Source organism: Petromyzon marinus, chromosome 53, assembly GCF_048934315.1.
Source record: "Petromyzon marinus isolate PM22_M1 ecotype Great Lakes invasive population chromosome 53, UKy_Petmar_22M1.pri1.0, whole genome shotgun sequence".
Lineage (NCBI taxonomy): Eukaryota > Metazoa > Chordata > Hyperoartia > Petromyzontiformes > Petromyzontidae > Petromyzon > Petromyzon marinus.
Window position 1 is genome coordinate 526,553 of NC_133719.1, and position 70,589 is coordinate 597,141.

At 55.8% G+C, this 70,589-nt stretch overlaps 3 protein-coding genes across 5 annotated transcripts in view; all 3 read right to left on the reverse strand.

Annotated features, from left to right (window-relative positions):
* Positions 1-543: 543 nt before the first annotated feature.
* LOC116953843 (uncharacterized) lies at positions 544-40,590 on the reverse strand. Of its 2 annotated transcripts, none has more exons than XM_032974103.2 (19): positions 40,452-40,590; positions 24,265-24,476; positions 24,018-24,159; positions 23,737-23,849; positions 23,087-23,364; positions 22,470-22,619; positions 21,358-21,670; positions 20,321-20,496; positions 18,822-18,968; positions 15,245-15,410; positions 13,096-13,242; positions 11,303-11,902; positions 9,187-9,489; positions 7,894-8,019; positions 6,227-6,570; positions 5,295-5,373; positions 4,409-4,480; positions 3,692-3,741; positions 544-2,640 (listed from the first exon to the last, which is right to left on the reverse strand). In XM_032974103.2, exons 1-19 carry the CDS (start codon positions 40,564-40,566, stop codon positions 2,448-2,450), a joined length of 3,726 nt encoding a protein of 1,241 aa, XP_032829994.2. In that variant the 5' UTR covers positions 40,567-40,590; the 3' UTR covers positions 544-2,447. The 2 variants fall into 2 exon arrangements, with proteins under 2 accessions (XP_032829994.2, XP_032829993.2); XM_032974102.2 differs by having other exon boundaries at positions 544-2,643.
* Positions 40,591-47,968: 7,378 nt separating this feature from the next.
* On the reverse strand, positions 47,969-54,538 carry LOC116953874 (G-protein coupled receptor 4-like). The gene is made up of 3 exons (XM_076051875.1): positions 52,620-54,538; positions 48,402-49,482; positions 47,969-48,082 (listed from the first exon to the last, which is right to left on the reverse strand). Exons 2-3 carry the CDS (start codon positions 49,470-49,472, stop codon positions 47,969-47,971), a joined length of 1,185 nt encoding a protein of 394 aa, XP_075907990.1. The 5' UTR covers positions 49,473-49,482; positions 52,620-54,538.
* An 11,401-nt stretch (positions 54,539-65,939) lies between these two features.
* SNRPA (small nuclear ribonucleoprotein polypeptide A) overlaps positions 65,940-70,589 on the reverse strand; it is a 10,594-nt gene continuing 5,944 nt past the window's right edge. For both annotated transcript variants that reach the window (XM_032974423.2, XM_076051889.1), the window contains 2 exons: positions 69,630-69,718; positions 65,940-69,225 (listed from right to left, as the gene is read on the reverse strand). In XM_032974423.2, coding sequence (XP_032830314.1) covers positions 69,066-69,225; positions 69,630-69,718 — 249 coding nt within the window. In that variant the 3' untranslated portion in view covers positions 65,940-69,065. The remainder of the gene's footprint in view (positions 69,226-69,629; positions 69,719-70,589) is intronic.

Here is a 70,589-nt window from a genome sequence, read left to right on the forward strand (position 1 = left end):
ATGAATTAATTGTATACCGCTTATATATGCCTAATTTAATTTGAAGTTAAGTTGATTTTGATAATTATATGTATTGTGGAAATTTAGGCCATCATTTGTGGCCAGGTCATGACCACGGGGAGAACAGGCAAACTCGAAACATACAGCAGGCGTCAGGGTCGGGATCGAACCTACAAACCTCCTGCATTGCAGGCGAGGTCGTTAACATCTCGCCACCGTGGCACCCCTATGCTTGGTTCGACGTTTAATTTGGCAAAAAAAAATTCGAGCGACTACTCTCAGCATGGCAGAGTGGGTGGGGGTAGCACTTCTGTCTACTTAACTGTGTGTGGAAACGGAGGTCACGCGAAGAGGAAAGGATCTCGGGAGGGAGCTGCACGATATTTGCTTTCGCGGGCCCACCGCGTACAAACACAAAGCTTCACCACGCAATGCGTGGGGACATTGTCTCGACCGAACGCGACAGGACGAGGGTTGTTTGTAGCTCAAGCAAAAATGAGAACAGCCGTCACAGCACAGCCCTGGGGCGGCCGTCACACACAATGTGGTTAGATAATTTATTATTTCACGTTATTGCTGACATAGCCACCGGCATCTTAAAAGCGTAAGAAAAAAATACAAATAAACCCACATGTAAGCACACCTCCCGACGAGGGCGACGGCGCGCGGATGCTGCTACTACGTACGGTAGCCGGGGGCCCGAGTCGTGAAGCGGGCAGCTTACACCCGGCAGTGTGAGCGCCATGACAAAGCCGCTGGCGCTTCAGCGCCCGAAGTAGCGGGCGCCTCAATTCTCAACGCAGCAGCGCCGATGTAACGATCGCAAACACGTTGCGAGGTGGGGGCCACAGCACTGCCCTTGATCCCAGGGGGGTGAGCTTCACCGAGTCTCAAGAGCTCTCTGTAAAGAGGGTCCTGACACACGGGGATGTTTGGACAATTGTTTTAAAGGACAATGGCTCACGTTCGAGGAAATAGGGTAGCCCCGACAAACTAGGCTCGTTAAATTTTTTTTATATGTTTGTGCTTTTCGCTAGAGGGTTAGTGGTCAGCAGCGCCCTGGCCTTGCCGTCCATCATCTGACACGGCAGTTGAAACACCGGCGTAGGCTTCTTAAATTTGATAGGGAATAAAGTGTGGGCATACACCCTCCAAGACGTGTGGCGAGTGTGGAGTAGGCCAAATACCCTCGAGGGATGGGTAGAGCTCCTAAAGCGGCTCCTCAGAGTTCCCTCTTGTGTAGGCCCCTTCCGCCAGCAGCGGCGTGAGAGGTACTGCACGGCTGCATCTGCACTTTGGGACTGAGAAACGAGGGCGGCCGGTGCATTTACCAACCAACGCCCTGATGGGAACCAGTTACCGATTCTCAAAACGGTTACCGGTTGCTGACCCGAGAGAAACCACACCACCACCATCCCCCCCCCCACCTTGACGAACCGATGTTCCCCTTCGCTGGGTCCCCACAGACGAGTTTCACAAATGCTGCCACTCAATGGACTGCGATAAATATTGGTCTTATTCAGCAACGCCTCCCTCGTCCCGGGTGGTGCCGAATCTCAAGTTGGGGTTTCCTGGCCAGACCTGGTAGCCCTGCGATTCTTTCTGGTGCTGCTCCCTGGATCTCACGTTGATCTCCCCTCCCGTGTGTTCCCCCATCACTCCCGATTAGCAAGGTTGGCTACGTACGGTGTGAAATAACTTTTACACACAAGTTCCACTACATACATACAACCCCCCCCCCCCCCCATGACGCGAGGGCAGGAGAGTGGGCCAGGTTGGGCTGCGAGGCGCCACGGCGTGGACGTGTCGGCAAACACTCGCACGGCACGCGGACGACCTCTCTACGTGACGACACCAGCGCCTCTCGCTCGCTCAACAAGTACCCGTGGGCTACGCAGCCAGACGCCGAACAGCCAGCGGAGGTGCCCCTGGGCTTCGTGACTCTCAGTCTCAGGTTACACGAAGTTCAATTCCCCCTTGGGGGGTCGACTCGGGCTACCATCATAGTCACCCGTCTGGGGTTGTTAAATTGAGTACCGCACCACGTGGGAAGTCCACGGTGACTGCTCTATACAAAACGTTGGTCCCTGCCCTGAGAATGTGGAATTTCCACCACTGACTCAGGGCATCGAGCGCTGCCCCTTAGCTTGGTGGAAAAAGAAACGGTGAGTGTGCGTCTCACCTCACCCCCATCCTTACTCCATCCTCATCACACACCCTCTGCTCACCCCTATTCTCGGCAGCGTGGGTGAGTGAGAAGGTGAAGATAACAGGTGCAAGAGTTGGCGAGTAGGTGAGTGAATATGTAGGTGGGTAGATGGAGTGTAGGTGGGTAGATAGAGTGTGTGGGTATCTAAGTGGCTGGGTAGGTGAGTGGCTGGGCAGGTGAGCAGGTGGGTAGGTGAGCGGCTGAGTAGGTAAGTGGCCGGGTGAGCGTCTGCCCACTCTTATGTGGGCGGGGGCCCGTTGGTGTAGGTGAGCATGGGCTGGAAGGAGCGGGCGAGGTTGTTGGCGAGCGAGCAGCTGTGGTGGCGCTGAGCGGCCGGGATCCAGCACAGCAGCACGAGCAGCGCCAGGAGCAGCAGCAGCAGCAGGAATGGCACCGCCGCCTTGAGCACGCGGCGCACAAACGCGCACCACCTGCTGCGAACACACACACACAAAGACAAATATCCCCCCGATAGCCTCAAACAGACTGTTGGGGCAAGTGCTGTTTGCGGAGTAGTGCCGATGAAGGCCGGCAGGCAGCATGAAGTGGTGGATGGCCAGTGCCATGCTTTTGTCTCCCCAGTGGTGATGTTTACACACCGCACCAGGTAAACTTATAACTAAACTAAACTATTTTTATGCTAATTTACTGTTGATATGTAAACTGCTGATAATCCCTCACACCAACATCATGCTAATCCCCCAGTTACATGCTAATTTATGTTAACTCCTATGTCAAGGCGCTCTGTTCCTCCCACACAGCTTAAAAGACGCTGTCCATGCTTGGCAGTGTTCACTCCAGCGCTGTCTTTCGGACAGTCCTGTTTCTTCACCTGAGGAAGGGTACTTGTGTTGTGGCCGAAACGTCGTGAGAATTTTATTGTTATTATTTTTATTATTTTATTCCCATTCTATGTGACTTTACTGAAAGAACCCAGAAGATAAACTAAACTATGTTTTATTTTATTTTACCAGGCAAGGCCCTCCTGAGCTGTGTAACTCTTTCTCAGAAACGACCTGGCTATCACAAATGATAGCCCAATGAAGTGGCTTATCATATGCAACTATATAGGAGGCAAATGCTGTAAGCGTATAATGTTGATTCTAAATGTGGAGGGAAAAGCCGGAGGACCTGGAGAAAAATCCACTCGACCACGGGGAGAGAGAGACACGCAAACTCTAAATATTCAGCAGGCGTCAGGGTCGGGATCGAACCCACGACCTGTATACGCGGCGAGGGAGTTAACATTTCCTAGCCACCGTGAAGGCTGAGTCGGCCTAGGGGGAGGCGAAGGACCGTTTCAGGTATTATTCACTAGTGTTGGCTGCGAGCAGGAATAAAACTCTGGTGTGCCGGGTTTATAGTGGCAGTGCGCACTGCCAATCCACACGTCGGCGCGCACACACACATGCACAAGTGAGCGGGTGAGCATGTGTGGGAGCGGGCTGAATGGGCGAGCGAGTGAGCGAGCAAGTTACTCACCTCCCCCGTTTGTCGCGCGTCAGCACGGACGACTCGGCGCGTGGTGGTGGCTGCAAGGGGGCGACACGCGGACAGTGGCGAACGTTAGGGAACGCACGTCAGTCATTAATCCCCGTGGTCACCGTTGGCAACCACAGGTCTCGGCAATATCGGTGCGTGGGTGGTGGGAGGAACTGATTTGTGTACCGAGATCTGGGTGGAGGGTGCGTGGGACAAGTGGGACGTGGGGGGCGGGCGGGGTGTGGGACGTGCGGGGGTGGGGGTGACGTGTCGGGGGTGAGGGTGCGGAGGTCGGGGGAGGGGTGGGATGTGCGGTGCGGTTATCGGCATGGAGCTGCACACTTCCGCTGTGGTCTCCGGGACAGCAGCGAACCACACGCACAGGAAGCGTGACAGGCACGCACGCACGGGTTACACACACGCACGTGCACGCACACACACAATCGGCGGGCACGGTGTGGAGGAAGCGGGCAGGGGTAGCGGCACTTGGGTTATTGGGAGGGTGAGTGGGTGGGTGGATGGGAGGGAGGGAGAGCGAGTGGGCGCTTGCGTTGATATATGCAGGTGGGTTGGTGAACCAGTGGTGGGTGTGAAGGAGGGAGGGGGAAAGCAGGGGGAGCGGGTGGGTGGATGGGGGAGTAGGTGGGGTAGGCAGGTTGGTGGATGGGTGAGCGGCTGGGTGGTGAGCAGTGGGTGAGCGGTGTGAGCTGGCCGCACCTTCCTGTAGCGCAGTACCATGCTGGCTTGCTCTGGTGCGGCCGTGACCTCAGCCTCCACTCGCGCCACCTCCTGCACTCGCGCGTGGCATGGGGTGGGTTGGGGGGGGGGGGAGTTCAATCCCTGGGTCTGGGTGTTTCTCAGTCTTGGGCCTGCGTGTCTGGCTTTAGGTCTTCTCTTCCCTGGTCGCCGACTTTTGGGTGCCACTGTAATGCCCATCTGGGCCACCCACCCTCCTCCACCCTGCACATGTGTCCCACCCATCATTACGTCTTCCTCTTACCAACATTCACGTTTCTTACGCTGTCCTGCCAACACATTCCCAGACCCGTACTGCAACACAGATAAACGGCCATCCCTTATCACTCAACGCACTCGGACATCTGGACACCCGCACACTCGGACACCCGCACACTCGGACACCCGCACACTCCGACACCCGCACACTCGGACACCCGCACACTCGGACACCCGCACACCTGGACACCCGCACACTCGGACACCCGCACACTCCGACACCCGCACACTCGGACACCCGCACACCTGGACACCCGCACACCCCGACACCCGCACACTCGGACACCCGCACACTCGGACACCCGCACACTCGGACACCCGCACACCTGCTCACTCGGACAACCACACACTCGGGACACCCGCACACTCGGACACCCGCACACTCGGACACCCGCACACTCGGACACCCGCACACTCGGACACCCGCACACCTGGACACCCGCACACCTGGACACCCGCACACCTGGACACCCACACACTCGGACACCCGCACACTCGGACACCCGCACACCTGGACACCCCAGACACCCACACACTCGGACACCTGCACACTCGGACACCCCGGACACCCACACACTCGGACACCCACCGTCTGTGGCTGGGCGGTGCACGCTGCAGTCCCTGCTTCGCGTGCGATCCACGCCGCTCCCTCGCGACCTCTCTCCGACCTGTAGGGGCGAGCACCACGGCCGGTTAGTCTGGGGACCATCGGCTCGGCCCGGGCCGAAGGCCGTCATCGAGTCAACGGAGCCCGCAAGCGGCCGCTGCCCCAACACCCGACGGCACTCATCACGGACGCACTCGGTGCAGCCACTCTCGTCGTTTTTACTTTTTCGGGCCAAGAAGTCAACAGCTTCCTGAAAGCCCCACTTGAACGTATTGGTAGTACTACACCGGTGATGCACAGTATATAAAAAAGATAATTACATCAAATTTTTGCGCAATCATGATTTCTTTTCGATCGATTCGCAACCCCGATGAAAAAGTCTTGCAGAGTGGTGGTGATGCGTCAAAATCGTTTCACGTGATGTCGAAGCAGTCGGAAAATGAACGTTATGAGCAGCTGAACGCTAAGCTTCAGTCTGTTGCCGTATGCCTGATGATGATTGGCTGCTCCGTGTTACGAAGGCAGATTTGACTCCTCATGCCCTAAACTTGGTCACCACGGCCGGTTCCTCGGTTCATTTCCGGAATAATTTATTGGCGGATGGTGGCACCCAAAGCTTACGACTCGTGGTGTCACACGTTCCAGTGGGAAAGCAGCTGCTGAATCTAAGCGCAACTTCTGTAGGAGAGTCTGCAGCTCACTCGAGGGCAACAGCGACATCGTCAGTACAGGCCTAATCTTGACTTTAGGCTGTTTTATGAGGACCGGTGTGGTATGCTGCACCGGTGTACCGCTGATCCGGCCATTTCTTGTCATGCCGCTCACTAGAAGCCTGCGCACGACTCAGAAGATGGCAGCAGCGCGGCGAAGGGGGGGGTGGGGGGGGCGGCACTGCAGGAAGGGAGGTGGTGCACCTTTCGCACGATGCGTGGATGCTCCACAGCGAGTCCCACCCCTGCCTCATCTCCCGCATCCACGCGCGGATCTTGGCGGCGCCGGCGGCGCTCGTGTCCTGGGCCGCGGCCGCCCCCAGCTGCAGCAGCAGCGCCAGCTCGGCCTTCTTCTGGGAGCGGCACTCGTGCAGCGCCCCCCGCAGCTCCGCCTGCGCCCGCGTCCGCGTCCCCGGGCCGCCCCCCTGGGGGCTCAGCGTGTCCTGCAACTGGCGCCGGCCGTGGGAGAGCCACGTGCGGAAGGCGTAGTGGCGTTGCTGGAAGTCGTTGTGGGTGGCCGTGAGCTCTCGCCAGCGCTGGGTGGAGGCCTAGAGTGGGGTGGGGCAGGCAGGGTCAGGATTCACGATCTCGTTTGACCACGTGATAACTCAAGAAACCAGATCTTTTTTACTTTTTTAAAATGTAACCATTTTGTATGTTACCAGGTAAGGTCCACTGAGCTATATACAGTAAAACCTCATCATTTCGGTATTTGATCATTCGAAATTGTGGACAATTCGGCACGGCTGCGCATTCGGCATATATAGAGTCTATGAGCCGAATTGCCGTACGGAATGGTCCGATTTCGGCACGCGCGTGGAGTGATGCCGAGCGCCACGACCAAAACAAGGACAGCCCCGTGGCGGCTCGCGTGGTGGCCGTTAGTGCAGAGCTGTTGCTTTGGACCAGCACCATTGCTACTTTGAGAGATGTCAGGGCAGATTTCCTCAAGCGTCAACACAGCAATTACAAACATGGGGAAATCTCTGACCCATGTCACAAGCACCCAGGCGTAAGCTACATTCTACCAGCAGTGAAGCCTCCAGTGCAGTGCCTTCAGTCTCTGGATATCCTTCTACAGACACCTCTGTCAGCAGTGAAGTGCCACATCAGTTGATGGCGTCTGACAGCGAGCAATGTCGTCTAAAAGTGTAAAATAATGTAGTCTTTAAGAAAACATTAATTGTTAAATAAAAAATGTGAAGTTTAAGTTCGTGTAATTTGGTGTTTAAGTTATAATTTAGTGATAAAGTGAACATTCAGTCCAATAAGTGCATACTAAGTGCATTAAGCCCCCCTCCACAACCTGTCACCTACAACATGGAATCTACCACATTCTCCTTCTTCGCCTGCAGTGCTGGTTACCGATGGTGTTACTTTCCTGGAAAATAATATTTGGAAAAAATTTTTGGATTTTTTTGTTATTGGGGCAGGAGGCACTGGGGAGTATCATTGTACATAATTCGGAATACTGGATAATTCGGTAAGGCCAGAAGCCCATATGTGTCGAATTAACAAGGGATTACTGTATCTCTTTTTCAGACGATCAAGGAAGTGGCTTATCATGTGGAAATTTATAGCAGAGAAAAATCCACGTGACCATGGGGAGAGAGACACGCAAACAGCAGGCGTCTGGGTCGGGATTGAACGCACGACCTCCTGTATAGTAGGCGAGGCAGTTAACATCTCGCCACCATAGGTCTCACGTAGAAGGGTCACCGACCTGGGTCACCACAATGACAAGAGCGGTCTGGTGATCCCGGTCACGTCTCGGCTGCGTAGGCGACACGGCTGACGAGACGGGCAAGGTAGGTGGGGAGCTGAGCGATGGATGATGGGCGACGCGGTGAGCCGGCAAGTGCCTCTCTCACCTCGAGCAACTCCCGGAAGCGCCAGTAACGCTGGCGCAGGGCGTCCGCGCCGGGGTCCTTCACGGCCGCCCCCTCTCCCAGCGCCACGGCCGCCCCCTCGTACTGCCGAGCCTCCTCGAGCAGCACCTGCAGCCGCATACAGCTAACGTCACGGCGTCGCAACCGCACAGCGCCACCACCATACCGTGCCACACCATATGACCCAAACCATCATGCACCACACACAGCCCGAACACCATACCGTCCCACACCACACAGCCCGAACACCGTACCCGCACCTCCGCTTAGCGCGGTTGGCTACGTCACACCACAGACAGCGCAAGCTAGGCAGCAAGAGAGCAGCGGTTAGCCACCCCTAGCTAGCCGTAGAAATTCCACTTTCCCATCACAGGCGCTGAGTGCTGCACTTCCACGACGAATGTTGATTGGCGTCTTTTATTAACAACGACTGCACAGCTCCACTCTCTCTGTTGCTGTAATGTGTGCTCTCCCTCTTCCACCGTCGCGGCGTGTCTCTCTCTCTCTCTCCACGCTCGCCGCTGGCTGGCGGCACGCTTGGAGGAATTAAGCTTCGCTGGCAGAGCCCGCCATGTGGCCGGTGGCGAGTAGATGTAGGCGATGATGCAGTCCGGACTCCAGGCTCCCCATACCAAGAGTTCTCTCGCTGCCTCTCCTGGCTAGAGGCGGAGCTAAGCCCCCTCGTGGAACCTTCCTTCTCATTGGATATTAGTTACCCAGCAGTGACTATGCAATTACCCCTCGTCGTCCCTTAGATGGCGCTCTCTCATTACAGAGGGATGAGGATGGTGGAGGAGGAGTTGGTGGTGGCGAGCAATAAGTGTAGTGGTTCGCACGCTGCGCTACGAACCCGGCGACCCAAGTTCGATTCCCGCTCACGGCCAACACCAGGCGACGATTATCTGAATCAGTCCTGGGCCTCCCCTAGGTTGACTCAGCTTTAAATGAGTACCTGATGCGGTGTTTTAAACATCACCACTGGGTAGACAAAGATGGTCGGGCGTGGTGTTGGCCACCCACCCCCTCGTGTGCCGTGCCGGCCTTCATAGGTGCTACTCACTAACAACACTTGCCCCAACAGTTTGTTAAAGGCTATACGGGGGAACTTTGTTTTTGGTGGTGGTGGGACAGCTGACAGCATTGGTTGGCAAGGTTAAATGTGACAATCTCTCCCATGGTGGAAACCGACCCTCGCTATGGCAAATTTGGAATTTCCTACAGCCGCTCAAGGGCGGCGGACAAGCGGCGACAGCAGTGGGCCCCCCCCCCACTCACCTCATGTGCCCTTAGCGCCACCCTCTTGGCGGCCAGGTCAGGCTGCGTGGCGGCGATGCGTCCCACCATGACCTCCGCACGGTCCAGCCAGCTGGCCAGGCCTCCGGCCGTCACTGCCGGGGCCACGGGGTCCTGGGGACTTCTGCGCGATGCCCACGCCGGCGCGGTCGCCGTCGCTGCCGCCGCCGCTGCCACCGCCGGTGATGCTGCTGCCAATGCCGCCGGGACTCTCTCCGTGCGAGCTCCTCTACCTCCGACTCCGCTGCCACTCGCACCGAGCGCCGTCCATGCCGACGCCGGCCCCTGTGGAGGCGGCAGCGCACGCGTCGGCTCAGGGCCGCTCGAGGCAGCCCGCTGCTCATTGCAGAGCCTCGGGGGTTTGCATCGGGCAGGCCGCCCCGGTTATTCTGACAAATTTACACTGCTAAATCACCCTATTGGGAAATGCACGCATGCACACACAGGGAGAGAGGGAACAGTCACCCCTCCCAGGAAGACTATTTAAACGATTTTTTATATTACCAGGTAAGGCCCACTGAGCTATGCAGCTCGTTTTCAGAAGCGACCTAGCCACAAATGATAGTGTAACAACATGGCTTATCATGTGGAAATTTATAGCAGGGTTGGGATCGAACCCACGACCTCCTGTAATACCAGGCAAGGTCGTTAACATCTCCTAGCCAATCTTGATTTGAAGCTTTCGTGACTGCAGGAATCCATACTCTTTGGTTCTTTTTGTAAAGTCACGTAAGTAGAAAAATAATGGATGGCAAGCTACCATTCCTGGATGTTTTGATCGAGAGGAGACCTGATGGCTCATTAGGACACTCTGTCTACAGGAAAGCCACCCACACGGATGCCTATTTAAAGCCTGACTCCCACCACCATCCAGCCCAGAAAAATTCCCTCATCAAAGCACTACACCATAGGGCCCGTTGCATCTCCGACCAGCATCATCTAGCCAGTGAGCTGGAGCACGTACACCAAGCCCTCAGGATGAACGGATATTCTGGCCGTACAATCCGCAAAGCTGTCTCCCCAGCCATGGGGAGACAACCATCTGAGGATCCAACCAATACCATCACTTTGCCATACATAGCAGGGGTTACCAAAAAGATTTCCAAAATCTTAAACAAACACAAGATCCAGGTTAGTTTCAACACAGTACACAAATCCGTGATTTGATTCCATATGTAAATGATATGCAATACCCGGATGTCTACAAACTGAGTTGTGGCTGCGGCAGCAGTTACATTGGGGAAACGAAACGACATGTCTCGGACCGCGATCGTGAACACAAGGCAGATCTGAAACACGGTAGGACCAATACCTCTGCTGTTGCTGATTATTGTTTTAACGCAGTGGGCTCACACGAAATTGACTTTTCCAAGACGACAGTAATCTGCAAACCCACCGGCTATCCAGATATATATACACAGACACAACTTCAACCGAGAAGATGGGTACAAACTGAACAACCATTGGAAGGACATTATTAACCAGGTAAAGTCTTAACTGAATGTGATGTCTCCATCTTACCTGCCCATGTCAGCTGTTATTTCTGACTCTCTGTGTCTTTCTCTCTCTCTCTCTGTGCTGCCCTGCTTCCCCCCCCCCCCGTCTCCAGTGCTGCTGCGGTGGCCCACTTTACTCCAGTGACCCGGGTGCTGCTACGGGGTCTACTGAGGGGTCAACTTTCTGCCCCGCCTCCTTCCCCCCCCCTCTCTCTCCCCCCCTACTGCCAAGGCCTACTTCAGCCGATTTTTCTTGCTGTGGTTATCCCACCTGATGACGATTGCTTGTGTTGCGATCGAAATGTCGTGATCTTTTATTTTTCTACCTTTGTGACTTTACCGAAAGAAAGAAAGAGTGTCTCCTAGCCACCATGATCAGGCAGGATCCTCCCGAAATATGTCTTGAGGCTCCCCGAGCCTTTCCTGGGTAAACGAGCATGGCAATGAGAATGTATAACACGTTGGCATTTGAGCAGCTTTGACATGAAACTGGCTCATCTGAACAGTAAATTCCCGCAGCAAGGTGACCACACACACACGGGGTCTGCACTTCACTCTCGAGTTAAACATGGAATGGTGTGCAAGCTCGCAACGGCGCTTACCTGCATGCCGCTGCCAATCCTGCTGCTGCTGCTGTGGTTTCTGCTGTCGTCAATGCTGCCGCTGCTGCTGCTGCTGATGTTGAAGGTGCTGGAGGTGTTGGAGATGTTGTTGATGTTGGTTGCATTGGAGATGTTGCTGATTTTGTTGATGTTGGTGGCGCTGGAGATGATATTGGTGATGTTGGCGATGTCGCCGCTGCCCGGCGGGGCGGTGGGGCGGGCAGGCGAGGCTGCCGGCTCGATTGGGGACCGGGCGACCAAGTCGACGGAGTCACCGACGCGGGAGCTGCCGACAATGCCAAAGGCGTTGGTGGAGGCGCCGGTGGAGGCGCCGGTGAAGGCGACGGAGACGACGGTGGAGGCGATGGTGGAAGCGACGACGGTGGAGGAAGAGGAGGAGGGGGCAATGGCGGAGGAGGGGGTGCGGGCGGGCGACGCGGCCGGGTCACCCCACAGGCTCTCCCACTCGCGGGAGAGTGCGTGGAGGCGACGGGTGATGAGGGGGCCCCCCGGGGAGCCCGTGTCCGGGCCCACGCGCCCCCCCCAGGTGCGCGCTGTGCAGACGGCCGCGTTGCCGCGCTCGTGCAGATCGCGCAGAGACTGGGGGTGCGCGCCGGTACACAGAGACAAAGCGTACACACACATCTACACACACATGTACACACACGTACACATACGTACACACACACTCGTGTACGTGAGTATGTACGCGAGTGTGTGTGTACGCGAGCGAGTGTGTGTACACTCACTCACGTACGTACACACACACTCGCGTACACATACGTACACACTCACTCACATACAACAACAACCGCCATTCGCCACTAAGTGGCGGTGACGTCACCATGACGCTTGTGCCAGGCGATGTGCATGTTGAGGCCACGTGATGTGTCGAACGCCCGCTGGCAGGTCACAGGGCAGACCCAGGTGCCACGGGTCGACTGACTAAGATGACTGGCTGATGCACCACCTGTGCCCGCTACTGTGCCAACCTTCTGTGCTTCAGCCACCCGGCACTCCGTTCGTTGTTGTGAGCATCGCTCCTCCACCCTCCGTTGTTGTTGGAGGTCGACTTCCTCCAACTGCCCAACAGCGTCCTTCACGAGCCTCCTCCACAGAGGCCGATCTTGATGCCACTGGTGCTAGTCATCGGCAAGTCCACTCAGCTCCACATCCTCCTGTACCACATAACTCCATCTATTCTCTAGCCCGTGCTGCGCCCATTTAGCCCCCTCGATCCGGCCGAACAAAAGCTGTTTAGGCATGCGGTGGCTGGGCATGCGGGCTACATGACCCAGCCAATGCCGCCTTGCCTGCCAGAGGAGCTCACCGATGAGACTTTGTGCAGATCTTTCAAGGATTTGTGAGCTCCTCACACAATCCAGTCTGGTTAAACTCACTCATATACACACCCTCGTGTACACACACACACTCACGTACACACTCACGTACACACTCGCGTACACACTCACTTGCGTACACACACGTTCGCATACACACTCTCGTACTCGTGGAGACCCCCCCCACCCCCCGTGCAGCCTTAACAGACTGTTGGGGCAAGTGCTCTTAGCACATGAGGAGGTGGGTGGCCAGCACCATGCCCGGCCGCCTAGAAGCGATGATTACACAAAGTGCACCACGTACTCATTAAGGCTGAGACGACCTAGGGGAGGCCCAGGACCGGTTGAGATAACCTGTCACTGGTGTTGGCCGTGAGCGGGAATCCAACTCGGGTCGCTGGGTTCGTAGCGCTGCGACACACACGTGGTGTAGGGTCAGTGTGCATTGCTCACCGGGGTGAGCGTGGTGAGGGTGAGGGTGCCAGGGGGGAGGTGAGAAAGCTCTTCCCTGGCGTCCTCCACCAGCTTCTGCAGCTGCTGCTCGGAGTCCACCCAGATCCGGTGCTCGCTCACCCGGCGCTCAGCCTCCACCACAGCACGCTGGGTCACACAAACACACACTCAGCGTCCACCACAGCACACTGAGTCACACACACACACCGCACTCAGCCTCCACCACAGCACACTGAGTCACACAAACACACACTCAGCGTCCACCACAGCACACTGAGTCACACACACACACACCGCACTCAGCCTCCACCACAGCACACTGAGTCACACAAACACACACTCAGCGTCCACCACAGCACACTGAGTCACACACACACACACACTCAGCGTCCACCACAACATGCTGAGACACACACAGAAACACACACTCTTAAAGAGGGGGACCACCAGGACATCCTTACAATCCTGCGGAACCTGTCCAGTAGTCCAAACTGTGATTGTGATGTCATATAGGGCAGTCTGCGCACAAACACCACCTTCCCTCAGCATTTTACTTGGGAGTTAATCTCTGCCCGGTGCTTTCCTGTTCTCAGACTCTGAAATGCCTTCTGTACTTCCTCAACAGATGACACCTCAGCCAGCCACTCACAGGGGGTGACTACTTCTTCCAATATTTGAGGCATGGCAGCCTCAGCAGGGTCATCCCCACATTGCCCCATGATGTTTTCCAGGCTGAGGGATTTCCCCTCCCCCAAGACCTCATGGGCATGGTCAACAATTCTGAAAAGCTGTTCCTGGGGGTCGGAGATTGGATCACCGTTCTTTCTCCTAATGACGGTGATACGTGTGGCGCTGAAAGTAGACTCCATATCTTCAGCAACCCACGACCACCACCCATCCTTGCAGCGCCACACGGCTCTCCGAACCTTCGAGCGAAGGCTGCGGTAAACCTCATTCTCCAACGTAGGGTGCTGAAGACGGTGGGAGTGGGCCTGTTGCTTTTTCTCAGCCAGCCGGAGCACCTAATCTGTCAGCCAGGGTAACTGGGGAGGCTTAGACCGTGTACTCAAAGCAGCCATTGCAGCTACATGAGCCAGTCCTAAACCTCGCCCATTTCCCGTTGGCATCAGGAGGATGCGGGTACGATGCCAACCCCAGGTGCAAGTGATGATGAAATTCTCGCTTGCAACTTTCATAGACTAGTTGAGACCAGGCCACTGTGGGTTTGAATGGGGTCCTGAGTGTACACCCACCACCGGAGTGGAAGAATGGCAGGCGCATCTTACAGATGACAAGCCGATGGTCAGTCGATAGATCAGCTCCACAGTAGGTCCTGGTGTCAAGGATATGGGGCCGCATCCGCTGTACCATTACTGTTGGTAATTGCAAGCCCATGGGCTGCACAGAAGTCTAGCAGCCTCCTATTGGTGTTATTGAGCTGATCTGGCCCATGCCTTCCAATCACTCCAGCCCAGGTGCCAGCATCATGACAGGATGACTCTAGCCCGAGGGGCCACTTTAAATAGCATGTGACATAAGGTCATGGTAGGCATCTGACTCATTGGCCTTGCCCGAATCCCTGCACTGATGTTCATCTTCGGTGTGGGCATAAGTAACCACCACCACCACTCCTCGCCTCTGGTTGATGGGAAGGCGAGCCCACAATAACCTGGGGCTTACAGCTTACCACACCTCACCGCCATGCTCCCACGACCCCTTCATTATTTTGTTCAAAAGAGCCACTCCCTGTTGTATGTCAGTCTCCTGCTCTGAGTTGAGGACTGTCTACCCCTCATTGTGGTTGGAGTCAGAGCCAGTCTACGGACCTTCTGAATACCGCAGAGATCCAGGCGGTATCAGTCCAGCTCCCGACAGATGAGTGACAGTCTCTCCTCTGCAGTGAGCATTTGAACATTCCACGTGGCCACCCGCAGTGGCTTTTTGCCATTTCTTGAGGAACCCTGAGGGTAAGGATTCAGTCTCATGTCTCTGCCAAATGGGGTTTGGCGGGGATACATCACAGATGCCCGTCTCCCCGGGGCCTCCCGCACAAACTTAGCATACCGAGCCACACACACGCACTGCACTCAGCCTCCACCGCGGCACGCCGAGGGGCGTGGTGGCTGCCCCCCCCCCCCCCCCCCCCCACCTGCACACGTTGCGCCGCGTCGCGATGCGGCGCGCTGAGCGCGTCGCGCTCCGCGTCTCCGTGCAGCTCCGCGTCCTCGGTGCGGTCGAGCAGCGCTCGCGCCGCCTCCTGCAGCTCGTCCAGCGCGGGGCCGAGCACCCGCAGCGCCCCGTCCACCTCGCGGCACCTGCACCCTCACGCCCCCCACACGCACGCAAACACGGTCACAAAGACCCCCCTCCGTGTGGCCTCAACAGGACCTGGTGGTCGCAATCACCAACGAAACGACAAAGTACTCGAATTTTGTAAATGCTGTGGGGTTTAACTCTCCTACGCTCAACCGGTGTGCGCTGAAGGGAGTAACTAATTGGAACGTTTTGTTTACGTGACGAACCTTTATAATCCACAAGAGGTTTTTTTTTGGGAAGATCACGTTAAAATAATTATGTCGTTAAATCCGTTACCACCCGACACAGCCAATTAGTAAGGTTTATCAAGTAAACAAAACGTACCCATTAGTTACTAGAGTAAACCCACACCATTTACCATTCACCTTTACTCACCTTTACTACATGTTACAACTTAACAGACCATCAGGACAAGAGAGGAGCACCTATGGAGGGCGGTTCGGCACATGAGGGGGCGGGGTGGCCAGTACCATGCCCCGCCGCCTTTGCCTCCCCAGTGGCAATTTTTACACATTGCACCAGTCGGCTTCGGGGAGGCCCAAGAGCGGTTCAACTGCTTATTGGTCGCGGGCAGGAATAGAACTCGGGTCGCCAGGTTTGTAGCACTTCTCCCCACAAACAGCACAGTCAACGTCACGACACCAATCGCTAGAGCAGTGGTTCTTAACCTGGGTTCGATCGAACCCCAGGGGTTCGGTGAGTCGATCTCAGGGGTTCGGCAGAGCCCCCGCCACGGAGGTCCGGACACACTTGAATTATTGTGTAAATTTGTGATGACACACACGGCCCGCTTGGCCATCACTGGCTGCAGATGATCATGCTACACTGCTTGGCCAATCAGCGCTGCGGGGAATTTAGTGCGTACTCAGTAGTCAACGTGTGACTGTTGTTGTCGTACGTCGTGTGATTTCTTTAATATTTTATCCATACTAACTATGTCGGGCAAAAGAAGAAAGTGGTCGGACGAATATGTACAACATGGATTCTCATGTATCACGGAACGTGATGGGAGTGAGCGTCCTATCTGCATGATTTGCAACGCCAAGTTGAGCAACTCTAGTCTTGCACCGGCAAAACTAAAGGAACACTTCTTGAAGCTGCATGGAGACGGGGAATACAAGAACACAACACTTGCTGAATTCAGGGTGAAGAGAGCCAGATTCGATGAAAGGGCCACTCTGCCTGCTCTTGGATTTGTACCTGTTAACAAACCGATCCTGACAGCATCGTACGAAGTTGCTTACCTGATCGCAAAGCAGGGCAAGCCACACACCATTGGTGAAACACTTGTGAAACCAGCTGCATTAAAGATGGCGAATCTGATACTCGGAACAGCGGCCGAAGGTAAATTATCCCAAATTCCCCTTTCAAATGACACCGTCAGTGACAGAATAGAAGACATGAGTAAAGACATCTTGGCTCAAGTAGTCGCGGATCTGATTTCAAGCCCGGCAAAATTCAGCCTTCAACTCGACGAAACCACAGACGTTTCTGATCTAAGCCAGCTTGCTGTTTTTGTACGCTATGTGAAAGACGACATGATAAAAGAAGAGTTTTTATTTTGTAAGCCTCTTACAACAACAACGAAGGCAGCCGATGTGAAGAAGCTTGTGGATGACTTCTTCAGAAACAACAATCTTTCATGGGATATGGTTTCTGCAGTTTGTACGGACGGAGCTCCAGTCATGCTGGGAAGAAAGTCTGGTTTTGGTGCGCTAGTAAAGGCCGATGCACCACACATCATTGTGACGCATTGTATTCTGCACAGGCATGTGTTGGCAACAAAAACCTTACCTCCAAAAATGGCAGAAGTATTAAAAACTGTGGTGGAATGTGTGAACTATGTGCGAAAAAGTGCTCTGAGGCACCGCATCTTCAGTGAGCTGTGTAAAGAAATGGGCTCTGAATTTGAGGTACTTCTGCTCCATTCTAATATTCGGTGGTTATCCCGGGGACAGGTGCTGAATCGTGTTTTTGCCATGCGTGTGGAATTAGCCCTGTTTTTGCAAGAGCACCAACACTGCCATGCAGATTGCTTCAAAAATCCTGAGTTCATTCTCATTTTAGCGTACATGGCTGATATATTCGCAGCTCTCAATCATCTCAATCAGCAGATGCAGGGTGGTGGAGTCAATATCATGGAAGCGGAAGAACACCTGAAGGCTTTTCAAAAAAAGCTACCATTATGGAAACGACGAACAGAGAACAATAACTTCGCAAACTTCCCGCTTCTGGACGACTGTGCAAGTAAGATCGAAGATGTGTCTGGAATCGGAGATATTTCTGTATCCACGGAACTGAAGCAAACAATTGCCACGCACTTAGATGAGCTTGCAAAGTCTCTCGACGGATATTTCCCTACAAGAGAGTCATATCCAGCATGGGTGAGACAGCCGTTCACGTTTGCTGTTGAAACAGCAGATGTCAATGATGAATTCCTCGACGAAATCATTGAAATTCAGCAGAGCCAGGTTCAACAGCAACTCTTCAGAACAACAACGCTCTCAACGTTTTGGTGTCGACAAATGAACAAGTATTCAGTTATTGCTAAGAAAGCCCTGGATTTTTTTATACCATTTGTTACAACATATCTTTGTGAGCAATCCTTTTCGAGGATGCTGGACATAAAAACGAAGAAAAGGAACAGACTTTGCTGTGAAAATGACATGAGAGTGGCACTTGCCAAGGTGAAGCCACGCATATCTGAACTGATCTCTCAAAGGCAACAGCAGAAGTCACATTGATTTCCAGGTATGTAATTTGTTGTGAGTTTATGCATTGTGTTGGTTTTATTCTTTGAACAAGGTAATGTTCATGCACGGCTCATTTTGTGTACCAGTAAAAAACATATCTATGTCTTGAATTTGAAAAAAATCACATTTTATTTTTCACTAAAGAGGGGTTCGGTGAATGCGCATATGAAACTGGTGGGGTTCGGTACCTCCAACAAGGTTAAGAACCACTGCGCTAGAGACAGTGGAATGTGTAAGTGGGTGGATGGTTGAGTGAGTTGTGGGGAGAGGTGGTGCAGTGGTTAGCGCGCTGCGCTACGAACCCAGCTACCCTGTGTTCGATTCCCGTTCACAGCCAAAATCACCACCAAAGACGATTGTTTGAACAGGTCCTGGGCCTCTGCTAGGTCGACTCAGCCTCAAATGGGGACCTGGTGCGGTGTGTAAACATCACCACTCGGGAGACAAAGGCGGTCGGGCGTGGTGCTGGCCACCCACCCCCTCATGTGCCGTGCCGGCCACCATAGATAACAGGACTTACCCCATCAGTCTGATCAGGCTATACGGGGGATCTTTGTCTTTGGTTGAGTGGATGAGCGGTTGAGTAAGTGGTTGAGGGTGTGTAAGTGAGCGAGCGTGTGGTGGTTGAGTGCAGTGTGTGGGTGTGGGTGGCGCCACCTGTCCAGCGCCGCCTCCTTGTCGGCCAGGCTGGGCTGGGGGAGCAGCTGGGCGTCGACTGCGCTCACGTGCGCCGCCAGCGCACGCAGCAGCGCCGTGCGTCGCTCCGAGTAGCTCCGCCACTGCAGGTACAGCCACTCCAGCCGGCTGGGAGACACGGGGGAACAGAGACACAGGTATAATCACTCCAGCTGATTGGGAGACACGGGGGGACAGAGACACAGGCACAGCCACTCCAGCTGCCTGGGAGATACGGGGGGACAGAGACACAGGTACAGCCACTCCAGCCGGCTGGGAGACACGGGGGGACAGAGACACAGGTACAGCCACTCCAGCCGGCTGGGAGACACGGGGGGACAGACACAGGTACAGTCACTCCAGCTGACTGGGAGACACGGGGGGACAGAGACACAGGTACAGTCACTCCAGCCGGCTGGGAGACACGGGGGAACAGAGACACAGGTATAATCACTCCAGCTGATTGGGAGACACGGGGGGACAGAGACACAAGTACAGCCACTCCAGCTGACTGGGAGACACGGGGGGACAGAGACACAGGTACAGCCACTCCAGCTGACTGGGAGACACGGGGGGACAGAGACACAGGTATAATCACTCCAGCTGACTGGGAGACACGGGGGGACAGAGACACAGGTACAGTCACTCCAGCTGACTGGGAGACACGGGGGGACAGAGACACAGGTGCAGTCACTCCAGCCGCCTGGGAGACACGGGGGGGGGACAGAGACACAGGTACAGCAACTCCAGCTGACTGGGAGACACGGGGGGGGGACAGAGACACAGGTACAGTCACTCCAGCCGGCTGGGAGACACGGGGGGACAGAGACACAAGTACAGTCACTCCAGCTGATTGGGAGACACGGGGGTGACAGAGACACAGGTACAGTCACTTCAGCTGACTGGGAGACACGGGGGGGGGGACAGAGACACAGGTACAGTCACTCCAGCCGGCTGGGAGACACGGGGAGACGGAGACACAAGCACAGTCACTCCAGCTGACTGGGAGACACGGGGGGGGGACAGAGACACAAGTACAGTCACTCCAGCCGACTGGGAGACACGGGGGGGGACAGAGACACAGGTACGGTCACTCCAGCCGGCTGGGAGACACGGGGAGACGGAGACACAAGCACAGTCACTCCAGCTGATTGGGAGACACGGGGGGACAGAGACACAGGTACAGTCACTCCAGCCGACTGGGAGACATGGGGGGGGGGGACAGAGACACAAGTACAGTCACTCCAGCTGACTGGGAGACACGGGGGGGGGACAGAGACACAGGTACAGTCACTCCAGCCGCCTGGGAGACACGGGGGCACAGAGAAGGACGCTACGACGCTGGGGATGCAGAGACCAACATAAAGTGACTGAATTGCTGTGCAAGAAACCACGTGATTCCAGATTCCATCCAGTCAGAGGGACTGTGGCCAGGAGTGGTGGGGGAGGGGAGAGAAGGGAGGCGAGTGGAGGGGGGGTACCCGTGTGCGTGCACGCAGCTCGTGTGCAGCTCGTCCCAGGCTGCCTGCTCGTCGTGTAGCGCCGCTTGGACGGCGCGACGCTCCACGGGGCACAGCGTCGCGCGCAGCACCAGCCGCCCGGCGCCCAGCAGCGACGCCAATAGGCGCTCGCCCTCGTCGCGGCACCCGAGCAGGCGCTGGCACGCGGGGCGAGAGGCGGTAAGGCAGAGACTGCCTGGGTGACTGCAGGGGGCGCTGGCCCGCCTGTCATCTCTGACGCTCACGTACCATCGTGTGAGTCGGGCGCGCGAGCGATCGTACGAGTTGGCGTGCGAGTGAGCGAGCGAGGGAGCGGTGGTGGTCAGCGCGCTGCGCTGTGAACCCCCGTGACCCGAGTTCGATTCCCACTCACGGCCAACACCTGCAATGGATTATCTCAAAAGACACCTGGACCACCTACCCTAGATGGACACGGCCTCAAGTGAGTACCTGAGACAAAGGCGGCCGGGGGTGGTTGCTGGCCACCCTCCCACCGTGTGCCATGCCGGGCCTCATTGGTGCTGCTCGCTAACAGCACTTTCCCCAACAGTCTGTTCAGGCTATACGGGGGATCTCTGTCTTTGATCCCAATTGAGTGATCTGCAGGGAATGTATCAGAATTGAGGATGTGGTTTGGCCAATACAATTTCCACCGTGGGTGTGGGTTTAGCTATGAGATGAACCCAGATAACTCAGAGAAAGCTCCACGCAGGACTGGGGGAGAGAATACAAACTTCACGGAAAGAGGCACCCGAGTCGGGAATCGGCTACACAGGAGTGTGAGTTAGCGGGCACGAGCGAGTGGGCCTGAGCGAGTGGGGGCGAGCAGGCGTGAGTGAGCGGGGGCGAGCGGGCGTGAGCGAGCGGAGGCGAGCGAGCGAGCAGGGGTGAGCGGGGACGAGCGGGTGTGAGCGAGCGGGGGCAAGCAGGCGTGAGCGAGCGGGGGCGAGCTAGCGAGGGTGAGCGTGGGCGAGCGGGCGTGAGCTAGCGAGGGCGAGCGGGGGCGAGTTGGTGCCCACCTTGCTGAGCTGCATGCGTGCGTGCAGCTCGTGGCGCTGGCCCACGACGCAGTCGACGGCGCCCAGCTGTGCCCGCACGTCCTCGCAGAAGCGCGAGAGGTCGGCGCGCGCGGAACGCCACGCCGCGTCGAGCTGTGCCCGCACGCGGCCTTCCCTGGCGCGCAGCGCGGCCGCCGCCAGCGCCGCGTCGTAGCGCCCGCGCAGACGCGCGTCGGGGGCGAGGGGCGCTGCTGCCGCCCCCCCGGCCCCCACCTCCACCGCCTCCCCCACGGGGGTGTCGTCGCCCGCGCCGGTCACCTCGTCCATTTGCGGCCTGGGCAACGGTGACACCGCCATTGTGACGGCGGTGATGGTGACGGTGGTGGTGACGATGGTGGTGATGGTGGTGATGGTGGTGGTGATGATGGTAATGACGGTGGTCGATGATGGTGGTGATGATGGTGATGATGATAGTGGTGGTGATGGTGATGATGATGGTGGTGATGGTGATGATGATGGTGGTGGTGATGGTGATGATGGTGATGATGGTGGTGGTGATGATGGTAATGACGGTGGTCGATGACGGTGGTGATGATGGTGATGATGGTGGTGGTGATGGTGGTGACGGGTAGGCACAGGGGAGACAAAGTCTGCCGGTCGTGATGTCGGTCATCCAACCCCTCGTGCGCCGCGCAGGCCTTAATGGGTGCTCGCGAACAGCACTTGCCCCCAACGGTCTGCAGAGGCTAAACGGGGGATCTTTGTCAATGTTTTTTTTTATCTATGTCTGTATGTATGTGTGTATGGGGAGCGGCAGCGTGATGCTTAGCGCGTTGCGCTTTGAACCCGATGACCGAGTTCCATTCCCGCTCACAGCCAACATCAGTGACAATTATCTGAACCGGTTCCGGGCTTCCCTAGGTCGACTCAGCCGCAAATGAGTGCCCGGTTGCGGTGTATACTAAACATCGCCACTGGGGAGACAAAGGCAGCCGGGCGTGGTGCTGGCCACCCACCCCCTCGTGTGCCGTGCCGGCCTTCATAGGTGCTGCTCGCTGACAGCATTTGCCCCAACAGTCTGTTAAGGCGATACGGGGGATCGTTGTCTGTGCGTCTGTGTGTGTGCGGGGGACCTGTGTTGGTTGATGTCTTCGAGCAGGGCCTCCACGGCGGAGGCGATGGCCTCCTTCTCCTCGCCGGGCCTCCCTGAGGCCGCTCCGTGGCCCAGCGCCGTCTCCACGCCCCGGAGCCAGCGCTCAAACTCCAGCAGCCGCTCGCCGCTCCTGCACAGGCAAAGGGTCGACCCCGTGTGGTCCACGAGGCGCAGTCGGGCCGCAACAGCCGGTGGGCGAGCGGTCGTTAGGGCCGGCACGGCGAACTTGCGAGGGGGCGGAATGGCCGACGCCACGCCCGGTGGCTTTTGTCTCCCCGGTGCCGACGTGTTACACGGACCACGCCGGGGACTCAATTAATGCCGAGTCGACCTCGGGGGAACGCCCAAGAGAAGGCCGTGAGCGGGACTCAAATGTCTCGTCAGCGGCAGTCGGGCTTACTGGTGAACCACCGCTGACGAGACACTGAACGTGTGTTTCTGGTGCCAGGAGGGTGTGCTGTTCGCGTGCTGTTCGCGTGATGTTCGCGTATTGTGCACGTGCCGTCCGTGTGTTGTACGCGTGCTGTTCGTGTGCTGTTTGAGTGTTTCTGGCGCTGGGGGCGAGTGGAGTGTGGAGCGGCGCGCCGAGGGAAGCACCTGTGCAGCCGCTGCAGGCGCTGGGCGAGGGCGAGGAGGGCCGCGTGGGCCCGCGCGCTCACCAGGCCCAGGGCCCGCCGGTCACGCTCCAGCGTCCGCTCCGCCTCCTCCAGGGCGGCCGGTGGCACGGGGGGCGGGGCGCCGGGGGCAGGGGGGCCGTGGGGGGGGCCGTGGGGGGGGCCGCCCCCCCCACCCCCACCACCACGGGCCAGCGTCTCCAGCTCAACGGCCGAGCGCTCGAGCAGAGAGCGCCCCTCCGGGAGATTGTCCAGCACGGCCTGCGGAGGGCGGCGGAGACGCGGGGACACGGGGAGAGAGAGACAGACATGGGGAGAGAGATGGACGTGGGGACATGAAGAGGTAGAGAGACACCGGGACACGGGGAGAGAGACACGGGGATAAGGGGAGACATAAAGACCGGGGGACATGGGGAGAGAGAGACAGACATGAGGAGGGAGATAGACATGGGGACATGGGGAGAGAGAGAGAGACACGGGGACACGGGGAGAGAGACACATATGGGGAGAAAAAGAGAGGTCAGGGGTCATTTGCGAGACGTCAGGGGAGCAGGGGATGGCTGGGGGAAGTCATGGCAGGTCAAGGGTCGTCTAGGAGGTCGGAGGTCGTGGGTGAGAGGAGGGGGGCAGCACCTGCAGCGCGTCGATGCGGCGCTGCGTGTCGGCGACGTCGCCATGGCAACCGTCATGCTGCTCCACGGCGACGCGCGTGGCGTGTAGCCATGCGCACAGCGCCTCGCGGGCGCCTGGGACACAACAGCCACAACGACGACGTCAACGTTTTATCAACAACAATGTCGTCAACAACAACAACTATTCATACAGGAACGAGCAAATTAACGGGTGAGTGAGTGGGAAGCGAGCGGGTGGCGAGCGAGCGAGCGAGCGGTTAGCAAGTGTACGAGTCGTCTCACCGGAGTAGGCATGGAGCCCGGGGTGGAGCGGTGATTCTGTGGGGAACGTGGAGTCAAAGGAGCAGGTCGCTCCAGTTCCGCTCTGGTGGAAATCCGCTACGACCCCTCCCCCTCTCACCAACACCCGCGTGGTAAGCAGCTCCTTTGGGATAACGGAGATCAGCGGGGGGGGGATCAGCGGGTGGATCAGTGGGGGATCAGTGCGAGGGTGAGCTGGGGTGAGCGTAAGCCGTATGAAAACCCTCACCGTCTCCACCGTGGTCACCGTCATCCGATAGAGGCCGCCACCTCCATCACCTCCTCCTCCATCACCTCCTCCACCATCTCCTGCTCCACCTCTTCCACCGTCCCGCAGGAATCCAGGCTCCTGCTGCCCCGTGAGCTGCTCCCAGTCGGCTACGGCGTCGCGTGAGGCGGCCATCGTTAGCCAAGCCCGGGAGGTCGTTGGGGCGCCCGTAGCTGAAACAACACGCGGGGCGTCACGACGATGACGACGCGGGGAATCACGATGATGACGACGACGTGGGGCTTCATGACGACGACGACGTGGGGAATCACGATGATGACGCGTGGCATCACGACTACGACGACGAGGAGGGGCATCACGACGACAACGCGGGGCGTCATGACGACGATGCAGGGCGTCACGACAATGAGGAGGGGCGTCACGATGACACGAGATGTCGCGACGATGGACCGTCACAATGCAAGGCGTCACAACACCAGATGGTTAAAAAGCAGCAAGTTGGCAAAGTAGAAAGCACAGGAGTCATCCCAGTCAGTCAGCCCATGGCACCTAGGTCTGACCGTGCCAGCAGCGAGCCTTTGACCCTTCACGTGGCCTCAAAGTGAACCTAGCCTGGCACAGACTAGGTGCAACAGGCACAACTCTTGTTTTCCTGACGGGTGCTGCTAAGTTTTCGCAGTACAGTAGACCCTCAGTTAACAGTGACATCGGTTCACAGTCTTCAGGTTCATGTTTCGCCCCCCATAGTGGCCCCATGGTTTCCACTCACGTAAAAAATGTGACTACCGTTACCGTGTTTACATTATGCGCACGGGCGCCAATTATCGGCCAATCCAACGCTCATACTGGGGCTGAGCCGTGCACTCAGCGAATCAGCGACGCTCATTTATGAGCGCTAAGAACATCGACTGGCTTCGTTTACATCACGTTGTCTGTTGTGGCAGTGGAGACCCCCTCTCTTGCAGACTCGGTGACCTTGACTTAATTTTCCACTTTTTAGAAAATTTATAAATATTACAATGGCTGCTAAAGTGAATTGGCAAAAGGAAAAGAGGAGTAGGAAGTAAGCAGCCTTAAAACAAAAGTTGGAAATTGTTAAGGTCAATTTCCAATCATTTTGGAACAGATTCACGCTTTTAACATCTAATTCCTATATTCGAAAAACAGTCATATCGGTGAACAGGAGTTTTCGTGGAACCGATTAAAAATGTTAACCGAGGGACGAGTGGAGTGGATGATGTTGCTGGTGTTATTTGCAGGGAATGTGTCAGCATTGGGATGTGGTTTGGCTGACACCGCTTCCACTGTGCATGTTTATCTATGGGAGGAGGAACGCGGAAAACCCGGAGGAAACCCACGCAGAACAGGGGAGAGAATACAAACTCCACTTACTCACTGTAGAACAGGAGAGAGAATACAAACTCCACTCACTCACTGTAGAACAGGAGAGAGAATACAAACTCCACTCACTCACTGTAGAACAGGAGAGAGAATACAAACTACACTCACTGTAGAACAGGAGGGAGAATACAAACTCCACTCACTCACTGTAGAACAGGAGAGAGAATACAAACTCCACTCACTCACTGTAGAACAGGAGAGAGAATACAAACTACACTCACTGTAGAACAGGAGGGAGAATACAAACTACACTCACTCACTGTAGAACAGGAGGGAGAATACAAACTACACTCACTCACTGTAGAACAGGAGAGAGAATACAAACTCCACTCACTCACTGTAGAACAGGAGAGAGAATACAAACTCCACTCGCTCACTGTAGAACAGGAGAGAGAATACAAACTCCACTCACTCACTGTAGAACAGGGGAGAGAATTCAAACTCCATTCACTGCAGAACAGGAGAGAGAATACAAACTCCACTCACTCACTGTAGAACAGGAGGGAGAATACAAACTACACTCACTGTAGAACAGGAGAGAGAATACAAACTCCACTCACTCACTATAGAACAGGGGAGATAATACAAACTCCACTCACTCACTGTAGAACAGGGAGAGAATACAAACTCCACTCACTGTAGAACAGGAGAGACAATACAAACTCCACTCACTCACTGTAGAACAGGGGGAGAGAGAAACTCCACACAGAGAGGCACCAGAGGCAGAAGTTGAAGCCAGCACTTCTGGCTGTAAGCCGCGGGCGTCACCCACTGTGCTACTACCACCCTGGCACTCCACTTACCACTACACTACCACACCCCACACAACAAATCGGAGGATCCAGAGAAAAGTCCACGTGACCACGGGTACAGAGAGAGACACAAATTCCATATATACAATAGACAGCAGGGTCGGGATCGAACCCGCGACCTCCTGCATAGCAGGCTAGGGAGTTAACATCAGTACCTGGTGCGATGTGTAAACTTCGCCACGAGGGAGACAAAGGCGGCCGGGCGTGGTGCTGGCCACCCAACCCCTCGTGTGCCGTGCCGGCCTTCATAGGTGCTACTTGCTAACAGCACTTGACTCGACAGCCTGTAAAGACTATGCTGGGGATCTCTGTCTTTCTCTCCCCCCTGCCCGTGTCTCCTCCCCATCGCCAACGGTCGAAGTGTTTAGCAACACTCCCGAGGCGATCGCCGATTGCCAATATCTGCACCATCGCCAACGCTCCAACCCACTGCTGGATGATGCCCTCCCCACAAGCCATTGCCATCCCCACGGCCTTGTACCACTACAGGGAGGCGCAGCGCCTCGTAGGAAGAAGCCCCCGGGTTCGATCCCCGACTCGGGCACCTCTCCTCCCTAGAGGGGATGCTTTTACACACCGCACCAGGTATTCATTTTGAGTCGACCTAGGGGAGGTCCAGGAACGTGAGCGGGATTCGAACTTCGGTCGCAAGGTTCGTAGCGCAGCGTGCTAACAGCTACGCTACCACACCCCACACAATTTTCACGACCACCATCATCACCATCACAACCATTACAACCATCATCATCATCATCGCTACTACCACCAACATTGTGACCACCACCAACGCCACCACCACAGCTGCAACATACTGCTACAACCGCTGTGTTAATTTGACTAAACCGCTGCCTTTGTGCGCGTGGTATTTGTATTCGCCTCTCTCCCCGTGTTCTCCGCGGGCGTCCTCCGGTTTTCTCCGCTCTCCTCCTCCCATCGCGAAAAAACCCGAGCGGAGTTGGAGGCATCGCCGCGGACGCCGCTCACGGCACACGGTAGAGCCGCATCCACTAGGCGGCCCAACAACCCCTCAACTACGCACACTGTGTGTGGCCCTGGGGCCAGTGGTGGAAATTCCACATTCCCATGGCAGCGACCACAAATTAGAATAGGCCATAAAGAAGGCTGTCTCTGGTGTAGCTCTATCAGTTTCAAAGACAATGCATATATATTATCAGAGCATGATAATTTTCATGTTATGCCAGAAGTATGTGGTTAATACAGACATGATGCCTTGCAACAAGTGTATATTTGGTGTTTGAACATCTTAACATCTGTATTAGTGACAGAAAGGGTAAAAACCCTATTCTTATATATCCCACAAAGTGAAACTTTAATGACCCGGCAGGGATGATGATTATGATGGTAATGGTGATGCGGTGTGCGTGATGACTGTTGACAGCACACACACAGCGAGACAGCACTCACACACATAGCCTGACAGCACCCACACTCACAGCCTGACAGCACACACACGCACAGCCTGACAGCACACACACACACAACTTGACAGCACACACACACAGCCTGACAAAACACACACACACAACTTGACAGCATACACACAGCTTGACAACACACACACACACAGCCTGACAGCACACACACAGCCTGACAGCACACACACAGCTTAGCAACACACACACAACTTGACAACACACACACAACTTGACAACACACACACAAGGCCTGACAGCACACACACACAGCCTGACAGCACACACACAGCCTGAGAGCACACACACAGCCTGACAGCACACGCACAGCCTGACAGCACACACACACACAACTTGACAACACACACACACACAGCCTGACAGCACACACACACAGCCTGAGAGCACACACACACAGCCTGACAGCACACACACACACGGCCTGACAACACACACGGCCTGAAGAGACTCACACTTCCTGACAACACTCAACACACAGCCTGACAGCACACACACACATAACTTAACAACACACACACACACATCTTAACAACACACAAACACAGCCTGAGAGCACACACACACAACTTAACAACACACACACACACAACTTGACAGCACACATACACAAAGCCTGACAGCACACACACACACAACTTGACAACACACACACAACTTGACAACACACACACAACTTGACAACACACACACACAACTTGACAACACACACACACAACTTGACAACACACACACAACTTGACAACACACACACACAACTTGACAACACAACAACAACCGCCATTCGCCACTAAGTGGCGGTGACTCCACCACGACGCTTGTGCTAGGCCATGTGGACCTTGAGGCCACGTGAAGTGTCGAACACCCGCGGGCAGGAGGTCACGGGGCAGACCCAAGTGCCACGGGTCGACTGACTGAGATGACTGGCTGATGCACCACCTGTGCCCCCTACTGTGCCAACCTGCTGTGCTTTAGCCACCCGGCGCTCCGCTCGTTGTTGTGAGCGTCGCTCCTCCGCCCTCCGTTGTTTTTCGAGGGCGACTGCCTCCAACTGCCCAGTAGCGTCCTTCACGAGCCTTCTCCACAGAGGCCGATCTTGACACCGCTGGTACCAGTCATCGGCAAGTCCACTCAGCTCCACGTCCTCCTGTACCACATCACTCCATCTCTTCTCTAGCCCGTGCCGCGCCCGTTTAGCCCCCTCGATCCGGCCGAACAAAAGCTGTTTCGGCATGTGGTGGCTGGGCATGCGGGCTACATGACCCAGCCAACGTAGCCTTGCCTGCCGGAGCTCACCAATGGGACCTTGCCCAGATCTTTCAAAGATTTGTGAGCTCCTCACACAATCCAGCCTGGTTAAACCCAGAATGGATCGTAGGCAGGCTAGCCTAAATGTTTCTAACCGGCGAAGATGTTCCATTAGGGGGGTCCACGTTTCGCAAGCGTAGAGAAGGGAGGGAATGACCGTGGCCGAGAAGACCTGAAGCTTAGTGCGGATCGACAGACCAGGTAGCTTCCACACAGCGTTATGCAACCGATGAAAAGTTATTGCCGCTCGACTGATTCGGAGTGAGACCTCTGCTGTTAAACTGGAGCTGGTCATAAACACACTGCCCAGGTATGGGAAACTCTCCACTCTCTCCACAACTGCCCCATCACCGATTGGGAGTTGTGCGGTGGAGTGTCCGATGGTACAAAATACCCAGGCAGGTGCTTAGTTTTGGTGGGGCTGATGGTAAGGCCCCATCTCTTAGTGGCACGCTCCAGTCTCAGCAGCAGCGTCTCCAACTCCTCCTCTGAATGAGCAGCTATTACCAAATCATCGGCATACATAACGTGGTTGAGCAATAGGGTGCCATCCCTTGACCGCACCCGGGCATCGATCAGCCTCCCATTATATCTGTACCATATGGAGATTCCCCCGGTACAGCTATTGAAAGCTTCACGAACTACGTGGTCAAAATAGATGTTAAATAATGTGGGAGCCAGAGGAAATCCCTGTCGCACCCCAAGGTGTACAGGGAATGGCTCTGACTCCCGGCCACGTAGTTTTACCCGGGCCCGCTCACCATCATGAAGGTCCCTAATGATCGTGAGCACACGCACACCTGTCTCCCACGCCAGGCGGGACGAGACGGCGTTGCCACAACCGCCCGACCGCCGTCACCCTGACTCCCCATCAGCCCCATGTCGGTGTCCCTCCCCCCCCAGGCAACATCAGCCCTTCCCCCGCCAAATTTCTCTCTTCCAACCAGAGGCAAACCGGAACAAAACAAGAATCACAAATCAGAAGCAGTCGGAGCTCAAGGCTGCTGCTCGTGCACCATCAGTGGGGAGTGGCGGGGGGGCAGTAGGGAGGGAGGTGGGTCAGGGTTGTGATATGGGAGGGGAGAGGGAGGGAGGTGGGTCACGGTTTTGACAAGTGGTATGAATTGGGCAGTGGGCGCGAGGCCACGTCACACTGGCACTTCTCCGAACGATTTCTATTCATAGACCGCGTTCGTTTCCGCACAAGGCGGGGGAAGTGGCAGTGTGAGTGAGAGACAGAAGGAGGTGGGGGGGGGGTGTTTGTTTGACACGGTGGGGAGCGCACATGGTGCATCTGTCAGTCGCCTCGGTCAGCCAACCCACAACGCCCAGGGTCTGTCCCCCGTGACCTGTCGGTAGCAGAGAGCCTCACACGCTTCACGTCGCGGTGTTCGAGTGAGCGTCTTCATGAGTGTCCGTGTGCGCGTCTGTTTTCCCAACTGCGCCATCACCTCGTGAGCTGCACCCTAACACTTCAAAGACAAAGATCGCCCCGTATAGCCTCAACAGACTGTTGGGGCAAGTCCTGTGAGAGAGAAGCAGCACCTATGAAGGCCGGTACGGCACACGAGGGGGTGGGTGGCCAGCACCATGCCAGACCGACTTTGTCTCCCTCGTGGCGATGTTTACACACCGCATCAGGGACTCATTTGAGGCTGAGTCGACATAGAGGAGGCCCAGGACCGGTTCATATAATCGTCACTGATGTTGCCCGTGAGCGAGAATCGAACTCGGGTCGCAGAGTTCACAGCGCAGCGCGCCAACCACTACACTACCGCTCCCCACACGTCCACACACAGACGCGCATACGCGCAGGGAAGCGCTTCTGACGACCACACTGTTGTTGCTAGCGTGACTTCCACAAGGTCTGAGAAGATTGCCCCGTTTCTTGGCAAGGGTCTGGGCGTCCTTCAAAGTCATCAGCAGCCGCCACTGTTTCACGCGCGGCCTCGCCGAGCATGGGCTACTTAGGGGGGCTCGTGAGCTGGGAGCGTGTGGGAAGCTGCTGTTGTAAAGAAGCAGCTCTCTTTCTCCACCATGACCGCCCCAATAGAGGAAGTGTGAAGTCTGTGCGTACAGGACGGGGACCTAGAGGGTGTGCGGAGAGGGAGGGGTGGTGGGGGGGGCGTGCGGAGTGGGGAGCTTGGAGGGTGCGTGAAGTGCGTGGCGCGAGTTATGTGTGGCATGTGGAGTGTGGTGCGTGGGGAGTGGTGGCGCAGCGGTTAGCATGTTGTGCTACGAACCCGACGACTCGAATTCGATTCCTGCTCGTGGCCACCAACACAAGTGACCATCATCTGAACCAGTTTTGGCCCTCCCCTAGGTTAACTCAGCCTTAAACGAGTACTCAGTGTGGTGCGAAAACATCGGTGGCCTGGCGTGGTGCTGGCCACCCACCCCCTCCGTGCACCATGTCGGCCTTCAAAGGTGCTCACTAACAGCACTTGCCCCATCAGCCTGTTAAGGCCACACGGGAGACCTTTGTCTTTGCGTGGTGTGTGGAGAGGGAGGGGATGGGGGTGAGCTGAGACGCGCGGATTTCCGTCTAAAGTTAGGGCCGCGCGCTGAGCACCCTCCCGTACGCAGCGCGGTAGGGGCACGCCGTCTAAGTGGTAGTAACGTTGAACCGTGCTCATCACTGGGGCGGGGGGAAGGACAACAAACTAGCACACAAAAAAACTAGGAAATGGGTTTTAAATTCCGTATAGTGGTGTAGTGTATAGTGCAGTGTGTAGTGTATAGTACAGTGTGTAGTGTATATTGTAGTGTATTGTGTAGTGTATGTTGAACGTCTCTCGCACCGTGCTAATCGGAGGTGCGGATTTCTCACGCGTGAAAGGCTGCAATCTTCCACCACCACCCGCATCTATAATGTCTCGGTGGACAGAGGTGCGGGGGAGGGAAGGGGGAGATCTAAGAAGGAAGAGGGTTCAGAATGGGGTGCTGCAGACATCCCTCGCCGCTGATGCAAGCCATGACCAGGATGCGAACTGGGGTTGAGAATGCACCGAGACACGGCTGCTGGTGCCGTCTGACCACGGCGTGACAAGCGAGGCAAAAACAGAAGACGTAGAGCAAAAAAAAGCCAAAATACAACCGAAGGGGCCCTGTGGTTGATGGGATGTGCAAGGACGACCGTCGGTGCGTTTCGTTACGTCGAGGGGATATACGTGGGCTGGAGGAGAGCGGGAGGGGAGCGGGAGGGGAGCGGGAGGGGAGCGGGAGGGGAGCGAAGCGGGAGGAGAGCTGGAGGAGAGCGGGAGGGGAGCGGGAAGAGAGCTGGAGGAGAGCGGGAGGGGAGCGGGAGGGGAGCGGGAGGGGAGCGGGAGGAGAGCGGGAGGAGAGCGGGAGGGGAGCGGGAGGGGAGCGGGAGGAGAGCTGGAGGAGAGCGGGAGGGGAGCGGGAGGGGAGCGGGAGGGGAGCGGGAGGGGAGCGGGAGGAGAGCGGGAGGGGAGCGGGAGGGGAGCGGGAGGGGAGCTGGAGGAGAGCGGGAGGGGAGCGGGAGGGGAGCGGGAGGAGAGCTGGAGGAGAGCGGGAGGGGAGCGGGAGGGGAGCGGGAGGGGAGCAGGAGGAGAGCTGGAGGAGAGCGGGAGGGGAGCTGGAGGGGAGCGGGAGGGGAGCGGGAGGGGAGCTGAGTAGTCCTGCGCCACCCTGGGGCTGTCCCCGGCTCCACCCGGCCCCTTGCTCTTTAAACCGCGGAGCGCCGGGGCCAGAGCTCCCGAAACGCCAAGCTGCCAGGAACAAACAGCACTCTCACAGGGTGAATTAGACGAGAGAGCAGTGCAAAGACCTGTCGTGTAGTAAGTGGGTGGGTCAGTGTGTCGGTGTGACCTGCAGTGTGGCGAGTGGGTAGGTGATGTGGTGTGTGTAAGCGGATGAGTGGGTGAGTGTGTGACCTACAGTGCGCTGAGTAGGTGAGTGTGTGGGTGGGTGAGTGGATTGGTGAGTGCGTGGTTGTGATCTGCAGTGTGGTGGTGGTGGTGTTGGTGGATGAGACGACAGAGGTCAGTGCCTGGTATCGACCTCGACACGGGTGGACATCGGGAGTGAAGCTCACGGCGACCACGGCAGTAGCAGTGGTAGTAGCGATAGCAGAGTGAGCGGGAGGCAACGGACCACCCTCCGGTGAGTTAAGCCTCAGCAGGAGCAGCAGCAGCGACAGCGGAAGAATGCACAGAGACGTGTGGAGAGACGCACGCTGGGAATGACACCGAGAGACAGAGGAGCAAGCGGAGTAGACGGTGACCAGGAGTGAGGGCGCTTGGGCAGGATGTGCCACGGGCCAGGAGGGACGGTGGACGACTTGTCAAGAGTAATGATGGTGATGACGGCAGTGATAATGATGGCGGTGATTGTTACCACGATCGCGGTGACCAATCGATTCCCTCTCCAATAATTTTCCACGATCGATCTAAAGATAAATATTTTCAGAACGAATAAAAATGATGAATGAGATCGTGGATTCACAGGGTGTGGCTGTGGTGGAGGCTGCTGCATTCCTGCCGGAGGGGAAGCCGGGGTCCCCTCCCCTTCCCAGAGCTCAAGCTCACTCCTACACGCACCAAAGACAAAGGTCCCCTGTGTAGCCTGAACAGACTGTTGGGGCAAGTGCTGTTAGCGAGGAGCACCTGTGAAGGTTAGCACGGCACACGAGGTCGTGGGTGGCCAGCACCACGCCCGGCCACCTTTGTCTCCCTCCGTGGTGACGTTTACACACCGCACCAGGTACTAATTGTTGAGGCTGAGTCGACCTAGGGGAGGCCCAGGACCGGTTCAGATAATCGTCACTGATGTTGGTGGCCGTGAGTGGGACTCGAACTCGGGTCGCAGGGTTCGTAGCACAGCGCGCTAAGCGCTCCCCAAAAACCACCACCACCACCACCCCGAACACACGAACACAGTGTCACGATAGCCGATCTCAAGACGGGAGCTAGAGGGAATACCTTCTGTCTGGCAACTTGAGTGGCAGATGGGGGGAATGGGGGGGGGCCCGGGGGCAGGGTGTGGCTGGGAGAGTGTGAGTAATGGGGAGCGGTGGCGCAGTGGTGAGCACGCTGCCCTACAAAACCAGGCCACCCGAGTTCGATTCCTGCTCATGGCCACGACCAACACCAGCGGCGAATATCTGAACCGGTACTGGGCACCCCCTAAGACGACTCAGCCTGAAATGAGCTGGCCACCCGCCGCCTCGCGTGCCACAGTGCCGGCCTCCATAGGCGCTGCCACTCGCTAACAGCACTGGCCCTGAGAGTTTAATGCTGCACGGGGGATCTTTGTGATGGGGGACCTAGGAGGAAGCGGGGCGGAGGGGAAGAGGGGGAGCAGCTCCAGCCCCCACGTGTGGCGTGTGAACCAGCCCAGACGCGTTGCCAGCTCAGAGGTTGTACCGCCTCTGTGTCGTTCACGTGGGGGCTTGTTTACTCACTACGGTTGCGAGGCACGGGGCCCAGTCCCACAAACGCCAAGCGACCAGCAACAGACAGCACCCGTATACATAAGAGTGTGTAAGGGATGTCAGGGGAAGGATTCCCACCAAAAGGAAGGGGGGAGTGGGACGGTGACAGTGGAAGGAGCAGGTGAGGAGATGTGAGAGAGAGAGAACGGGCCGGGAAAAGGGGGATAATTGGCAGGAACCGGATCGAGAAGGCTGGGGACGATTGTGGACTGGGGATGCACTAAAAGACGAACCCCCTTCAACCTCGTGTCGGCTCTCCTTTACAAGTGTAACACAGCGGTCAACAGCGGCTGTGCTATAAATATGGTCCATTGCCCGAAACGTTGCCTCTTACACGCAGTATTCCTTTGAAGGCCACAACGCAGTGCTGTGGACGAGCGTCCCGAGGGCGCCACTGTGGCTATGAGATGTTAACTACCTCGCCCGGTATACAGGAGGTCGTGGGTTCGATCCCGACCCTGACGCCTGCTGCTGTATATTTGGAGTTTGCGTGTCTCTCTCTCTCTCATCACGTTGATTAGGAGATGTTAACTACCTCGCCCGGTATACAGGAGGTCGTGGGTTCGATCCCGACCCTGACGCCTGCTGCTGTATATTTGGAGTTTGCGTGTCTCTCTCTCTCATCATCACGTTGATTAGGAGATGTTAACTACCTCGCCTAGTGTACAGGAGGTCGTGGGTTCGATCCCGACCCTGACGACGCCTGCTGCTGTATATTTGGAGTTTGCGTGTCTCTCTCTCTCATCATCACGGTGGCTATGAGATGTTAACTACCTCGCCTAGTGTACAGGAGGTCGTGGGTTCGATCCCGACCCTGACGACGCCTGCTGCTGTATATTTGGAGTTTGCGTGCCTCTCTCCGTGGCCGCGTGGTTTATCCCTCCACATTTAGAATCAACATCGCCACGCGTTTCGTGTTAGCGGGCTATACGTTTACAAACGATAATGATGAGCCACGTGCTTGAGCGATTATTTGTGACCAGGTTGCTTGTTAAAAAAGAGCTACATAGCTCAGTGGCCCTTACCTGGTAAAATTAAAATAATTGTTGAGTTTAGGAGACGCTGATGAGTTTGTTACCCGGATAACTATGATGATGATGGGAAGAGTGAATCTGAGAGTGCAGTAGTGCGAGGGAGGAAGCCGAAAGGGAAGTCGTGTGACCTGTAGTGTGGTGAGTGGGTGAGTGAGTGGGTGAGTGAATGGGTGAGTGAAGGTGAGTGAAGGTGAGTGAATGGGTGAGTGAAGGTGAGTGAATGGGTGAGTGAAGGTGAGTGAAGGTGAGTGAAGGTGAGTGAATGGGTGAGTGAATGGGTGAGTGAATGGGTGAGTGAATGGGTGAGTGAAGGTGAGTGAATGGGTGAGTGAATGGGTGAGTGAATGGGTGAGTGAAGGGGTGAGTGATTGGGTGAGTGTAGGTGAGTGAATGGGTGAGTGTAGGTGAGTGAATGGGTGAGTGAATGGGTGAATGAAGGGGTGAGTGATTGGGTGAGTGTAGGTGAGTGAATGGGTGAGTGAATGGGTGAGTGAATGGGTGAGTGAATGGGTGAGTGAAGGTGAGTGAATGGGTGAGTGAAGGTGAGTGAATGGGTGAGTGAATGGGTGAGTGAATGGGTGAGTGAAGGTGAGTGAATGGGTGAGTGAAGGTGAGTGAATAGGTGAGTGAAGGTGAGTGAATGGGTGAGTGAATGGGTGAGTGAAGGTGAGTGAAGGTGAGTAAATGGGTGAGTGAAGGTGAGTGAATGGGTGAGTGAAGGTGAGTGAATGGGTGAGTGAAGGTGAGTGAATGGGTGAGTGAGTGGGTGAGTTAGTGAGTGGGTGAGTTAATGAAAAGGTGAGTGAATGGGTGAGTGAAGGTGAGTGAATGGGTGAGTGAAGGTGAGTGAATGGGTGAGTGAGTGGGTGAGTTAGTGAGTGGGTGAGTTAGTGAGTGGGTGAGTTGATGAAAAGGTGAGTGAATGGGTGAGTGAAGGTGAGTGAATGGGTGAGTGAATGGGTGAGTGAAGGTGAGTGAATGGGTGAGTGAAGGTGAGTGAATGGGTGAGTGAAGGTGAGTGAATGGGTGAGTGAATGGGTGAGTGAATGGGTGAGTGAATGGGTGAGTGAAGGTGAGTGAAGGTGAGTGAATGGGTGAGTGAATGGGTGAGTGAAGGTGAGTGAATGGGTGAGTGAATGGGTGAGTGAATGGGTGAGTGAGGGGGAGAGTGATTGGGTGAGTGTAGGTGAGTGAATGGGTGAGTGAATGGGTGAGTGAATGGGTGAGTGTAGGTGAGTGAATGGGTGAGTGAAGGTGAGTGAATGGGTGAGTGAGTGGGTGAGTTATTGAGTGGGTGAGTTGATGAAAAGGTGAGTGAATAAGTGAGTGGATGAGAGGGTGAGTGGACGAGAGAGTGAGTGGATGAGAGGGTGAGCGGATGAGTGTGCGAGTGAGTAGGTGGACGAGGAGACGGGTAAGCCTGTGAGCAGGCGAGTGAGTAGGTGAGTTCGCGAGCGGTGGTAGAGATGGCTGAGTCAAGCTGTGACCTAGAGTCCTCAACACGGGTGGAGGATGAACGGGAGAGTGAGTATCATGGGAACAGTGACCAAGGTAGTAGTAACAAGAGCTGACTGACAAGGAGGAGGCGAACTGTCTGTGTAGATATCGTGAGGTCAGACACCTTTACATAAAAACAAAGGTCCCCTGTATATCCTTAACAGACTGTTGGGGCAAGTGCTGTTAGCGAGTAGCAGCACCTATGAAGGCCGGCACGGCACACGACGAGATGTGTGGCCAGCAATACGCCCGCCCGCCTTTGTATCCCGAGTGGCGATGTTTACACACCGCGCCAGGTACTCATTTGAGGCTGAGTCGACTCACACACACACACACGTGTCCACACACACACACACGTGTCCACACACACACACACGTGTCCACACACACACACACGTGTCCACACACACACACACGTGTCCACACACACACACACGTGTCCACACACACACACACACACGTGTCCACACACACACACACGTGTCCACACACACACACGTGTCCACACACACACGTGTCCACACACACACACACACGTGTCCACACGTGTCCACACGTGTCCACACGTGTCCACACGTGTCCACACACACACACACGTGTCCACACACACACACACGTGTCCACACACACACACACGTGTCCACACACACACACACACGTGTCCACACACACACACACACGTGTCCACACACACACACGTGTCCACACACACACACGTGTCCACACACACGTGTCCACACACACACACACGTGTCCACACACACACACACGTGTCCACACACACACACACGTGTCCACACACACACACACACACGTGTCCACACACACACACACGTGTCCACACACACACACACGTGTCCACACACACACACACACGTGTCCACACACACACACACACACGTGTCCACACACACACACACGTGTCCACACACACAGACACGTGTCCACACACACACACACACGTGTCCACACACACAGTGTCCACACACACACACGTGTCCACACACACACACACACACGTGTCCACACACACACACACGTGTCCACACACACGTGTCCACACGTGTCCACACACACGTGTCCACACACACACACACACGTGTCCACACACACACACACACGTGTCCACACACACACACACGTGTCCACACACACACACACACGTGTCCACACACACACGTGTCCACACACACACACACGTGTCCACACACACACACACACGTGTCCACACACACACACACACGTGTCCACACGTGTCCACACACACGTGTCCACACACACACACACACGTGTCCACACACACACACGTGTCCACACACACACACACACGTGTCCACACACACACACACACGTGTCCACACACACACACACACGTGTCCACACACACACACACGTGTCCACACACACACACACGTGTCCACACACACACACACGTGTCCACACACACACACACGTGTCCACACACACACACACGTGTCCACACACACACACGTGTCCACACACACACACGTGTCCACACACAGACACGTGTCCACACACAGACACGTGTCCACACACAGACACGTGTCCACACACACACACACGTGTCCACACACACACACACACGTGTCCACACACACACACACACGTGTCCACACACACACACGTGTCCACACACACACACACACGTGTCCACACACACACACACGTGTCCACACACACACACACACGTGTCCACACACACACACACGTGTCCACACACACACACACGTGTCCACACACACACACACACGTGTCCACACACACACACACGTGTCCACACACACACACACGTGTCCACACACACACACACGTGTCCACACACACACACACACGTGTCCACACACACACACACACGTGTCCACACACACACACACACGTGTCCACACACACACACACACACGTGTCCACACACACACACACGTGTCCACACACACACACACGTGTCCACACACACACACACGTGTCCACACACACACACACGTGTCCACACACACACACACACGTGTCCAAACAAAGACCAAGACCCCCCAGTATAGCCTCGAAAGACTCTTGGGACAAGTGCTGTCCCCACACGCGGACACGTGCTGTCCACACACGCGGACACGTGCTGTCCACACACGCGGACACGTGCTGTCCACACACGCGGACACGTGCTGTCCACACACGCGGACACGTGCTGTCCACACACGCGGACACGTGCTGTCCACACACGCGGACACGTGCTGTCCCCACACGCGGACACGTGCTGTCCCCACACAGAGACACGTGCTGTCCCCACACGCGGACACGTGCTGTCCCCACACGCGGACACGTGCTGTCCCCACACGCGGACACGTGCTGTCCCCACACGCGGACACGTGCTGTCCCCACACAGAGACACGTGCTGTCCCCACACAGAGACACGTGCTGTCCCCACACAGAGACACGTGCTGTCCCCACACAGAGACACGTGCTGTCCCCACACGCGGACACGTGCTGTCCCCACACAGAGACACGTGCTGTCCCCACACAGAGACACGTGCTGTCCCCACACAGAGACACGTGCTGTCCCCACACAGAGACACGTGCTGTCCCCACACAGAGACACGTGCTGTCCCCACACGCGGACACGTGCTGTCCCCACACAGAGACACGTGTCCCCACACAGAGACACGTGTCCCCACACACAGACACGTGACACGTTATCACCGAGCTGCGAGTTTGTCAACATGGATTGATTCCGCGAGACCGCTCGTACGATTCCCATTTCCTAAGGATAGAACGCGTGGAATCGCGCGTGTGCAATCGATCATGTCGATTCTCCCGCGTGTGCATCCACAGCACCGCTGGCACCCTTCTCCGAGTTGCATTGCCCGTCAATCACTCTGAACAGCAGCAACACCACCACCAGTCACCACCACGAGTCACCACCACCACCAGTCACCACCACGAGTCACCACCACCACCAGTCACCACCACCACCAGTCACAACCACCACCACCAGTCACCACCACCACGAGTCACCACCACCACGAGTCACCACCACCACGAGTCACCACCACCACGAGTCACCACCACCACGAGTCACCACCACGACGAGCCCCGTGGTCTCTCCATGCAGTGGAGGTCGCCACAGACTCCGCGCTCTCGCTGAGCGCCGCGGTGGAGGCTGCCGCCGTGACAGCGCTCGCCCCGCGGTGGAGGGGGGGGGCGATGTCGCGACACTCACCCCGGGCTGGGGGGGTCCACGACGTCCCCGCTCGCTCCCCTGCCGGAGGGAGCTGCGCGTCCACTCGGGGCTGGCGGTCCTCGTCTTGCTCGAGGACTCCGCGCCGAGTGCGCATGCGCAGGGCTCGCCCCCGCCAGCCCCTCCCCCTCACACCCCGGCACCCCTCCCCCAACCCCACCCCGCGACCCCTCCCCCCGACCCCTCCCCCCGATCCCATCCCCCAGTCCCCTCCCCCCGACCCCTCCCCCCGATCCCATCCCCGCGACCCCTCCCCCCGACCCCTCCCCGCCACCCCTCCCCCCGATCCCATCCCCCAGTCCCCTCCCCCCGACCCCTCCCCCCGATCCCATCCCCCAGTCCCCTCCCCGCGACCCCTCCCCCCGACCCCTCCCCGCGACCCCTCCCCCCGACCCCTCCCCCCGATCCCCTTCCCCGTCCACTCCCTCCCCCGGCAGCGTCCAACAGCAGCTGTGCTATAAATATGGTCCATTGCCCGAAACGTTGCCTCTTACACGCAGTATTCCTTTGAAGGCCACAACGCAGTGCTGTGGACGAGCGTCCCGAGGTTGCCGAGGGCGCCACTGTGGCTAGGAGATGTTAATTACCTCGCCTGGTATACAGGAGGTCTGTGTCTCTCTCTAATCATCACTGTGGCTAGGAGATGTTAACTACCTCGCCTGGTATACAGGAGGTCTGTGTCTCTCTCTAATCATCACGGTGGCTAGGAGATGTTAACTACCTCGCCTGGTATACAGAAGGTCTGTGTCTCTCTCTAATCATCACTGTGGCTAGATGTTAATTACCTCGCCTGGTATACAGGAGGTCTGTGTCTCTCTCTAATCATCACTGTGGCTAGGAGATGTTAATTACCTCGCCTGGTATACAGGAGGTCTGTGTCTCTCTCTAATCATCACGGTGGCTATGAGATGTTAACTACCTCGCCTGGTATACAGGAGGTCTGTGTCTCTCTCTAATCATCACGGTGGCTAGGAGATGTTAATTACCTCGCCTGGTATACAGGAGGTCGTGGATTTCGATCCCGACCCTGACGCCTGCTGCTGCTGCTGCTATTTGGAGTTTGCGTCTCTCTCCCCGTGGTCGTGTGGATTTGTCTCCAGCTCCTCCGGTTTTCCCCTCCACATTTAAAATAAACTTCATCACGCGTTTAGAATGCGTGGCTGCTATAAATGTCCACGTGATTGGCCTCTTCGTTGGTCTATCATTTGTAATAGCCAGGTCGCTACGTAGCTCAGTGGGGCTTACACCTTGTAAAATAAAATAGTTTAAAGTTTGTTGCGTGTGGGGATTGTTGCATCGTGCGATTCTGAGAAATGGCAGAGACTTTTGGGAGTGAGGCCTTCATCCAGCAGTGGATCGATGGTGTGTCATTCGAAGAGTATCGCCACTGAGCCTCCACCGAGTCTCAATGCCCCTTCTTCAGGGTCGACTCAGCCTCAAATGAGCACCTGATCCGGTGTGTAAACATCGCCACGAGGGGATTCATACTGGTAGGAACCTCCTGGTTACACCAGCCCACAGGGGATTACAGCCCACAGGGGATTATTGTGTCCGTCCGTCCGTTGTGCATCCAAAAATGGGAGGGGTGGGGCTGGGTGGGGAGGGGCTGGGTGGGGAGGGGCTGGGTGGGAGGGGTGGGGCTGGGTGGGGAGGGTGGGGAGGGTGGGGCTGGGTGGGAGGGGTGGGGCTGGGTGGGGAGGGGCTGGTCACCCCGTGGTGCCCTTATAAAACTCAACGTTTAACCTACTCACGCCGGCTTGTGCCCGCCCTCACAGTCGGGCATATTTGCGGAATACACCACGTGGTGCCATTGACCCTGGCCATTGACCGAGCAACCCAACGTTCCTAGCAGCTCCCTCCGCAGGAGAATGTGTTAATGCGGCTGGGCGTGTCTGCTGGCCACCCACCCCCTGGTCTGCCGTTGCGGCCTTTGTCTTTGATCCCAATTGAGTGACCTGCAGGGAATGTTTCATCATTGGGGATTTACCAGTTCCACTGTGGGTGTGGGTCTAGCTATGAGATTAACAAAGACAACTCAAAGAAAACCCTACGCAGGACAGGGGGAGAGAATACAAACTTCACACAAAGAGGTGCCCGGGTCGGGAATCGAACCGAGGTGATTGTTGCTGCGAGGAGGCGCCGAGTGTCTCCACGGCGCCACCACGCGGCTGGACAGAGGCGATGGGAGGGAATGCCCGAGTGTGGCTTGGCTGCAGCCGACTCTCTGTCGCCTGAGACCGCTGCCGGGACAAGAGCTGTTTGCGGGCAGCACCACGCCCGGCCGCCTTTGGCTCCCGAGCGATGATGTTCACACACCGCACTGGGTAGTCATTTAAGGCCGAGTCGACCTAGGGGAGGCCCAAGACCGAATCAAATGTTTACTGTCGTGGGTCGGTGCCGGGTTCGTAGCGCAGCGCTAAACCACTGCGCCACCGCTCCTCCCCATGACGACAACAACAACAACCCGCACCCACAGCACTCATTTAGCAGTGGAGTTACAGCACGCGGCGCAAGCGAATGAAAAGTTTTATTATCAAAAAACAAAACGGCGATGGCGCACAGTGCGCGTTCGTTCTCGACTTGCAGAGCCACTGCCTCCTGGGAGGCCTTTGGTGGTTGTGGACAGAGTCAAAGGTCAAAGGGTTCAGGCCTCGGGCCTCCAGTGGGCACGTGGCGTCGGGCCCACGACCCCCAAGCCGGGACCCCGCTGGGGCACGGCGGAGTTCGCGCAGTGGCACAAGCGAGGATCAACTTATACACTCACCCTCATCCACTCACCCTCATCCACTCACCCACTCAAAAACTCACCCACTCAAAAACTCACCCGTTCACCCACTCACCCACCCACTCACCACACTGCAGGTCACAACCCACTTCTCTTTCGGCTCCCTCGCGCGGCTCCACTCTGGGATTCCCTTTCACCACCACCATCATCATCGTCGTTATCCGGACAACAAATCAATTAACTGATCAACGTCTCTTAAACTAAACTAAAAGTAAACTATATTTTAACCAGTTAAGATTCACTGAGCTCCGTAGCTATTCTTTTCAAAAGCCACATGCAAATTGAAAGCAGTCAAATACTGTACTCGAAACGCACGTTGATTGTAAATGTGGAGGGAAAAACCAGAGGACCCGGAGAAAAATTCACGCGACCACAGGGAGAGAGAGAGACGCGAATTCCAAATATACATCAGGCATCGTGAGGGTCAGGCTCGATCCTACCACTTCCTGTACACCAGTCGAGGTTGTTAACATCTCCTCGCCACCCACACCGAGAGTAGGGCGCATCCGCTCCTAGACGCCTCCACCACCACTACCAACCACACTCACCTCACGCTCACAGACAACCCTCAGATTATTTGTATTACCTGGGAAGGTTTCACGGAGTCTCAAGGCCCTTTTTCAGGAGGGTCCTGCCAAGTTTTGACAGTAGGGGGCGTGGGGAGGATGTTACTGCTGATGCACGTGATCCTCATTGAGTGATTGCAGGGAATGTGTCAGCATTGGGATGTGGTTTGGCCGATACCGCTTTCACTGTGCATGTTTATCTATGGGAGGAGGAACGCGGAGAAACCGGAGGAAACCCACGCAGAAGAGGGGGAGAGAATACAAACTCCACTCACTCACTGTAGAACAGGAGAGAGAATACAAACTCCACTCACTCACTGTAGAACAGGAGAGAGAATACAAACTACACTCACTACAGAACAGGGGAGAGAATACAAACTACACTCACTCACTGTAGAATAGGAGAGAGAATTCTAGATTTGAAGCTTTCGTGACTGCAAGGATTCATACTCTTTGGTTCTATTCGGTAAAGTCACGTAGGTAAAAAATAAAACAACAAAAATCACAACGTTTCGGCCACAACACAAGTGGCCTTCATCAGGTGAAGGGGACCGTACTGTCACGAGGACAGCGTTGGAGTGAAGACAGTCCAGCCCAGGTCGCGTCCTTTTAAGCTGTGTGGGAGGAAACGAAACGTTTTGACAAAGGAATTAGCATAAAATGACCGAAAAGCACAAGAGGACCGGCACGGTGGGGGGGGGGGGGGGTTTACAAATGTAGGTGTGAAGTGAAATAAGCTTCTATTAAAGTTTGGTATATGACTATTTGGATAAATACCATTGAAAATTAGTTTAATGTTTGGTATGATTTAGAACATCTTTCCAATGGTTGCTTAATTTGAAACCATCTTCTCGGTTGAAATTGTGTCTGTGTTTGTAAATCTGAATTGCCTCGTGGATAAATCTCTGATGAAAACCCGTGGGTTTACAAAGGACCTTGGTATCGGAGAAAACTATATCGTGATCACCAACAGCGTTGTAACAGTGGTCAGCTACGGCAGAAGAATTCGTTCTGCTGCAAGACCCCCTAGATTCTATGGTCTCCCCAAGATTCATAAAGAAGGTACCCCACTACGACCCATCGTATCCACGATCAACTCCCCTACCTATAAGCTAGCACATTTTCTGTCAGATACCTTGCTACCTTTCACTGGCAAGACCTCCTCAGCAGTACTTAACTCAGCCCAATTGGTCTCTATGGTCAAAGACGTTGTACTGTCCCCTGACGAAATCCTTGTCAGCTTCGATGTGGTCTCTGTTCACCAAGGTCCCAGTACCTGATACCATTGAAATAATTGAAAATTTGGTACAACATGGACTAGACCCCGATACACCTGCGCTGGTTAGGCACTGCCTCACCAATACCTACTTTACTTGGAATGGCACCTTCTACAAACAAAATGAGGGTACCCCCATGGGTTCTCCCTTGTCACCAGTGATAGCCAATGTTTTCATGGAGAAATTTGAATCAGACGCCATCCAGACTTCCACCCTCAGACCTTCCCTGTGGAAGAGATATGTAGACGACACTTTCGTCATTTGGCCACATGGCCTCCCAGCTTTAAACCTTTTCCTACACCACATCAATTCTAGACATCCCGCCATCAAATTCACCATGGAAGTGGAGAAAGATGGCAAGCTGCCATTCTTGGATGTTTTGTTTGAGAGGAGACCTGATGGCTCATTGGGACATTCTGTCTACAGGAAACCCACCCACACAGATTCCTACTTGAAACCTGATTCCCACCACCACCCAACTCAAAATAATTATCTCATCAAAACGTTATACCACAGGGCTCATTGCATTTCGGACCAACACCACCTGACCAGTGAATTAAAACATGTACATCTGGCCCTCAAGAGAAACGGATACTCTGACCGTACCATCCACTAAGCTGTTTCTCCCTCCATACAGAAACAACCACTTGATACTCCGATCAAAACCATCACACTACCATATATAGCAGGCGTTACTAAAAAGATCTCCAAAATTCTAAACAAACACAAGATCCTGGTCCCGTTCAATACAGTACACAAAATTCGTGATCTGATCCCATCCGTGAAGGATGTCATTCCTGACTTACAGTACCCCGGGGTTTACAAATTGAGCTGCACTTGTGGTGATTGCTATATTGGGGAGACGAAACGACATGTCTCTGACCGAATTCGCGAGCACAAATCAGATCTGAAACACGGCAGAACGAATTCTTCTGCCGTAGCTGCCCACTGTTACAATGCTGTTGGTGATCACGATATAGTTTTCTCCGATACCAAGGTCCTTTGTAAACCCACGGGTTTTCATCAGAGATTTATCCACGAGGCAATTCAGATTAACAAACACAGACACAATTTCAACCGAGAAGATGGTTTCAAATTAAGCAACCATTGGAAAGATGTTCTAAATCATACCAAACATTAAACTAATTTTCAATGGTATTTATCCAAATAGTGATATACCAAACTTTCATAGAAGCTTATTTCACTTCACACCTACATTTGTAAACTCCCCCCCCACCCCCCCGTGCCGGTCCTCTACGTTCCACTTCACACCCCCTCCCCCCCTCCGTGCCAGTCCTCTTGTGCTTTTCGGTCATTTTATGCTAATTCCTTTGTCAAAGCTTTTTGTTTTCTCCCACACAGCTTAAAACGACGCGACCTGGGCTGCACTGTCTTCACTCCAACGCTGTCCTCGTGACAGTACGGTCCCCTTCACCTGATGAAGGCCACTTGTGTTGTGGCGGAAACGTTGTGATTTTTGTTGTTTTATTTTTTACCTACGTGACTTTACCGAATAGAACCAAGGAGAGAGAATACAAACTCCACTCACTCACTACAGAACAGGGGAGAGAATACAAACTCCACTCACTCTCTGTAGAACAGGAGAGATAATACAAACTCCACTCACTACAGAACAGGAGAGAGAATACAAACTCCACTCACTCACTGTAGAACAGGGGAGAGAATACAAACTCCACTCACTACAGAACAGGAGAGAGAATACAAACTCCACTCACTACAGAACAGGAGAGAGAATACAAACTCCACTCACTCACTGTAGAACAGGAGAGAGAATATAAACTCCACTCACTCACTGTAGAACAGGGGAGAGAATACAAACTCTACTCACTCACTACAGAACAGGAGAGAGAATACAAACTCCACTCACTCACTACAGAACAGGAGAGAGAATACAAACTCCACTCACAAAGGCAAAGTTCCGTCGCATAGTCTGAACAGACTGTTGGGGCAAGTGCTGTTAGCGAGCACCTATGAAGGCTGGCACGGCACACACTCACACCGCAGAACAGGGGGAGAATATACAAACTCCACACGCAGCAGCGTCCCAGTCGGGCATCGAACCGAGGCGTTGCTTTTCGCCGTGTGGGAGCGCGGGCGTCGCCACTCCGTCACCGCCGCCCGAGCCTGGGATGGGAGTTGAGATTCTTTTGTGTTGGTTGTGGGAACCCCCGACACTGGCATGCGGCAAAGGGGTTGAGAGTTCACATCCTGGTTGGTGGTTGACGCAGCCCATCTGGGGTCGAAAACGTGAATGCCGTTTTTTGAGGAAGTCAGCAGTGGTTGTCATTTGGATAATCGGCACGGATTGAAGTACTTATGCAATTTGTACTTGTAAGCTTTATTTACTTTGTTTATTTAGTGACTTCGCTTTCCCAGACTTTGGTTTTTGTACTGTTTGTTGCCGTAACTTTCTGACCCGCCCCTACTGGATATCTGTGTAAAAGAGCTTCATAGCTCATCGGATTCTTCCAGTCGACATCAAGATTCTGATTCTGATCAACTCGGCCCCGCCATAGGAATGAGAAATCCCCACCGTTGGCCGAGGGCCGAGAGTGGAGATCCTCGGGTGAGCGAGGAGGAGCCGCCGGAGTGAGCAGAGTGACACGTGACGGATATCCCTGTCTCCCGACACGACCAATCACATCGCAGCGTGAGACACGGCCCTGACCCTAACCCCATCACGCACCCCGCCTATCAATGGCCCAGCTCGACGTTAACCCTGAACCACCATCACCACTATCACCGCCACCATCACGACCATCACCACCGCCATCATCGCTATCACCGCTATCACCATCAGCATCACCACCACCATCAGCACCACTAGCTTCACCACAGTCATCACAGTGGCTACTCCGACATCGATAGGACATCCTCACTGCATCCGTCTCCAGGCAACCGTATCCCAGCAACCATCTCAGTGTCACTGGACAGCGGTGCTGGGGCTGACTCCTCCTCCACGCACTGTGGGGGGCACGGGGTTGGGCACCGTGGGGGGCACGGGAGGGTGCTCTGTGGGGGGCACGGGGTTGGGCACTGTGGGGGGCACGGGGTTGGGCACTGTGGGGGGCACGGGAGGGTGCTCTGTGGGGGGCACGGGGGTGGGCACTGTGGGGGGCACGGGGGTGGGCACCGTGGGGGGGCACGGGGGGGTGCTCTGTGGGGGGCACGGGGGTGGGCACTGTGGGGGGCACGGGGGTGGGCACTGTGGGGGGCACGGGGGGACGGCGTCCGGCACGGCGCTTCGTCTCCGCCACGGCCACCGCGCCGCCGCCTCCCTCGCCCACCCGGCGAGCGGCGCCAGCGCCCGCGCTAGCGGCTCGCGGGCGCTCGGCACGGCGAGGGCGTTGAGCACGGGGTCGAGGGCGCTGTTGACGGCCGTGAGCGCGAACGCCGCCTCGTACGCGGGCGCCACGCGGGCGTCGAGGCGGCAAGCCGCGCAGGGGCCCAGCGCGAGGCGCGCCGCGGCACGCACGAGCAGCGCCGCGTAGAAGGGCCCGAAGCTGAGCGCCGAGATGAGCACCACGGCGACGGCGACCCTCCGAACGCGCCGCCCGCGCCGACGCCCGACCGCGGGGCAGCGGCGCACGGCGCGCACCGCCCCCGCGTAGGCGGCCGCCGTCCCGGCCAGCGGAAGCAGGAAGCCGACGGAGGCGACCGCGAGGCCGGCGCCGGCCGCCCAGCGCTCGAGCGGGAAGCGGTCGAGGCAGGCGGCGTGGGCGCGCGACACGGCCGGGTGCGCGAGCGCCGGGGCGTGCTCGGCGACGGCGGCCGCCCACGCGCCGGCGCTGACCGCGCGGGCGACGCGGACGCGGCGGAGGGGCCGCGAGCGCAGGGGGTGCGCCACGGCGAGGTAGCGGTCGACGGCGACGCAGCAGAGGAAGAGGGCGGCCGCGCTGTTGGTGGCGTCCAGGAGGAAAGCGGCGGCGCGGCACGCGGCGTCGCCCCACGCCCAGCGCAGCCGGCGGCGCGCCGCGTGCTCGATCCACAGCGGCAGCGCCGCGACGTAGAGGAGGTCGCTGGCGCTCAGGCCCAGGAGGTAGACGGCGAGGACGTTGCCCCGGCGCGCGTGCCACGCCGACAGCCACAGCGCCGCCGCGTTCCCCGGCAGGCCGAGCGCGAACACCAACGAGTGGACCACGGGCAGCAGCACGGCCGCCGCGGACAGGTCGGCCCCGCAGTCGGGCAGCGTGCCGTTCTCCAGCGCCGCCTCGAAGGTCTCCTCGGGGCAGCCGCTCGCGTCCGTGCCGTTTGCGACGACCCCCAGGGTCGTGGCCACCACGGCCGCCACGGTCGCCGCTGTCGACGCCGCCGCTGTTGCTGCGTGCCCGCCGTGAGTCGCTGGCACCTGCATGGCGACGTCTCTGCGTGAGAGCAGCGAGCGAGAGACACTACAGACGGCTCGCCCTGCATCGCAGCCTAGCAGGGCTCAGCCTGCACCGCTCCATCCCGGGACTGGTGTATGGCCGTGAGCGGGAATCGAACTCGGCTCGCCGGGTTATTCGCGCAGTGCGCTAACCCCTGTGCACATTCACACACGCAACAACAATAGCTGCCATTCCCCATTAAGTGGCGGTCACGTCTCCACTGTGCTTGTGACAGGCTAGGTGCACTCTGAGGCCACGCGGAGTGTCGAAGGCTCGTTGGTAAGAGGTCACGGGACAGACCCAGGTGCCGTGGGTTGAATGGCAGATGCACCAGCTGTGCCAAAATTGCCACTGGTGTTGACCGTGATCGGGAATCGAACACGGGTCGCCGGGTTCGTAGCGCAGCAAGTGCGTAAACCACTGCACTACACCAAGGCCGTAATTATAATATATATTGGGGGGGGACACATCCCCCCCCAATATTCAAATATGCTCAAAATGTCCCCCCCAATATATTGCTATAAAAATATTAAAACGTTATAATAATTGCTATGCTATGTAAATGAAAACAACAATTTGCTAAACCTTGGCCACAACATCTGGACTTGTCTTCGTATAAATCAGTGCATAGATTTCTGTTTATATGATTGTGGTTATAGTTGTACTTTATTAATCCATAATCTCAAACATTACATACAATGAAACAAGAAATGGTAAAAAAGTAAAAACAGAGCAATGTAATACTTTACACTATTAGGCAATATAACAAAAAAAGTCCTTCCCATGTGTTAGTGAATTTTTTAATATTTTAGGCAGGAAATTAAGTTTTCAAATTTAGATATTTTCATGGTTTGGGACCCCCAAACCCCCTGGAAGATTTGGTCCCCCCCAATGTTGACTCCATGGCTACGGCCTTGCACTACACACAAAACACTCACCCACCCACACAATACACTCACCCACCTACATCCACCCACACAACAACAACCGCCATTCGCCACTAAGTGGCGGTGACGTCACCACGACGCTTGTGCCAGGCCATGTGCACCTTGAGGCCACGTGAAGTGTCGAATGCCCGCTGGCAGGAGGTCACAGGGCAGACCCAGGTGCCACGGGTCGACTGACTGAGATGACTGGCTGATGCCCCACCTGTGCCCCCTACTGTGCCAACCTGCTGTGCTTTAGCCACCCGGCGTTCCGCTCGTTGTTGTGAGCGTCGCTCCTCCGCCCACCGTTGTTGTTGGAGGGCGACTGCCTCCAACTGCCCAGTAGCGTCCTTCACGAGCCTCCTCCACAGAGGCCGATCTTGACACCGCTGGTACCAGTCATCGGCAAGTCCACTCAGCTCCACGTCCTCCTGTACCACATCACTCCATCTCTTCTCTAGCCCGTGCCGCGCCCGTTTAGCCCCCTGGATCCGGCCGAACAAAGGCTGTTTCGGCATGCGGTGGCTGAGCATGCGGGCTACATGACCGGAGGAGCTCACCGATGGGACCGTGCCCAGATCTTTCAAGGATTTGTGAGCTCCTCACACAATCCAGCTTGGTTAAACCCAGAATGGATCGTAGGCAGGCCAGCCTAAATGTTTCTAACCGGCGAAGATGTTCCATTAGGGGGGTCCACGTTTCGCAAGCGTAGAGAGGGGAGGGAATTACCGTGGCCGAGAAGACCTGAAGCTTAGTGCGGAGCGACAGACCAGGTAGCTTCCACACAGCGTTACGCAACCGATGAAAAGATATTGCCGCTCGACTGATTCGGAGTGAGACCTCTGCTGTCAAACTGGAGCCGGTCATAAGCACACTGCCCAGGTATGGGAAACTCTCCACTCTCTCCACAACTGCCTCATCACCGATTGGGAGTTGTGGGGGTGGAGTGTCCGATGGTACAAAATACCCAGGCAGGTGTTTAGTTTTGGTGGGGCTGATGGTAAGGCCCCATCTCTTAGTGGCACGCTCCAGTCTCAGCAGCAGCGTCTCCAACTCCTCCTCTGAATGAGCAGCTATTACCAAATCATCGGCATACATAACGTGGTTGAGCAATAGGGAGCCATCTCTTGACCGCACCCGGGCATCGAGCAGCCTCCCATTATATCTGTACCATATGGAGATTCCCCCGGTAAAGCTATTGAAGGCTTCACGAACTACGTGGTCAAAATAGATGTTAAATAACACAATACACTCACCCACCCACACAATACACTCACCCACCCACACAAAACACTCACCCACCCACACAATACACTCACCCACCCACACAAAACACCCACCTACACAAAACACTCACCCACCTTCACAAAACACTCACCCACCTTCACAAAACACTCACCCACCCACACAATACACTCACCCACACAAAACACTCACCCACCCACACAATACACTCACCTACCCACACAATACACTCACCCACCCACACAAAACACTCACCCACCCACACAAAACACTCATCCACCTACACAAAACACTCACCCACCCACACAATACACTCACCTACCCACACAAAATACTCAACCCACCCACACAATACATTCACCTACCCACACAAAAGACTCACCCCCCCAAACAAACACTCACCCATCCGCCCGCCTTCAACACCCCCAATCAACATCCCACTCCTGTTTGAACACCCGCGCTCACAGTCACTCACCACCATCCCCATACACACAAAGACCCCCTCCCCGCCACCGTAGCCTACTTAGACTGATCGGGTTATTGCTATTAGTGAGCACCTATTAAGGGCGGAACGGCCGCATTTATCTGTAAGTACTGAATCAAAATACATTTATTTCTACTGCCGGAGGAATCCGATGACCTATGGGAGCTCTTCTTTACAGATGTCCAGCAGGTGGTGTTTTACAAACCGCACCAGGTCCTCGTTTAAGGCCGGGTCGACCTAGGGGAGGGCCCATGACAACTTTCAAATATTTGCGACTGGTGCTGGTGGCCGTGGACGGGAATCGAACTCGGCTCGCCGGGTTTGCAGCGGAAAGGCGAAACCACCGCTCCGCGCACAGCCTCGCCAGCGACGGGTCATTAAACAACCGCGGCATCGCCATCATTCTGATGACTGGCGTTCACAATCATCAGGCGCGGCAGAGGGGATGGGAGAAGACTGTGACATGCGCGAGCTCGTACCTTTGCAGAGGTCGTTTGAGAAGAGACACCGCGGTCGCGATGATGATCCCCGCAGCCACGACTGAGGTTCCCTGTTCGGGTGCCTTTGGCACAGATGACAATTTGCCCTCTTGCTACGCCGAGTTTCTACGGCATCGTGGACCCCAGGGCGCCCGTGCTCTCCGTCGAGACTTCCAACAACCTCGTCCGAGACGAGAGGCGCCGATTCCCGCGACCTTCCCCGCCTCGGAGCTCACAAACTCTGAAGGACGCGGAGCCGCCGAGAGGATGAGACTGGGGGATGGGGGGTGGGGGCGGTCGGATCGTGAGGACTAATTAACCACACAACAACCATTGTCCAATGATCAACGCGGGCCTCTCATCCCCACTCACCCCCTCCACCTAACCACCCCGGCTGGACAATTGACACAGTGGTGTCATTACACACGGGCAGCGCCGTTGACAAAGGCGGCGTGCGGAGGGAGGGATGTGTGTGTGTGGATTGAGTCATCCCACAGACACACTGGAGGTTGATGGGTCACGTAGGGATGGGGTTGATGGATCAGGTATTCAAACGCGCAGCAACATTCCCATGCACACATACAATACACACCTGGATATGCACGTGCCTACAGACACGCCGTGTACAATACCCACACTACACACATAGACACAGACACACAATACACAGGCACAGGACACAGATTCCCCCATATCGCCTCTAACAACACTATTGGGGGAAGTGTTGTTAGCGAGCACCTATTAAGGTCGGCACGGCGCACCTATGAAGAGGGTGGCCAGAACCACGCCCGGCCGCCTTTGTTTCCCCAGTGCTGATGTTCACACACCGCAACTCATGGATTTTCTGTTTGCAGTCACATAGTCACTTTAAGATGTTTTTCTTGTTCGTGTTTTTGTTTTTTTGTTTGTTGTGGTTGCACCCGATTCAAGAGCCGAATGGCTCACAGGGCTATACCAAAACAAATAAATTGAATAAAAAAAAACTGAATATAATTTAATGCTGAGTCTACCTAGGCGTGGCCCAGGACCGGTTCAGATAATCGTCACTGATGGCGGCCGTGAGTGGGAATCGAACTGACATCGCCCCGGGTTCGAGGTGCAGTGCTCTAACCACTCCGCCGCCGCTCTCCACACATTCAGACAATTCTCGAAATCCCGCTGGGTTAACCTAAAGGAGGAGCTCACCGAGTGTCGGGACTCTTTCAGGAGGGGCCCTGCCAAGTATTCGTGGTCGGGGAGGGGGGCGATGTCACTGCTGCCCACTCTGCGTGATCCCAGCAGAGCGATTTGCAGGGAATGTTTCAGCATTGGATATTGTGGTTTTGGCTAAATAGCAGTGCCACTGTGGGTGTGGGGTTTAGCTATGGAAGGAGGACGTTTAACGCGTAGGGAGGAGGAAACCGGAGAATCTGGAGGAAATCCACGCGGAGAAGGGGGAAAGAATACAAACTCCACACAGATAATAAAGGCTTTTGGGTTAGATCGTGTAAGTATAAATGTGTCGCAACCCTCCACCACCCGACACGGCCAATCAGTAAACAATGTGTCACGTTAACAATACGCCAATGAGTTACTTCTTCAGCCCACCGGTGTGTTTGAAGAGTGAATCCACAACATTTAGAATTTGAGTACCACGTTTCGCTGGTAATTACATCCAGCATCTTCAGGCGATTTGGCAGAATAGTGAAGCCATCTGCCTGCTTCCAGTCTTAAATAGTGCAGGACGACGTCATCATTGAACCCCATCAGGTTTCGAGATCAGAGGCGGAGGTGGGGGGGGGGGGGTATTGTAAGTATATAATGGATTAGTAATCATTTAATTAGTAAATCGCCAGAAGATGCTGAATGTAATTACTAGCGAAACGTGGTACTCAAATTCTAAATGTTGTGGATTCACTCTTCAAACACACCGGTGGGCTGAAGAAGTAACTCATTGGCGTTTTGTTAACGTGACACATTTTTTACTGATTTGTTGTGTCGGGTGGTGGAGGGTTGCGACACATTTATACTTACACGATCTAACCCAAAAGCCTTTATTATGAATACTGGTCGCGAAAGCCTACGTGTTAAACTCCACAGAGAGGCAGTGGTTTGGTCTGAATAACACAGCGCGTACGGCGATTGTACCAGTACGTTGCGGTGGTGATGATGATGGTGGTGGTGGCGATGTTGGTGGTAGTGGCGGTGATGGTGATGATGGAACATCTGCGCCGGTTAGAAACATTCAGGCTGGCATGTCTACGATCCATCCTGGGTTTAACCAGGCTGGATTGTCCTTGAAAGATCTGGACAGATTCCCATCAGTGAGCTCCTCCGGCAAGCAAGGCTGCCTTGGCTGGGTCATGTAGCCTGCATGCCCAGCCACCACATGCCCAAGCAAATTTTATTTGGCCGCATAGAGGAGGCTAAATGGGCACAACGCGGGCTAGAGAAGAGATGGAGTGATGTGGTACAGGAGGACGTGGAGCTGAGTGGACTTGCCGACGACTGGTACCAGCGATGTCAAGATCGGCCTCTGTGGAGGAGGCTCGTGAAGGACGCTGCTGCTGGGAAGTTGGAGGCAGTCGCCCTCCAACAACAACGGAGGGCAGAGGAGCGAAGCTCACAACAACAAGCGAAGTGCCGGGCGGCTAAAATGCATCAAGTTGGCACAGTAAAGGGTACGGCTGGTGAATCTACCAGTCAACCTATGGCACCTGCTGGATCTGTCCCGAGACCTCCTGTCAGCGAGCCTTCGACACTTCACGTCGCCTCAAAGTGCACTTGGCCTGGCACAGGCGCCGTATTGACGTCATCGTCACTTCGTGGTAAATGGCGGGTGTTGGTATTGGTGATAATGTGCGGGGTGAGGTCGTGTAGCGGTTGGCGCACTGCACCACGAACCCGACTACCCCAGTTAAAATCCCACTCACGGCCACCAACACCAGTGACGATTATCTAAAGCGGTCCTGGTCCTACCCTAGGTCGACTCAGCCTCAAATAAGTACCTACTGCGTTGTATTAGGTCGAACCCCTCTGGGGAGACAAAGGCGGCCGGGCGTGAGGCTGGCCACCCAAACCCTCGTGTGCCGTGCCGGCCTTCATAGGTGCTCAAATTTTTTATTTAAAGCTTTCGTGACTGCAGTAATTCATATTCTTAGCTCTTTCGGTAAAGTCACGTTGAAGGGAAACAATGAAATAATAAAATATATATAAAACAATAAAAATTCTCACGACGTTTCGACCATAACGCAAAAGGTCATCATCAGGTGTTGATGACCGTTGCGTTTGCGCCTGTCCATCTCAAACTCATGGCGATGTCCATCGGCGTCGTGGCTTCCCGCCCCAGAGTCTCCGGGCAGCGCTCATTCGAACGGTCAAAACAAACGTGGAGCGGTCTCAACTTCTCTGCGCCTCATCAGCAGAATGCGGCCACCCTGCGCTCGGGGAGTTCAACAGACGCCACTCCTTCAGCTTTGCGTCTGTTCTATTTATTACTGACAATGCACCACAACAAGCACAGGACCAATACCGAGCAGCTCTGCTGTCACAGTTTATGTAGCCAGAGCCGACCGAGGCTCCGAGCGTCGTCTCCCACCGAGGCTCCGAGCGTCGTCTCCCACCGAGGCTCCGAGCGTCGTCTCCGCTCCCAGACTACGTGCGTCATCACCCACTGAAGCTACGAGCGTCGTCACCCTGTCTCCACGGCCGCACTGTTCACACACAGCACGGGGTACCTATTATAAGGCTGAGTCGACGTAGGGAGGCCCAGAAACGGTTCGCGCGCTTGTCACCGACGACAGCTAACGGCCCCGAATCAAACACTTAATGCAATAGGCTAACCGCCGTCCCACCACTCCCCCTCAACAGCGCGTGACCTGAGGAAGCGTTTGTAGCTCTTAGCCTTGTCCATACCACCGGCTCAAAAGAACTGAACGCGTGGCCATTTGTTGCCGTTGAGACCGTCGACCCAGAGGGTTGAGAACGGCGCGTGCCACGTCCCAACAACAGGGGGGCGGGCAGCGAAACACAAGATAGCGGGCTGGCGTAGTCCTCGTCTGGGCTCATCGGTCAACAGTGTTCACCGCTGCGGCGTCGGTCACGGACGGGAACGGGGACCTGGGAGACTTGCGGAGGAGCAGAGCAACTGCCAGTGCCCTTGTGCAAACAAAGATGCGAGCATTACTTTAAACGTCCCATCGGCCACACGGCCCCTCTCCTTCTGGTGGTGCATCGTACCTCACGAGCACTAAACACTAGACCGGTTTTGGCATTCAGTGTCTCGTCGGCGTTTGCTAGAGTCCGGCGTTGCTCGAGACGGTGCTGGTGAACTGCTGGTGGTCGCTTTCCGGCGAGGACCCTGTTGTGTATTTGCGATTTGTCCCACCGCGATGCCTCTTGCTTCTTGGAATGGAAGTGAATAATTATAAGCGGAAATTCCACCGACTATACCTCCGGTACTTCCACCGGTAGTTAGTTCCACCGGTAGTTTGACCGGTAGTTCCACCAATGGCTCAACCGATGTTTCCACTGGTGCTTCCACTGGTAGTTCGACCGGCAGTTCCACCGATGTTTCCACTGGTGCTTCCACTGGTAGTTCCACCGATGGCTCCACCGGTAGTTCTACCGATGGTTCCATCGGTAGTTCCACCGATGTTTCAACTGGTGCTTCCACTGGTAGTTCCACCGATGGCTCCACCGATGATTCCACCGGTAGTTCTGCCAATGGTTCTATCGGTAGTTCCACCGGTAGGTTCCGCTGGTGATTCCACCAATGGTTCCACCGATGGTTCCATTGGTAGTTCCACCGATGGTTCCATCGGTAGTTCTACTGGTAGTTCCAATGGTTCCACCGGTAGTTTCACCGATGGTTCCAAAGGTGGTTCTACCGATGGTTCTACCGATGGTTCCACTGATGGCTCCACCGATTGCTTCACCGGTAGTTCTGCCAGTGATTCCTCCGGTGGATCCACCGATGGTTTTACTGATGGCTCAACCGGTAATTCCACTGATAGCTCCACCGGTAGTTCTGCCAGTGGTTCCTTTGGTGGAGCCACTGGTGGTTTCACGGTAGTTCCACCGGTGGATCCACTGGTACCATCCATTGGTGGAACCACCGATGGTTCAACCGACGGTTCCACTGGTAGCTCCACCGCTGGTTCCACCAGTGGTTCCACCGATGGTTCCCCAGCTGGTTCCACCGGTAGTTCCACCGATGGTTCCACTGATGGTTCCACCGGTGGTTCCGCGGTAGCTCAGAAGGTGCTGGCGTAGACGATGGCGATGACGAGGATGTTGGCGGCAGTGGCGATGAGCGCCACCCAGAGGCCCACGGAGCCGCGGTCGAGGCGTCCTCGCTGGGGCCGGGCCCCCGCCCCGGCGGGGCCGGCGAGGCCCTCGGCGCCACGGTGGCCACTCAGCAGCGCCAGCCCCGAGCCGGAGGCCGAAGCGGCCCCAGCACCAGAGACAGTGTTGGGGCCAGAGCCGTGCTGCTGCTGGTGGTGGCCGTGGTGGTGGTGGCCGTGGTGGTGGTGAGCGCTGGAGACGGTGGTCACCTCTGCCAGCTCCTCCTCATCCTCCTCCTCGTCCTCCTCATCGTTGGCGAAGGTGCCGGTCCCAGCCGGGAAGTCGATGAAGGAGGCGGCCATGACAGGCATGTGCTGGGATAGAGTGGGGGGAGAGGGGTCGTCGTTATCGCTGTCACCCGCTCGCTCACTCGCTCGCTATCTCGTTCGTTATCTCGCTTGCCCGCCCGCCCGCTCACTCAGTCAAAACCGAAAAGGAATCATTCCTCTCTGCTGCCCAGTGCGATAGACGGGCGGCGGCAGTGGCGGTGGCAGTGGTGATGGTGGCAGTGGTGGTGGTGGCAGTGGTGGTGGCAGTGATGGTGGCAGTGGCGGTGGCAGTGATGGTGGCGGCAGTGCCGGTGGCCACGCTGCTTCATGTGGCTGCTGTAACCCAGTGAGGTGGAGGCAGCAGCGAGGGTTGGTGGATCACACGCTGATGATGCACCGAGGAGCCGTACACTGGCTCGCCACGAGAAGGCGGGACAGTGGGAACGAATCCACATCTGTTCCATCTGTATGGCTTACAGTGTTTTTGGGTTTTCTCCGGGTGTCCCAATATTCTCTAGCATGAAAAATATTAGGTTTTACCCTTTCTAGCAATAAAACAGGTGTTAAGAGGTTCAAACACCAAATACAAACCTTTCGCAAGGAAGCAAGTCTGCATTAACCACACGTAATTGTGGTGAACATGTTAATAAACATGCTCTGATAATATTGCACATTGTCTTTGAAACCGATTGGCATACACCAGTGCCAAAAGACAACACAATGCACGTATCAGATCATTTATAGCTTGGGGTGAGCAGCTATATACTTCACCACCACCACCACTGCAATATAACCCAACTTCACCACGACCACTGCAAAATAACCCTACTTCACCATCGCCACTCCAATATAACCCTACTTCACCACCACTCCTACGTAACACGACTTCACCGCCACTCCTATGTAATCTTACTTCACCACGACCACCACTCCTATGTGTAATGGTTCGACAGAGGCACACACACACTCGTATGGAGGCAACACTATTTAACACAACTGCAATACAATTGTAACACACACACTGTCCTAATCTCGCAACGCTCGAACACTCGGGTAGTACTCAATGTGGCCAAGCCAGGAGGGCTTCTGCTTGGCCACGACGACTTGAGGCTTCTGTCTTCAGTCTTCATGAGGCGTCTGCATCCCGGACGCGAACAGCCCCGCTCTGCGTGCGGAGCCCACTTATATGCACCTCGGCGTGGCCGACCACACCCAGGCCACGCCCACCTTCTCGAACCCTCGAGAAGGCTTTGCTCCCCGACCACGTGACCCCTAAGGTCCCCCTGGCCCCCACCTTGATCCGGTCACGTGTCCGGTCGGGTTCACTCAGAGTGCCACGGCCTGACACGAGCCCCGCGTGGCACTCAACAGCCTCCACACTGCCCGACTCGGCATTGACGTCATTCGTACCGACCCGACATAGCAGTGACGTCATGCAAACAGACCCAACACGGTAGTGAGGTCATATGTCACTACATATGTAACCCTACACCACGATTCCTAAATAACCCTACTTCACCACCACTCCCATATAATCCTACTTCACCACGACTACCAACCCCATATAACCCTACTTCACCACCACTCCTATGTAACCCTACATCAACACGACCACCACTCCTACGTAACCCTACTTCACCACGACCACCACGCCTATATAATCCTATTTCATCATCACCACTCCTATGTAACCCCATTTCACCACCACGACCACCAACTCCTTCATAACGATCGCTGTGTTCAGTGTCGGGTCAATAACGGACTCACCCGATCGGCGCGTGCGAACGTACAAACCGCACGGCGGCACGCCTCGGTGCCACGGCAAAGGCGCGGTCCCTGCTCACTCCGCTCCGAGGGAGGAGGCCCCCCAGAGCGGTGGGTTGGTCTCTGCTCGCTCGTCTGGGACAGCGGTGGGGGGGCACCCCCACCACTTTACCCCACCACTTGACCCCACCACCCCCCACCGCTTGACCCCACCATCCCCCACCGCTTGACCCCACCATCCCCCACCGCTTGACCCCACCACCCCCCACCGCTTGACCCCACCACCCCCCACCACTTGACCCCACCACCCCCCACCACTTGACCCCACCACCCCCCACCGCTTGACCCCACCACCCCCCAACGCACGTGACCGGCCGGCGAGACTGAGAGCCTTGAGCGGGTGCCCAGTCCGCGCTGCTAAAGTGGCGGGCGAGAGGCGGCCAGGCAGGGTTTGAGTAAACGTTGTGAGCCCCCCTGCCCCCTACCGGACATCCGTGGAAAAGAGCTTCATGGCTCATGGGATTCCTCCTGCAGTCTAAATAAAGATTGCGATGATTGTGAGGCGCGTCCCTGGGAGCTGCCGGCTTCTCGCAGCAGCGGGCCGGGGCGCGAGGCCACCCGGGTTCCATTCCCGCTCACGGCCACCGCTAACACCAGCGGCGGTTATTCTGCGCCCGGTCCCGGGCCTCCCCTAGGTCGACTCGGCCTCAAATGAGTACCTGGTGCGGTGTGCAAACATCGCCGCTGGGGAGACAAAGGCGGCCGGCCGTGGCGCTGGCCACCCACTACCTCGTGTGCCGTGGCGGCCTTCATAGGTGCTGCTCGTTCATAGCACTTGCCCCAACAGTCTGTTCAGGCTACACGGGGATTCTTTGTCTTTTGGTGACGATGGTGGTGGAGGTGATCATCGGGGTCGCGTGATGGCGATGATGGTTTGTCATCTCACCGAGGTGCCGTTGAATGAGAAGTCCATGCTGCTCCTGCTGCTGCTGTTGTTGATGCTGCTCCTGATGCTGTTGCTGTTGTTGATGCTGCTGCTCCTGCTGCTGTTGCTGCTGTTGTTGCTGCTGCTCCTGCTGCTGCTGTTGTTGATGCTGCTCCTGCTGCTGTTGCTCCTGCTGCTGTTGCTGCTGCTGCTGTTGTTGATGCTGCTGCTGCTCCTGCTGCTGTTGTTGCTGCTCCTGCTGCTGTTGCTGCTGCTTGGGTCCCGGTTCGACCCCTGGCTGCGTCACTGTGCGGAATGTGGGGGGGGGGGGGGTCCGGCGCTCCCCCTCACGCCCCCCCACACTCCATCAGCGTCTGGGGCATCGCGGGGAGGGATGCGGGGAGGGGAAGATCAGCCGTCTTGTCTCGGGAGTCTCGGAGAGGAGGAGGGAATTGAATCAACAGATGCTTCCAGCAGTGCCGAGTGCGCGGCGTGCCCGTGTGTGTCCGATGTCTGTGTGGATCTCCGTGTGTCTGTGTGTGTCCTATGTCTGTGTGGATCTCCGTGTGTCTGTGTGTGTCCTATGTCTGTGTGGATCTCCGTGTGTCTGTGTGTGTCCTATGTCTGTGTGGATCTCCGTGTGTCTGTGTGGATCTCCGTGTGTCTGTGTGTGTCCGATGTCTGTGTGGATCTCCGTGTGTCTGTGTGTGTCCTATGTCTGTGTGGATCTCCGTGTGTCTGTGTGGATCTCCGTGTGTCTGTGTGTCCGATGTCTGTGTGGATCTCCGTGTGTCTGTGTGTGTGTGTCCTATGTCTGTGTGGATCTCCGTGTGTCAGTGTGGATCTCCGTGTGTCTGTGTGTGTCCGATGTCTGTGTGGATCTCCGTGTGTCTGTGTGTGTGCGATGTCTGTGTGGATCTCCGTGTGTCTGTGTGGATCTCCGTGTGTCTGTGTGTGTCCGATGTCTGTGTGAATCTCCGTGTGTCTGTGTGTGTGCGATGTCTGTGTGGATCTCCGTGTGTCTGTATGGATCTCCGTGTGTCTGTGTGTGTGCGATGTCTGTGTGGATCTCCGTGTGTCTGTGTGTGTCCGATGTCTGTGTGGATCTCCGTGTGTCTGTGTGTGTCCTATGTCTGTATGGATCTCCGTGTGTCTGTGTGTGTGCGATGTCTGTGTGGATCTCCGTGTGTCTGTGTGTGTCCTATGTCTGTGTGGATCTCCGTGTGTCTGTGTGTGTCCGATGTCTGTGTGGATCTCCGTGTGTCTGTGTGTCCTATGTCTGTGTGGATCTCCGTGTGTCAGTGTGTGTGCGATGTCTGTGTGGATCTCCGTGTGTCTGTGTGTGTGCGATGTCTGTGTGGATCTCCGTGTGTCTGTGTGTGTGCGATGTCTGTGTGTGTCCTATGTCTGTGTGGATCTCCGTGTGTCTGTGTGTGTCCGATGTCTGTGTGGATCTCCGTGTGTCTGTGTGTGTCCGATGTCTGTGTGGATCTCCGTGTGTCTGTGTGTGTCCTATGTCTGTGTGGATCTCCGTGTGTCTGTGTGTCCGATGTCTGTGTGGATCTCCGTGTGTCTGTGTGTGTCCTATGTCTGTGTGGATCTCCGTGTGTCTGTGTGTGTCCGATGTCTGTGTGGATCTCCGTGTGTCTGTGTGGATCTCCGTGTGTCTGTGTGTGTGTCCTATGTCTGTGTGGATCTCCGTGTGTCTGTGTGGATCTCCGTGTGTCTGTGTGGATCTCCGTGTGTCTGTGTGTGTCCGATGTCTGTGTGGATCTCCGTGTGTCTGTGTGTCCGATGTCTGTGTGGATCTCCGTGTGTCTGTGTGTGTCCGATGTCTGAGTGTGTCCGATGTCTGTGTGGATCTCCGTGTGTCTGTGTGTCCGATGTCTGTGTGAATCTCCGTGTGTGTCTGTCTGTGTCCTATGTCTGTGTGTCCTGTTTGTGTGGATCTCCGTGTGTGTGTGTCCTATGTCTGTGTGGATTTCCGTGTGTCTGTGTGTGTCCTATGTCTGTCTGTATGTCCTATGTCTGTGTGGATCTCCGTGTGTCTGTGTGTGTGTCCTATGTCTGTGTGGATCTCCGTGTGTGTCTGTGTGTGTGTCCTATGTCTGTGTGGATCTCCGTGTGTGTCTGTGTGTGTGTTCTATGTCTGTGTGGATCTCCGTGTGTCTGTTTGTGTGTCCGATGTCTGTGTGGATCTCTGTGTGTCTGTGTGTGTGTCCGATGTCTGTGTGGATCTCCGTGTGTCTGTCCTATGTCTGTGTGGATCTCCGTGTGTCTGTCCTATGTCTGTGTGGATCTCCGTGTGTCTGCGTCCTATGGCTGTGTGGATCTCCGTGTGTCTGTGTCCTATGTCTGTGTGGATCTCCGTGGTCTGTGTGTGTGTGCGTTTAGGGGATGTGTGTGCGTGTCTCTTGAGTACGTGTGTACAGTACACGTCTGTGCGAATGACTGAACCGGTCCTGGGCCTACCCAAGGTCGGCTCGGCCTCAAATGAGTACCCGGTGCGCTGTGGAAACATCAGCACTGGGGAGACAAAGGCGGCCGGGCGTAGAGCTGGCCACCCACCTCCTCGTGTGCCTTAATAGGTATTCGCTTACAGCACTTGACCCAAGTCTGTAACTATGTTCGTGTGTGCGTCTATGCGTAATATATTTGAATTTCATATATTCCTGCCTGTATGTGTATATACTGTATTAATATACGTGCGGTATGTGTGTCGTGGATGTGCTGTGGATGTGTATTATGTATGTTGTTTATATGTTTAAAGAGAGACAAAGGCGGACTCGCAGCAGTTAAGATGGGCGCCGTGCGTTCGGCGCCTCGAGTCGCGATCTCCTCCTCCTCCTCTCGCTGCTGCTGATTTAGAGAAGGGGGGGGGGGGAGAGCGGCGAGAGGCGAGGGAATAGAGGGGGGGGGGGGGGGGGCTGGAGAGAGGGAGGGGAGGGAGCGTGAGGAGAGGTAAAGCAAAGCATGAAGGGCGACAGGTGGGAGCATGGGGAGAGATTGACGACGAAGGGGAGAGGATGAGCAGAGGAGCGAAGTAGATGAGTGACAGGCGAGAGGGAGAGATGAGTGACAGGTGAGAGATGAGTGACAGGCGAGAGGGAGAGATGAGTGACAGGTGAGAGGGAGAGATGAGTGACAGGTGAGAGATGAGTGACAGGCGAGAGGGAGAGATGAGTGACAGGTGAGAGGGAGAGATGAGTGACAGGCGAGAGAAAGGGAGAGATGACAGGTGAGAGATGAGTGACAGGTGAGAGATGCGTGACAGGTGAGAGGGAGAGATGAGTGACAGGTGAGAGGGAGAGATGAGTGACAGGTGAGAGAAAGGGAGAGATGAGTGACAGGTGAGAGAAAGGGAGAGATGACAGGTGAGAGATGAGTGACAGGTGAGAGAAAGGGAGAGATGAGTGACAGGTGACAGATGAGTGACAGGTGAGAGATGAGTGACAGGTGAGAGAAAGGGAGAGATGAGTGACAGGTGAGAGATGAGTGACAGGTGAGAGAAAGGGAGAGATGAGTGACAGGTGAGAGGGAGAGATGAGTGACAGGTGAGAGATGAGTGACAGGTGAGAGAAAGGGAGAGATGAGTGACAGGTGAGAGGGAGAGATGAGTGACAGGTGAGAGATGAGTGACAGGTGAGAGAAAGGGAGAGTTGACAGATGAGTGACAGGTGAGAGATGAGTGACAGGTGAGAGAAAGAGATGAGTGACAGGTGAGAGGGAGAGATGAGTGACAGGTGAGAGATGAGTGACAGGTGAGAGTTGAGTGACAGGTGAGAGTTGAGTGACAGATGAGAGAAAGTAGCGATAGAAGAGCGACGAGGCGGCACACGACCAGCGCTGAGCGAGTGGCCGGAGTGAACCGGCGAGTGCCGCATTGAATCGTCACACCGACGCCTCGTCGTGTTGGGCCACATCACGCGCAGCGAGGACCGGCAGCGGGCGCGGCACGGAGTCTCGCCTCAGACCCCCAAAGGGCACGGGCGCCGACCCACGCGGTCAACCGACGCCTCAGTGGGACCGGCCCCCCCAGCCCACCGTGTCGAGCCCGTGAACTCCTTCCATCGCATTTCACCAGGTAAGGCCCCACTGAAGCGACCTGGCTATCGCAAATGATAGCTCAACGAAGTGGCCTTTTCATCGTCGTGTTGGAAATTTCTAGCAGCAGCCAAAATACTCTGGAACGCGTGATGTTGGATTCATAAATGTGGAGGTGAAAACAAAAGCGGGGACAGCCTGGAGACAAACCCCAAACATACAGCACCAGGCGTCAGCATCAAACCCACGAACGTTTGTATGCCGGGCGAGGTAGTTAACATCTCGTCATGAGGCGCCTCTTCTCACGCTCCGCCGGGCCTCGCTTCCACTACCAGCCCAGGGGTCGAGTGACATATCGAGCGTTACACGGCTCCGGCAACACCAACTGCTTCGTAGTAAACTCGTAGCGCAACGCCACCGCACAGGTTCACTCGCTCTTGGAGAGGGCGACTCAAGAAATGCGAGGAACCACAGCCAGGCAGTGAGCCGGCGCTACCAACTGGCCAAGTTCTGCAGTCCTCTATATATGTGGAGGCTTTCAGCCAATTAAGTGGGGGCAACCCACGCGTACACGGGGCAACTATCCCAAACAGATGGGAGTTTAATCCACTTGCTGTAGCTTTCTTGGAAGGGGTATGGCTCCTCGACACCCACCACAATTTTCCACGTTCGTTCCCCCAAATCTCGCCGCCCAGCGCCAACCGCAGGCCATGGCCACCACCACCGGGCAAGTGCAGCCCCCCCCACACTGTCATACAGAGAGCCTCCGCACGGTGCGAAAGAAATTCAACATGCACACAGCATACAGAACCATTCGTGCAGCCAGAACCATAACGCGAGGGTGTGCGGCACTGCACGTACAGACGCTCTGGGCATTATCCAGACCACCAACTCGAAAGAGCCGAACATGCAATCACCGCTGTTGTTAAGAAGCCACCGACTCAAGAAGCTGAGACCACGTGACCGTCTACGTAGCAGCCAAGAACACCCGGACAAATAGCAAAACTTTTATTTATAAAAACAAATATCTCCCCACATTCTCCCCCCATCGCCTCTCGGAGAGAACTACGGTAGCAGCAGCAGTTGTCGTCTACCTCAGCGGAGACGCGAGACCATCATCCACACGGTGAAGTTCCCCCTGACCAAAACAGGCAGCCTCGCCCCACTCCCCCCAGCGTAGGCGGTGGCGCCACTCGTGTCTCGCAGCAACAAGCTCTGGGATTCCATTCGTGTGAAGTTTGTCCGATCCCGCCCCACCCCTCATTCTGCGTCGGAGTTCCTCTGGTTTCCAACTCCCCGTAGCTAAAAATGCCACGCAGTGTAACCTCTTATCAGGCAAATCACGTCTCGGCTGAGATTACACAGCATCAGCCACGATTGTGTGAACTTGGCAGGACCCCTCCTGAAATTGTCTTGTGCGACGTAGTGATGACATAGAATGGTTATTCGTTTACCGAGGAAAGGTTCGTCCGAGTCTCAAGACTCGTTTTTAGGAGGGTCCTGACAAGTGTTCACAGACGTTAACACGTGCAATTTGCCGGTAGGAGGTTGTTTTTGGCCAATACCAGTCACGCTGCGTCAATGGCTCTGGGAGAAAACCCACGCAGAACATGGGGGGCACCACCAGAAAGACTCCACACAGATGCCCAAGTTGGAAATCGAGCCCAGGTCCCTTCTTGCCGTGGCTCGAGCGTCACTACCGCACGCCACCCTCCCCCACCGCCGAGTGAACTCTCCCTGCCTCGGGATGCTGGCGAGCGCCACTCCCCACTGCGGTGGGCGTGGCTGCCACCACTCCCACCGCCGCCGCTGCTGCCACCGCAGAGGTCTCGTTGGACTCCAGGTGCGATGTCTGCACGGGGCAGACCCTGGGTGCTGTGTCCAACCCTTGCTCGACTCGGTAGTATCTGTTCTTTCAGCGCCCGTTGCCGCACACGCACGCACGCAAACCGTCGAGTCGGCGCGTCGAGGGAGTCTCGGTGGCGCTGAGGGGTCTGCGGTCTGAGTGAACGGGCATACAGCACAAAAGTCTCGATGCCGCGCTGTGCAAGTTTCCGTCGAAATTCAGAGGCATGGGGGGGGGGGACCACACAGACGAGCGGGAAGGCGGCCGCAACCGGCACCACCAACTCGCCCAAGCTCCGTGGCCCCATATTGGGATGCTTGGCCATTATTGTTAACATGTCCACTGAAAATGCTTCAATGTTTCTAGAATAAAAGCCGTGTTTGCATTCAGTTGCCGATCCTGCACAGGGTGGTAGAACGTGGCTAGTGCCACATCCGGAAGCCTTTGTTTCCTTCTGGAAATGTTAACACATTGCACCAAACCAGGTACTCATTTGTGGCCGAGTCAACGTAGGGGAGGGCCCAGGACAGGTTCAGATAATCGCCATTAGCGTTGGGTGACCGTGAGCGGAGAATCGAACTTTGTTCGCTGGGGTTAGTGGCGCATCAAACGCTGCGCCACCGCTCCCCGCAGACCCGGCAGCCGAGTGGAGACACCCCGAGAGCACAACACGGAGAGCGACGACGACACTGGGCACGACATGGACATCAATGATACGGCACGGACAGCGACAACAATGACAACGCGACGCCCTCCGCGGTGCAATGGAGGCAGCTGCAGTACTTACCACACCCACACGTACCTGCGTCGACTCGGCACCACGGGGAGGGGGGTGAGCGCGTCAATGACGTCACCCGATAGCTATGGGTACTCTGCGAGTCGCTCTGCTTTGCAATGTCAACGCGGCGTTGCGGGAGCCGCGGAGGGAGGGGGGGGGCACCAACACCGCTGGGGTTCTGCGAGTCCTGAGTACTTCTCCCCCCCCCCCCGCTCCCTCTCACTCAAGCGGTTCACAATGGCTGTGGTGCTGCCACTCAGTTGGTCAAAGTCCAAATTTAACTGGAGCCAGGTTGAGGTAGCGAGTTTGACGTCGGAGGCATCCATGATTCAATGTGCGGTCCGGGGGAGGGCGCTTCCTCCTGCCGTCGTCCTTATCGTCGGTCGCTACCGTCGTCGTCAAACGCTGCTGGTTGTTGTCATCGCCAATGTCGTCAGCATCACCTGTTACTTTTAAAATTGTTATCTTCTCCGTCATATTCATCATCCTCACCATTATCCTCAAAGTCACCTCCTCGCTGTCACGTGCATCAAAACTGTCGCAAGTCTCCACGCCTGATGGTGAGGACGCTGCTCCGCTGCTGCATGGCAGCGGGAGGCCGCCCCCCCCCCCCCCCCGATTGGTCTCTTCGCGCGTCACATGACCACCGCTGCCCCCCTTCGCTGGCGACTCAGTAAAGGGGGTTGGGAGGTTGAGGGCTGCAGGGGGGTTGGGTAGCCACGAGCCCCCTCGCCCAAGAGGCTGGTGCCGCTACGCACACGGCGCAAGAATAATGACACAACGGGGAACCTGTAACCAAGGGGGGACATGGGGGACCACAACACACGGCTCTTCTCGTAGCGGGCGGCACACGTGCACGGGGCGCGGCCACGTCCCCACACAAGCCGGAAGATTCGTGAGGAATTAAAATTAAAACCGGTCCGGTGCTCTTATCGCAGGCAATTCCAGTGACATCGCTGCCCTCCCCCATACTTCACCACCGTGGCTCGTACTGATTTGCTAGGTGGTGGGCGGACGTGGTACCAGGTACCGGTTCTCCATGTTACACTTACGTTAGTCGTGGCAGGAAATCATGGCGCAGAGTGCTAATCGCCGCGCCATCAATCCACCCCTCAAAACACTGTATAGATTGGAAAATGTTAACTCGCGATCTTAATTCCGTTTCATGAAGCCCGCGTGTCCCAATTGTCAACTGGAGGCGATGGGCAAAATCAACTTCACCAAAATGTGGGTGATGAACTCGGGCAGCCAGTTTGCCAGGCGAGTTTATCACCATCGCCACCGAGGCTCATCGACAGGGTCCGGGCTACACTCACCGGGGGGAGAGGTTTGGCCAATTCCATTGTTAACAGGACTCGCGATGAGGTCACTGGGGTGCCGTGGACTTGCCGCTAATTAACCTTTACACTTTTAATCAAGAAAACTCCCGACTGGCGTGAAACAGTGCAGCCTCCCGCCGTGCCCCCCCCACCCTCACACCCATCCCCAGCACGTTCTACTTCTTGGCGAACGAGATCTTCATTGCGTTGGTCGGCGTGATCTTGAATCCCTGCAGCGCGTCACGCGCCGCTCCGGCTTGCGCGTCGTTTTCAAACTCCACGAAGGCGATGTCGTGCCGCCCCGGAACCAGACGCACCTCCTTGAAGCCTGGGAACCTGGGTTCCAGTCCGGGTTAGGGGTTTATAGCACACGCCACACGGGAGAAGATCGTGCCGGGAATTAGCACGCGGGGGATTGCAGATGGGCAGGTGGAGTGTGTGCTGAAGGGTGATTTAGTGAGCGATGGCGATTGAGGAAATGTGCAATTGAGTGAGCGATTGAGCAATTGAGTGAGCGATTGAGAGTACGTTTGAATGAGCGATTGAGTGTGTTCGAGCGAGCGTGCAATTGAGCAACTGAGTGAGCGACTGAGTGAGCGACTGAGTGGGCGACTGAGTCAGTGACTGAGTATGCAATAGAGTGAGCAACAGAGCAAGCAATTGAGCGAGCGAGCAGCTGAGCGAGCCGATGAGCGTGCGGGTGAGCGTGCGGGTGAGCGTGCGGGTGAGGAGCGACGCACTGGTTGAAGAGCATGGAGAGCATCATCTCGCTCGTCTCCTCGGGTAGACTCGTCAGGAACAGGATGTGGTTTGGTGGATTCTCAGCCAGCTGTGCGCAGTCACAGTCACAGTCGCACGCGCGGCCAGTCATACGACTGCTGTAGTCAGTCGCACAATAACTCGAACAAGCAGACCATTTGTAATCGATTCCTGCGCGTGATTTCTGGGCGAGACGCAGCAAGCGCCAATTTTAATTCAATGCAACGATACAGCCCCAAAAGCTACGCCATCCCTGCCTGAACCAACTCTCCACGTACTAGCCCTATCTCTTTCCCCACCAGGAAGAACCCTACCACATTAGCCCCATCGCTACCTACATCTCGCCATGGTTGGCGCGACGTTAACTACCTCGCCTGGTATGCAGCAGGTAGTGGGTTCGATCCCGACCCTGACGCCTGCTGTATATTTGGAGTTTGCGTGTTCTCCCCCATGGTCACGTGGATTGTTCTCTGGGTCCTCCGGTTTTTCGCTCCACATTTAGCTGCAATACATTTCCATGTGATGAGCCACTTTGTTGAGCTATCATTTGTGTTAGCCAGGTTGCTTCTGAAAGAGAGCCACATAGCTCAGTGGGGCTGGTAAAATAAAAAGTTTGGATCTTCTTTGGTTCTTTCGGTAAAGTCACGTAGAATGAGAATAAAATAATAAATTGATAAAATAAAACAATAATATTCTCACGACGTTTCGGCCACAACACAAGCGGCCTTCATCAGGTGAAGGGACGAGACTGGAGGACAGTGCTGTCCTCCAGTCTCGTCCCTTCACCTGATGAAGGCTGTTTGTGTTGTGGCCGAAACGTCGTGAGAATATTGTTGTGTTATTTTATCAATTTATTATTTTATTCTCATTCTACGTGACTTTACCGAAAGAACCAAAGAAGATGAATCCTTGCAGTCACGAAAGCTTTAAATCGAAATCAA

Excerpts from the sequence above, each read along its gene's own strand:
- LOC116953843 (XM_032974102.2), bottom strand. The coding sequence starts at position 40,566 with ATGCGCACTCGGCGCGGAGTCCTCGAGCAAGACGAGGACCGCCAGCCC. Across the intron at positions 13,243-15,244 it reads ACGCGGCGCAACGTGTGCAG|CGTGCTGTGGTGGAGGCTGA; the intron begins GTGGGGGGGGGG and ends TGTGTGACCCAG. Across the intron at positions 3,742-4,408 it reads TGGTACTGCGCTACAGGAAG|CCACCACCACGCGCCGAGTC; the intron begins GTGCGGCCAGCT and ends GCCCCCTTGCAG.
- LOC116953874 (XM_076051875.1), bottom strand. The coding sequence starts at position 49,472 with ATGCAGGTGCCAGCGACTCACGGCGGGCACGCAGCAACAGCGGCGGCG. Across the intron at positions 48,083-48,401 it reads TGGCGCCGCTCGCCGGGTGG|TGCGTGGAGGAGGAGTCAGC; the intron begins GCGAGGGAGGCG and ends TGCCCCCCACAG.